Source organism: Sphaeramia orbicularis, chromosome 11 (genome assembly GCF_902148855.1).
Source record: "Sphaeramia orbicularis chromosome 11, fSphaOr1.1, whole genome shotgun sequence".
Lineage (NCBI taxonomy): Eukaryota > Metazoa > Chordata > Actinopteri > Kurtiformes > Apogonidae > Sphaeramia > Sphaeramia orbicularis.
Window position 1 is genome coordinate 17637620 of NC_043967.1, and position 71095 is coordinate 17708714.

General features: G+C 37.0%; 5 protein-coding genes across 10 annotated transcripts in view; 3 read left to right on the top strand and 2 right to left on the bottom strand.

Moving 5' to 3' along the window:
• Positions 1-766: 766 nt before the first annotated feature.
• On the top strand, positions 767-19438 carry abcf1 (ATP-binding cassette, sub-family F (GCN20), member 1). Of its 3 annotated transcripts, none has more exons than XM_030147843.1 (26): positions 767-967; positions 1905-1954; positions 3500-3577; positions 5467-5596; positions 5688-5722; positions 5811-5918; positions 6094-6144; positions 6405-6494; positions 7292-7363; positions 7449-7544; positions 7710-7832; positions 8307-8407; positions 9452-9537; positions 9640-9779; positions 10616-10764; positions 10852-10935; positions 12701-12825; positions 12961-13073; positions 13596-13770; positions 13896-13970; positions 15271-15341; positions 15586-15618; positions 17269-17437; positions 17519-17583; positions 17657-17729; positions 19061-19438. In XM_030147843.1, the coding sequence occupies exons 1-26, from the start codon at positions 907-909 to the stop codon at positions 19225-19227; spliced, it is 2520 nt and encodes an 839-aa protein (XP_030003703.1). In that variant the 5' UTR covers positions 767-906; the 3' UTR covers positions 19228-19438. The 3 variants fall into 3 exon arrangements, with proteins under 3 accessions (XP_030003703.1, XP_030003704.1, XP_030003705.1); XM_030147844.1 differs by having other exon boundaries at positions 1908-1954; XM_030147845.1 differs by lacking the exon at positions 6094-6144.
• Positions 19428-22629, bottom strand: mrps18b (mitochondrial ribosomal protein S18B). Its single transcript, XM_030147850.1, has 7 exons — positions 22475-22629; positions 21399-21567; positions 21216-21313; positions 21052-21120; positions 20783-20849; positions 20621-20680; positions 19428-19730 (listed from the first exon to the last, which is right to left on the bottom strand). The coding sequence occupies exons 1-7, from the start codon at positions 22577-22579 to the stop codon at positions 19534-19536; spliced, it is 765 nt and encodes a 254-aa protein (XP_030003710.1). The 5' UTR covers positions 22580-22629; the 3' UTR covers positions 19428-19533.
• Positions 22630-23253: 624 nt separating this feature from the next.
• Positions 23254-34002, top strand: ppp1r10 (protein phosphatase 1, regulatory subunit 10). Of its 3 annotated transcripts, none has more exons than XM_030147847.1 (18): positions 23254-23571; positions 26897-27005; positions 27099-27185; positions 27564-27699; positions 28053-28104; positions 28213-28302; positions 28397-28525; positions 28621-28726; positions 28853-28953; positions 29180-29307; positions 29498-29651; positions 29777-29920; positions 30045-30291; positions 30571-30646; positions 30752-30967; positions 31139-31262; positions 31730-32095; positions 32672-34002. In XM_030147847.1, exons 2-18 carry the CDS (start codon positions 26899-26901, stop codon positions 32809-32811), a joined length of 2403 nt encoding a protein of 800 aa, XP_030003707.1. In that variant the 5' UTR covers positions 23254-23571; positions 26897-26898; the 3' UTR covers positions 32812-34002. The 3 variants fall into 3 exon arrangements, with proteins under 3 accessions (XP_030003707.1, XP_030003708.1, XP_030003706.1); XM_030147848.1 differs by having other exon boundaries at positions 23255-23428; XM_030147846.1 differs by having other exon boundaries at positions 23268-23364.
• Positions 34003-41386: 7384 nt separating this feature from the next.
• agr2 (anterior gradient 2) lies at positions 41387-45274 on the top strand. The gene is made up of 8 exons (XM_030147537.1): positions 41387-41497; positions 42208-42324; positions 42420-42483; positions 43164-43216; positions 43439-43515; positions 43675-43738; positions 44844-44927; positions 45012-45274. The coding sequence occupies exons 2-8, from the start codon at positions 42216-42218 to the stop codon at positions 45059-45061; spliced, it is 501 nt and encodes a 166-aa protein (XP_030003397.1). The 5' UTR covers positions 41387-41497; positions 42208-42215; the 3' UTR covers positions 45062-45274.
• Positions 45275-49746: 4472 nt separating this feature from the next.
• The window catches only part of tspan13b (tetraspanin 13b), a 25695-nt gene continuing 4346 nt past the window's right edge, over positions 49747-71095 (bottom strand). Inside the window, exons 2-7 of one of the 2 annotated variants that reach the window (XM_030148001.1) lie at positions 65354-65521; positions 61376-61456; positions 58069-58182; positions 55798-55908; positions 50421-50537; positions 49747-49981 (exon numbers count right to left, since the gene is read on the bottom strand). In XM_030148001.1, coding sequence (XP_030003861.1) covers positions 50463-50537; positions 55798-55908; positions 58069-58182; positions 61376-61456; positions 65354-65521 — 549 coding nt within the window. In that variant the 3' untranslated portion in view covers positions 49747-49981; positions 50421-50462. Of the gene's footprint in view, positions 50538-55797; positions 55909-58068; positions 58183-61375; positions 61457-65353; positions 65522-71095 lie in introns of both variants that reach the window. The other variant, XM_030148000.1, reaches the window with a different exon arrangement.

The window sequence follows — 71095 nt, forward strand, 5'->3', positions numbered from 1 at the left end:
TTGCTTTCCTGATTACTCATATGGGCAAAAGTTTCTGAAAAGGTATGGATAATAGTGTTAGGTATGATTATGACATCAATATATGTTTGGTTTCAAAACAATTGACGTAGTGCCTGCTGAGAAAAAACAACTAAATGTTCATTGTAAATTTTGCTTCCCCACCCTGTATATCTAATCAGTAAATTAATATATAGGAAAATACCTGATGTTCAATGAGAAAACGCAAAATACAGAGGATTATGTCAAAAGAAATGGTGATAAATCACTTGCAAAAAGTTAAAAATAGAGGGAAAAATATACTAAAGTAACACTGGGTCTTTATGGGTTAAAGTTCATTTTCATGTTTAGGCTTGTATTGGCTGCCTGTGTATGTGTGTGTGTTTCCTGTTGGGACTGAAACTGTAAGTCTGATCTATTATTGGCCATCACTGACGTTCGGTCACAGCAGGACATGTCCTCAGCTCTTGGACCAACTTTCTTCATGACCTGTGTTTTGTGCCTGCCAAACTTTCTTTAACATTCTTACAATCTGTGCACTTTAGATTGACTGCAGATTTGTAGATCAATAATTGATTTAAAACACAGACTATTTTGTCAGTGGGTTAATTTTATTTCAGTGTTAGAGCCTGGCTGCACATGAGTCACATGAGGTCAGTAATGTAAAAGACGCCCTGGTCCAACTCCCTTACATGTTAGCACTTCCTCTTCCAGTCCAGAGGGGGCGATAATGCACCTGCTGTGTTGTTGTTCTGATCCAGTAGAAGAAGAGTGAAACTTTGTTGGCTAACCGGCATCTACATCCTACGGCTGGTCGGGCCGCATGACATGTGTGCGGCTAGAACACATCTGGACAGATAACAAGTTTTAGAAACGTTATTTTTAGACAGACAAAACTAAAGTATCACCATGCCGAAGAAAGCAAAAGAAGAACCTGAATGGTTGGATGACGAAGCCCCTCCGGCAGCAGGTGAGATAACGTTAGTGTTTAGTCATAAGCTAGCTAACACAGCTAGCATCTATCTAGCAGCACTGCGCATAAGGGATCCGTAATCCCAAACCGCACCGACAAATTCTATCATATACACATGCTACTGCGTTTTTAGTTATGGCTTATATCTTGTCATGACCAACTGTTGGTACTTTCTGAATAGTTACTGTTTTATGGCTAATTCGGGCTTAAAAATCGTAAACTTGAGTGCGTTAATTTCAGTTAACAAGCATTTATAAAGAATTAACGCGAAAGCAAATAATATCTTTGGGGCCTGCCACGTTTTATTCGTATTGTGAGGTTTAAAATAAACGAACAAACACCTGGTGACCATTTTACTGAAACAAACGATTTAAGATTTTTGACGTGCGATGCAGGTGGTGAAAAAAGTAATGCTAGCTAAAGCTCCGTCAGCAGTCTATTTTTTGGTTTGACGAAGTGTTTATGACTGACACATATCTTACATCACGGAGGATCTGGTATGTCAACAAAATCAACTTAATTTAAGATGAAAGCTAATAGTGGAGTGTGATAATGAATGGCGTCATGTCTCTCATCACCTAAGCGCATCTGAGTTAGCCTGAACTAGCTTACCTGCAGGCTGTTATGGAAGTGATGCAATGCTGCTGTAAGCGTTGACATATGTGACAAAGTGACAGATTGGCCTCTGTTAAACAGTTACGATAGATATAATGTGGATTCGGTCTGATATTTTAAAGATTTGACCACAATAATGCGACACAAATAGCCTTTTCAACTGTAAAGACAATACAATACTATGGGGTTCAATTGCTGACTCTCAGGTTTGAAGGTGTTTGAGTTCAGAACAATGTGGGGTCAGGAACTCTATTAAACATACAGATGGGTAACATCACTGATTTCCACTGAAATTAATTAATACATATTTTTATTACAGCAGAGAAAACTGTGAAGAAGGGGAAGAAAGATAAGAAGGGGAAAAAGAGTGTGAGTAGCCTGCTGGCATTGGCTTTTACTTCACCTAAACATTTTTTGCTGATGTTTCTTCTTTTGTCTCAATACTGTAATGTGTTTTATTGTTGTTTGTGAGTCTTATGCATCAGTATATTGTATGCCACATTCTTCTTAAAAGACAGGCCATGACTGTAGGTAACAATCTGACAAACCTTTAATCTTTTGTTGCTTTATAAAATGATAATTTATTCAATAATCTAAGTTTAACATGACAAATGGTACAAACGCCACACTCGTGCACATTTTTTCTTTAATTGGGCCATTCCTGATGTATGAAGCAGCTTTCACATGTCTAGTATTTTGGCTAAAATGAGACAGATTTAAAAATAAAATAAAATAAAAAATTAATGTGAATTATTAATTCTCAACACATTTTGTAGGAGTGGATCATTGGCCATTTTTTAACAGATATTTCACTCCATAGTTGCTGTATTTCTCCAATATTCCAGAAACTTTGTATGTAACATAAATGAACAATCCCGAATATAATCAATCCTTTGTAGTTTCACCTCTGGGATTTTTTTCTTGTTACTTTGCCAGAAACATTTCAGGCTTCGGCTAAATGCCTAATGTATCATGACTCTGCTATTTAATTATAACAAAAACCAGTTGACATGTGCACATAAAGGCTGAGAAATACATAAAATATGGGAATTTTATGGTGTTCCTCTACTAGGTGACACTGCTGCTAGGTCTGTTACAATTATTACATGATGGCAAGGTTGCAGTCATTTGAAATAATCCTGATTATTTCACCTAATCACAATAACTGTCTCTCTCTTTAATCATTATTTATACATCATGAACCAACTAATCATTTTAATCACGAGTGGTTATTTGTTATTTTTTAATTTTCTGTTTTTTGGTACCTTGGCTGAATAGTTTATGATGTGTTTTTTGTATATTTAATTCTTGTCTTATCTGCTATTTTTAACTAAATGATTTGTTGTACTGATGTGCTTGTTGGTCAGGTCTCCCGCAAAAAAGAAATTTTATCTCAAGGGACTTCCTGGTTAAATGAAGATTTTTAAAAAAGGCAAACAGAAATGTAATTCATTCTATATGTATACATTTTCTTTTGGTCAAACACTTCCTCGTCAAAAGTTGTACTTGCATAATTAAACCATTATTAGACTTATACTACAGTGGTGGCATAAAATGAACACAGATCTATAATCGCAGATAGTTCTATGACAGTTGCGCATCAACTCAAATGTCAATGTCCAGCAGTTGTAACAGAAAGCTGCCACATGCTCATGTCTCAGTAACTATACATAAACATGTTGGACTTAAGTCCATAGGATAAGACCTTTATTTCATAAAAAAATAAAATAAAATCACAGCATAGTTCCACTCACTGGCCATTTCAAATTATTATGTTGATTTGTAAATTTCACCCTTAGGTCAGCGGCCACTGTAAGAGTACAGTTTTACATCACATTACAGATGCACATGGTCAATGTTCAGAAAATTGTAACCTTTATATGTGATTTAACTATGGGACATTTTTTTCCCCAGTTCTTTGAGGGGCTTGCCACAGAAAGCAAAATTGAAAAGGAAGATGAGGTGGCTGTGAAAGATACACAAGGCAAACAGGTAAGACGCGTAACAGGTTACAGCTTCAGCTTTGTGGAATTCATCAGTTTTTTTAAACACATTTGGAGCATTGAGGTTTTTCATTCTGTACACCACATTACTTCCTTTAGGTGTGCACTTCATATAACCATGTAGCCTTATATAACATCAGATTCACAATAGGTTAGATGGAGTCTTTGACATTTCTGTCACTTGAAGCGAGGCTCAGGTCTGAACTGAAAACTACAGTACTAGAATATAAACAGACAAATAGTCAGCACCAACACTGTAGAGGATCACAGCTGCAGTGGTGTCGGTGTGAATGTGTTCTGACAACCTGATAGCTGATTACATACAAGGAACGAAATGTACTGCAATAGAGCTAAACTCAGAGCCTCATCATGACCTTTTCTGTTAATCAGATATATCCAGTGAACAGGTGTTTTTGTTTATATGCATTTAAATTTTCTACACCTTCTGCAGTGGTCAGTAGCAGAGAAATATCACCTACTCAGCAGTGTTTGGTTCACACTCAGAGGCAATAAGTGGTTAATTTGCTGTGGAAAAACTACCAAAATAGACACAAAAAACATCACAAAGATTTTTTTCATTTCTGGGATGTCATGTCGTCACATTTTGCTGAAGGATTTTTCCAGTGTTGGAGTCATACTGAGGACTGAGTGCTTCCTTCTCACAATTTGGATGATTCTTTAGATCTTCAGCACTTTTTAAACACCCAGAGTCCTATGCACAAGTCTCTGAAAAATACTGTAAGCAGGTTATCGTATCAGGCATGGCAACTTTATTTATGGTATATTGCACATTTCATATGCAAAGGGATTTGTGCCTGTGTACAAATATATAAATGAAACATCAAGAAGAAAATATAAAGCGCTTAAATAATGACCATATAAAATCTTGATAATAGTGAAATCTAAGGCACAAACCTCTACATTATGCATTTTAACTCATCTCAGTTAATGTAGGTAAATGTCATCAACAAATTAACATCATTGTCTTCACCAGTAACACATTTTCTCCTTTAAATTAATCAGTCACTGAGTTCTTTGGGTTGTGACTTTATAACACGAATGTAAAAAGCTACGGCTATAAAAATGTTCGGTAAGTGGATTATGTGAATCATTAATGTGAACCAATACTCAGTTATATCTGTTACTTCTGATAAGTTACTGCTGCCTAGTGTTTAGAGCAGTGCTTCTCAACCTTTTTTGGCTTGTGACCCCATTTTAACATCACAAATTTCTGGCGACATCAGACATTCAAAATGGAGAAATGTTTTTGCTAAAATTATTTTGTTTTTGATCATGTAATAGTCTGCTACACTATGTTGCAAATAAACATTAATTTTAGACGACATTTAGGCTATATAAGGCACATTATTATGGACGGGGGCAGAAAAGCCAGGTGTAGATTACTGCGCAAAGTGAGAATTTTATTTTCTTTGGTCAGGATATGTACAGTCAGTCAAGGCTACAAATTAATACTGAACAAACAATAACTCAAACTATGAATTATGAAAGAGCTGTAGCATCTTAAACTGGCCACAATGAACATTTGAAAGATAAACAGTACTACAATGCTTCAGTTTCAGCTTCAGAGTTTGTCATGTCTTTGATGTATTGTGATTGTTTCTCTTAACTCACCATATATTTTTTTTATTAGAAGTTATTATTATTTTTTTTTTATCAATTACTAGAAGTTTCAGGTGACTCCATTTGAACTCCAAGCGACCCCAGCGTTGAAAAACACTGGTTTAGAGCCAAATCATCACGTTGTAAATGTTTTAACTTCTCATATGTCAGTTTAAAAATCAGAATCCAGTGAGGAAAAATTCAGGTTGATCATTTGAGACAATGTCAATACAACTTGAATTTTTATTTTCTTTCCAGCCACAGAAAAAGAAGAAGGACCGGCGGAAAGGCAAAGGAGGAGATGTAGATGATGACGACGAGGACGAAGATGTGATGCTGAAGTTGAAAATGCTCTCGGTCCAAGCGAGTGATGAGGAAGATGAGCCAGGTAAGACTGCTCCCTCTGTTTTGCTGAAATAACAGATTTAATGTTAAGTGTGTACAGTACAACTCTAACCATGCTCATTTCTTCTCCACAGTCATTGCCCCCAAAAAAGGAAACAAGAAGAACAAGGTTTGTCATCAGTCACCATTGGTGGTTCGCCTCCACTCCTCTGATTAGTGACCTGTTGGAAGTGTAAAGTATCTCTGGTGTCTTTCAGGGTGGAAACATCTTTGCTGCACTCAGTCAGGGTCAGAGCGATGATGAGGAGGAGGAGGAGGAGGAAGAAGATGCTGACTCAGCTGAAGAAGAAAAGCCAGTAAAAAAGGTGCCATACTCCTTTACCGTGTTACTGCCTCATGTGTTAGTGGGTGCTTTTATGTATAGCATAAACTGCATAGTCTCCTTAATCTGAAGTGTTTTCTGTGGATGTGGTGCTTTGGGTAGCAACTCCTCTTAAAGTTCTGGCCCTATCTGTGCATGTGTGTGCGTCTTTGATACAGGAAATTGAAAAGGGCAAGAAAAAAGATCAGTCTAAATCTAAGAAGGTGAAGGTGGGTGCTGCATAAATCTCTTTCTTTCCTTTGCCATCTGTCTTTTTCCTGCATCTGAACTACTCCATATTCTTCCATGGATCAAATCTGAATCTGGCATGCAGCTTTGAGTCACACGCAGCGTTTTCTGATGTTCATCTCTCATGTCCCACTGTCCACCATGGTTCACGGGATGTTCTAAAGATGAATGCGTCCTCCGGTGGATACCAGAGGCAGTAAATGTTGCTAACTTTGGTGCTTTGTGTGGATGAAATTGTCAGGCTGCATCGGAGGAAGAGGAGCTGAATAAAGATGAGGGTGCAGAGAAAACATCAAAGAAGACCAAGAAAGCAGAAACCAAACAGGCCAAGGTAAGCACAGGAGGATATCTGACCACAAATACATGTCATACTGTTCAATAAAGTCACACTGCACAAGTGCATTTCACCACTGTGATGCTTTTGTCTGTTTTAATAATTCTGCTTTCAGAAGGATTAGACTGATGAGTCTGTTCAGGGTGTGTTAGCTGATGATCCAAAGCAACAAAAAATAACAAATCACTCATTCTTGTTTGTGTTTACATACATAAAAACTACATTTTTCAGTGTATTCTCCATAGCTTGTTTACATAACAAACCAAAACATCACTCTGGCTTTTTCGGAAATTTTGTCGCGAAATGCATTGTGGGAATGGCGACAAAGCGAAATGGGTTTCTCACAGATTCAGCAAGAAAACGAGCCAGATCACTACAACATAAAATTATACAGTCCACCTGGGTTGTTTTAAAGAATGAGTGTAGTCTGTGGGTGGAGATAAAAGTGACATTTTGGTTCATCACTCATTGCTGCATGGAATTCCATTCTCACAATGCACTTTGTGGCAAAATTTCCATTTCGGTTTGTTATGTAAACAAGCAGACTGTGTTTATAATGGAGTCATCTTTGAAGTTGTTCACCATGAGGGGAGTGATTCACATACGTAGGCATGGGAAGACTAATGGATTAGTGATAGTTAGGCTATCACTGGGGTTTTACAAATTTGAAAAAAAAAATTTGTGATGAAAGTCATACGCTGCTTTAAGGTTTTTACAGCTGGTAGTTGTTTGTTTGAAGTCTATTAGAGTTCATGTAGTGGCTTGGATATTTATTCTGACGTTTTTCATTACAGAAAAGCAAACCTGCTGAGCCCAGTGAGGAAGAGGAGGCAGAGGAGGAGAGTGATGGAGGTGACATGATGATGGTATGTTGGACCTTCCACAGCCCTTTTCTTGGTGTCTGTATTAAACCAAGTGTTAATGTTCTCCTGTTTGTGTCTGTATCATCAGAGTGCTGAGGACGTCATCGCAGAGCAGGCAAAGCAGGATGAGGATGACCCGTTTGCCAACATGAGCAAAAAGGAGAAGAAGAAAAAGAAGAAACAGGTAAATACTATAAAGGCTGTTTATAAACCATTCATGGGGTTTAAAATGTGTTGGATAAATTTTAGAAAATCCATGTTCTCATTGAAGGTGCACTGCAGTTTTCCATGTGAAACAGTTGTGTGTGTGTGTTTTGGATTCTCACTGGTGCATGTGTGTCTGTTACAGATGGAGTATGAGCGTCAGGTGGCCAGTGTTCGTGCTCAGAATGCCTTGGAGGGAGATTTTTCTGTCTCTCAGGCAGAGATGTCCTCCAGGCAGGCCATGTTGGAGAACGCCTCAGATATTAAGGTGACTTGGAGAACAGCACTGTCGCTGAACAGACCGCAGGTCAAATGAAATGAGGTTAAGTGATCCCCTATTGGAAATTGAAGTGGTCTGTAGCTCAAAACAAAATGAACACAAGTAATTAGTTCATTATTTATAGAAGAGTTATAGCAGTCAGTAGAAATATATGTGGTAAGTCAGTGTTATGTAAATGAAAACTGTTATGAAGATTTTATATGTTTGATATGTTCTACAAATACTAGGCACTGCAAGGCAGGTTTATTTATATAGCACATTTCATGTACAAGACAATTCAAAGTGCTTTACAAAAAACATTAAAAGCAGTACAGCAGGGAAGCAATAAAAAGTATAGGCATGACAAAAATAGAAGAAAAAAACCCCCCAAAACAGATAAAACAGATAAAAGGATAAAACGGATGAACAGAGATTCATATGTGTCATGGAAGTTTTCAAATGCCTCTTTTTTTTGTACTTTAGCTGGAGAGGTTCAGCATATCTGCTCATGGCAAGGAGCTTTTTGTCAATGCTGACCTTCTGATCGTGGCGGGAAGAAGATATGGTTTGGTTGGACCAAATGGGTGAGTAGCATTTTGCTTCTCGACTGACTACAGTTAAGTCACCTGATCACATGAGGGACATTATTAGTCTATCATGCACTAGCATGGTGCTTAATAACACAAGGGGTTGAATACTCATCCTGTGGTTGTTGGCGTTTCTCCTCCACTAAACCTGGGTCTGGGGGAGTTTAGGTAGAGTTCAGATCTAAAAATCAAGGTTCTGTCAATCTCAGTTCAGTTTCTTTATTAAACAGTGGAGTCTGATCCTTAACACAATGTCAGAACACAAAAGATCTTTTCAAAAAACGTCACACAAGGTTTTGGTCCAACTCAAATGACAGTAATTAAAACTGATGACATTTTGAGTATTGGGGATTCAGAATTCAGAGGGGAATGGCTCAATCAGTCACATATCACACTTTTGGACCAGAGAAACTTTTTCATTGTTCTACGTATTAGTTCTGACTAGGTAGAAAAAGTATAATTTTTGTCCATACTGCAGGATTTAAGGATGGTGGTAGTTCTTCTAATGTTGTTTTATGGGTCTTTATAACACCTTTCTTTAGGTAAATCAACACATTCATAACCTTGATTGATAAAAGTGCTCCATGATTGGTCCAGACATACAGAAGTGTGTGGTGATTGCAGCCAAAGTAACTGCCAGTCTCCTTTCTAACTGTTGTTATGAAACCTGGAATACATACAACAAACTGCCGTTCTCATCATGATGACATATCACTGATGTTGCCACACAAACAGCTGACTGAATATTAAGTCACTACTTCAAGTGTTCCTCTTGGTGTTGCAAATGTAAACATAAAATGCCCTGGAACATATATATTTTTCCTGATGGATAATTGCCTTCAGGGAGTCTGCAGAATTGTTTGGTCTGAAGGTGCCAGATCAGGTTGGGCTGTGGGATAGATAAGTGAGTGTCCTCCATCCACCTGAGATTCACATTCATGTATTTACAATATAACCTCAATGAGGTTACTGTAGGGTTGCTATGTTTTACTTTAAGTCCGCCTTAAAGAAACAATTCCTTTTATTCTCTTTATTTTTTAGTAAAGGAAAGACCACACTACTGAAACACATTGCCAACAGAGCCCTTAGTATTCCTCCCAACATTGATGTGCTGCTGTGTGAGCAAGGTAAGAGACGTGTCAGAATATGTTTACTGTCATTTCAGTGTCTCCTTCCCCCATGTCATTTTGTGGTGATCCCGTGGTGTTTTTTTTTTTTTTCTTCGTCAGAGGTGGTGGCTGACGACACACCAGCAGTTCAGGCAGTGCTGAAGGCAGATACCCGGCGTCTAAAGCTCCTGGAGGAAGAGAAGCAGCTGCAGGCTCGTCTGGAGAAGGGTGAAGATAATGTGGCTGAGAGACTGGACAAGGTGAACTCTAGAGCCTCTAATCTATCCAGTAGAAGACAACAGTAAATTATATATTATTTACCATAACAATTACCTTACAGTTACATTTTAATTAGTTTAGATGACCAAACTTTAAAAAAATCATAATGAAAAAAGTTTATTTTCCTGAAGCTGTAGAAGTTTGCTCTGGACCCCCTCCCCCCAAGTCCTAGATCAGTTGATATAGAAAGATAGTTTTCCAGTAAAGATGCCTAGCAAGTTCCCACAAAGCCTGAACCACTGTGCTTGGTCAAGACTAGTATTTTAATCAGGGTGCTTGCCCATGTCGTGAGTCTTAAAAAGTATGGAATTTTGAAGCACTGTTTTCCAGACCTTGAAAAGTTTGGAATTTTGTGTGAAAGTCTTAATAAACTATGGAAAAGTTTCTCTCATAGTTGAATTTTAAAGTATGCTCAAAGACGCATAATCTTGTACAATAAGAAATACATGAGGAAAACAAAAAAAAAAAAAAAAAACTTGATATGATTTCACTAACTGGTCGTCACTAGAATGATTCTCCATGCTTTTTTGTGATTTCCATATGTTTGGAAAATGTTTCTGTCAGTAAAAGATAATTTACTGCAAATTTTGCATTCATTCATTCATACATTTATTAAAATGAACTTTTCTACAACACACAACAGGTACAATCTCAACCAAAAATGTAGGCACACAAGTAAAAAAGTGCATAAACTCAAAAGTCTTGTGGAAAAAATAGCAGTTCTGAAAAGTCTGGAATTTTTATTTGGATAAAGAGCAAGCACCCTGTTTAATGCTGAGTGATTATTTGAGCACCACTGACAGCAGCCTTTATGCAGGTCTATGAGGAGCTGAGGGCAATTGGAGCTGCAGCAGCTGAGGCCAAGGCCCGCAGGATCTTGGCTGGTTTGTCTTTCACCCCTGAGATGCAGAACAGACCCACCAAGAAGTTCTCCGGAGGCTGGAGGATGAGAGTCTCTCTGGCCAGGTACACACCGCTCCGACGGACGCACTGCTCTGACACTGACCTGTTACAGTCAAATGTGTGATCTGCTGTTCTCATATGAACCCACAGAGCTTTGTTCATGGAACCCACTCTGCTGATGTTGGATGAACCCACCAACCACCTGGACCTGAACGCTGTCATCTGGCTCAACAAGTAAATAAAACACACCTGAATTAGAGCACTGGAAAAGAACAAAGCCTGTCAGTCCATCAGCAGGGAGGCCAATGTTTCCTACTGCATTCTAACTAAATATCCTGTGTTGTTATATTTCAGTTAAAGGTTTAATATGTACATTAACACTGACATGACCGCTGGCATTAAATCACTATTAATGTAGTTTGTATAAATAACGCTGATGTCTGAGAATAACTTGCAGAGTAGGGTTATGACAGTACGCATGAAATTTTATTTAATTATAATGAAGATTAAATAATCTTTTTCTTCTGATTTGTTGCCACTATTATAGTTTAATAATGCATATGTACCTTATGAAGAGGAGACAGTGAGTGGTTTAATATAAGAAGTGCCTATCCTTGAACAGTTGGAGGCACCAGTTCTCTTCTCCATTAAACAGTTACAGAAGGGCACACTATGAGGTGACACTATTGAAAGAGTGATGGAAGTACAACATTTTTTACATTTTATCACTTCTGATGATTCTTCTAAGCAAAATTATGGCATTCAACTTGAAAAATTACATCAGGCAAAATATGCAATGATTGCCACCGACCCTCTACAGAATCACAAGGTGATTATTGAAATGGATTTAGAAAACAGGCCATGAAATTAGTTATTGTTATTATTTTTTGGACTGTAGACTTTACACTAATTGGTCCAGAACAACATTGTGTATGGCTCATAAAACAATGACTTTAGGCCTTTTTTTCAAACCCTAAAATATACGTGAGAGGTAATAAAATATTAGAGTGATTATGTATGTATTAAAACCCACTCAATGCAAACATGGAAAGCATGAGATAATTGGTAAAACGATAACATACACCTTTACATACCCAGGGTTCCCACGAGTCCTGGAAAACCTGGAAAATGATGGACCAATTTTCCAGTCATAGAAACATATGGAAAATGACAAAAAAGGTCAAATGTCCTGGAAATGGTTAAATTATCCCAGAAAATTATTTATCGTTCCCCTGCCTTGTGACCTTGTGTGACTAAACTGAGATGAAACAAAGGAAATTGTTTTTCAGTGATTTATTGAAATTATACCAATATTTTTAGAGGAAGTGCAGGAGAGAAAGTAAGAGAGAAGAGAAAGTTGAGTAGGGAATTGCCCAATTGAACATTTTAATTCTAGTTTGTCATGCTAATGAAGTGTAATCTGTGAGTGTGTTTACATTATTCTATGATACATTTGACATAATTATTTTTCATAGATAAATTATAGCCATAGACTGCATATCAAATGTGTGAGTAATAACAATGGAAACAATCTGGGTAAAGGCAAGTTACAACTGTAGAAACGAACACTTCCAAAGAATGAGGGGGGCCGGGGAATGTATTAGTGTATGACGTGATAACTTGTCTCTGTAGCGGCTGAAAATGTCTTGGAAAAGTCCTGCAAAATAATTTCAGGGAAAGAGTGGGAACCCTGATACCTTTACATAATACTTGCTCTTCTCTGTAGTCCCTAGATGCATTTTCCTCCTTGTTCCAAGGAAAGATGAAAATCTAAAATGAGCAAAAATGCATCCCTAAAGCCATATGAGAATGAGGAATCACACTGACATTAATGTCATCATTCTAAAGATGTCAAGTTAGAGTTATTCATTCATCCACTTTCATTTTACAGCGATAAGATGGCAGTATGAACAGGGAAAATGCTCCGGTATATCCCGATAATAATACCTAGAAAACACTGCTGTACTGAGATGGCTCTTTTATTCTTCTTTTCCTTCAGCTACCTTCAAGGCTGGAAGAAGACTCTGCTTATAGTTTCCCACGACCAGAGTTTCCTTGACGACGTGTGTACAGACATTATGCACTTAGACAACCAGAAACTCTACTATTACAGAGGAAACTACTGTGAGTATTCACTCAGACTCTACTCTACTCCCTCCTACTTCAAGAAACTGTCAAGTGATACTTCTTTGGAAAAATCTGAATTACTGACACCGATGATACTGAATTACTCAGTCAATGTTGTTATTTTTCTTTAAGTGACGTTCAAGAAGATGTACGTTCAGAAGCAGAAAGAGTTACAGAAGCAGTACGACAAACAGGAGAAGAAACTCAAGGATCTGAAGGCTGGTGGCAAGTCGACCAAACAGGCTGTGAGTATGACCGTTAAACCACTGAAGTCTAGACCAGTGATTCTCAACTGGTGGGTCGCAAACCCATTTTCAGTGGGTCACAGACCTTTACCTGAGCAAAAAATGATGTTAAGAAAGACTAGTTGCACTTTATTAACTGAATTCATTTTGCATGAAAACATAGTGTGTTAAAAATGGCTGTTACTGAAATGTTCTGATTATTATGTCAGCTTTATGGTTAATGCTTGAATAAGTGACTGAGTGCACTTTAATTTTTCACACTTTTACACTTTTAACACAGTACACAAGTTTAACTTCTATCAATTTGGGTCACAGCTTGTCATGTAGGGGTGATAGTGGGTCCCAAAACCAGAAAAGTTGAGAACCGCTGGTAAAGACCCTCCAAAACAATAACAAAGGCAGATTCAGAGACAGAAACACAAAACTGTCCATATGAATATTTTGCTTCAGGTCTTTAGCAAAGGTACAATTATAATTTCTCATGTTAGTTTTGTGACGTGTAACTTTCTGTTCTCCCCTCAGGAGAAGCAGACGAAGGAGGCCCTGACCAGAAAGCAGCAGAAGGGCAAGAAGAAGGGAGCCCAGGAGGAGGAGAGCCAGGAGGCCACAGAGCTGCTGAAGAGGCCGAAGGAGTACACCGTCAAGTTCACCTTCCCCGACCCGCCTCCTCTGTCCCCACCCATTCTGGGGCTGCACAGTAAGACCACCTGCAGACCACAACACGAAAATAAACAGACACCAGTGGAAACATACTGTCCTCTTTTGTTTCCTGCAACTTTGCACAAAGACAATTTTAAGTGACTTGCTTTGTCCCTGATGCAGGTGTTGACTTTGGCTACGAGGGTCAAAAACCTCTGTTTAAGAACGTGGACTTTGGTATCGACATGGACTCTAGGAGTAAGTATGCACAGTTTTGATGAGTATATTTGTTCAGAAAAATCTTTTAATGTTTTTACAAGGAAAATAAGATTGCATCCTCAATTCTCTTTTTAGTGTTGTAGGTATGTTTATATTGTTTAAATGCAACAAATTTTAATAGCACAAGATGTATTTTAACCAAATATATAAATGTACAGATGTTTGTACAAAAAACCTAATTTTCGTTAAACTGCCACCTCAAGTAGGGCTGCACGATTACGTCCAAAATGATAATCATGATTATTTTGATCAATATTGTAATCAAGATTACTCATCATGTTAGAGAAAATATCTGTATTTTTATTGCACTACTTTTAAACAAACAATATGTGAACAGTTTTCAGTGGAAATAAAACTTTAAATAAGAATAAATGATAAAAAAAAAATTATTTACCAAGGGCTAACTGAATAAATATGCTGTTATTATGCTTGGAAATAATTTTGCGAGAGGATCAAATATTTCTTGTCCAGTGTTTTGACCATTTTTCTGAAGCCCTCGTTGCTCACTGTATTTATTGAACACGTCTTTGGCTAAATAAAATGATGTTGCATCTGTTATTTCAGTTGAGAAAGTGCTTGATTAGATATCCAGCAGAGCCGGCATTTTAAATGTAAATATCGCCGACGATCAGGTTAATTTAATCTTGGCAGCCAAATTCATGATCACGATTAAAATTCGATTAATTGCGCAGCCCTAACCTCAAGCAGTAGCAGTAGTTTTGGATAAATGCATGTAGCTATGTCCTGTTCCATAACAGGTTTAGTGAACATGTGAAGTCATTATATACATGCAGGTTAAACACCTTTTAGAAGTTTTTTGAGTGCACTGATGCGTGGAAAACAATTTGATGCTTTAATATTAATACAGGTCAGTATATACAACAGTTACTCATCTTATGTAGTATTTATTTCCAAAATGACTAGGTGCTTCTCAGCTAAGACTGCAGAGAGGAAAAAGGCGAATAAGCCTGAGTGCACTGATGATATAAATGCATTTTAATGGTGCAAACAGACAAAACCAAAACTCCTCTGAAAAATGTTACTCTGGTTGTCTTGAGAAATGAAGGCTTTTCTTTTTGAATAACCCCAAAATAAAATTAGATTTATAAATTTGATGCTTTCATTTCATATACACTGTCAAAGGCACTGAACAAACTGGAAATAACTTTAAATGCAGCCTCTCGGTCATTCTAGCAGAACTTGATGTCATTATATTCTGCTTTTTTTTTCTCATGTATTTGAGATGGTCATTTTTAACACGTTTCCTTTGTTCTGTCAGTTTGTATAGTCGGACCTAATGGTGTGGGGAAGAGTACCCTGCTGCTGCTCCTCACTGGGAAACTAAATCCAGTAAGTGTGTACAGATAAGAGTCGTGAAAGAGACGAGGTGAAATCTCACTTTGATACTAATTTAGAGCAAAAAAAATAACATTCAGTCAGTTGTATGTAACAACCCATGTCTTCACACTAACCATCTGTAGATAAAATGAACCTTTATAGCAGAATGTAATGGTCAGTAAACACAGCACTGGTCGATGCACATTTTAAAGCCATCTCCCAGGACTTGTTAAAATAGATCTTTATTTCTTTTTAGACTAAAGGAGAGATGAGGAAGAACCATCGTCTGGTGAGTAACATGTTTTGCAAGTGTAACACTCACACACATGGATACTAGGGATGCACATCACTAGGTTCCTGACCATGTGAATCCGATTCAGAGGGTTACGATCCGATTATAAACGATTATGGATGCACCCTACAATTAATATTTTTCTCACTGTATGACAAGTACTTAGTGTTTTTGAAACTAAGTGCATTCTAATGATCCATAATGAAAACAAGCTGATGAATTTGCTTATCTTTTATTGAGACAAAAATGTATCAACTGGAAGGTTATACATGGACCTAGCAACATATTGGATTGCAAAGAACCAACAGGGACATGAACATGCTTAATCATGTTCGTGATGTTCCCAAAATACTTCACTGGCGCTCGATACACCCTGCAAATACTGTGGCTTTTGTCCAGTTCCCCTTTGACCTTGACTTCATAGAAACCAAAATGTTTCCATATACTCGTTTCTGAGTTGTAGGCGCCCCATGGATTGGTTTTACTGCCATCTTTTTGTTTTGTGTGTACGTCACTGTAAACTGTTCAGTGCTACACGGCTGTCACGCTTTAGTTACACCTTTTTATCGTCTTTATCTTTTCATTGTCAGTATTGTTAACCCTTTCATGCACAGTGGTCACTACAGTGGACAGTTATTCTACATCTATTCTCTTGTATTTTCATGGGTTTTGTTGTTTTACTTCCATATCAGCCAACACAGTGGATGTTTATACACCATCCCATACACTGACATTCATACCATTACTTTAACTTTGCAGTTCTTGATAAACCTGATCTGCAGTGACATGTTTGAGTGTAAATCAACTGCTAATAAAAATTGGGAATATGATAAAATGTGAAAAAACATCAGATTAGCTGCATTAAAAATGTTTTGATTTTGTATATCACTTTCTGATATTCAAAAATTAAACACATGGTGTCCAGCGGAGTGGACATTTTTGGAACTCCACAAAAAATTATGAAGGTAAATTTGTTTCTTTATTGCTTTAACCAAAAAAAAAAATTTCATTAAAAAAAAAAAAAAAATTCACTTCGGTCAAGGAAAAAACTGTTCAAATGCAATTTTTTGGATCGTAATTTTTTTTTTTTTTTTATTGAAAATTATTTTTTTAATTAAAGCAATAAAGAAACAAATCTACCTTCATTTAAAAAAAACCAAAAAAAACCCAGGTTTATTAAAAAAAAATCAGTTGCATTGTTTTTGCATGCCTAAAGAGGAATAAAAACACTCAGGAAAAAAATCTCGACTAAGGTTCTCATAATTCATGCATGAAACGTTAAAATAACATTACTTTCAGAACATCGATTTTTGATATGTCTGCATCGCAAAGCATTGAAGAAACAATTTTTTTCTGCACCCCTAATGGAGACAGTGCAGAGAACAGAGTTTGCATCATTGTTTGTGGATGTGTGGAAGAAGATAATCAATGCTCTTATCAAACGCATCAAAATCAGCATCCTTATGCACTATTTTTATTTCCTATTGGGTTGATTCCATGACCACAGTTGTAAAAGGGCATACCATCAGTGTAGGAATGTGTGTTTGCCTTTTCTGTGTTAAATGGGATCAGTAGTTGTATTATGTTCTAATAAAACACTCGTGCGTTTACATAAAGTAGTGACCATGTGTTTTTTGTGGCCTGCAGAAAGTGGGTTTCTTCAACCAGCAGTATGCTGACCAGCTGAACATGGAGGAGACGGCCACAGAATACTTGATGAGGAATTTCAACTTACCTTATCAGGACGGCAGGAAGTGTCTCGGAAGATTCGGACTTGAAAGCCACGCTCACACCATTCAGATCTCCAAACTCTCTGGTATGATGCTGAACTATCAGTGACCCTCTGTAAACTCACAGGAAGGGTAGTGTAATAGTGTGTCCATTTGTCCTCCATCAGGCGGTCAGAAGGCCAGAGTGGTATTTGCAGAGCTCGCCTGTCGTCAGCCTGACGTACTAATCTTGGTAAGTAAACTATAAACAGAATCCATACAGAGTGGACTGGATCCATCCTAAATCGTTTTCACTTGTCTTTCAGGATGAACCCACCAACAATTTGGATATTGAGTCCATTGATGCATTGTCTGAGGCCATCAATGAATACAAAGGAGGTATGTGGAGACTATTTACATTTGGCAGAGTGGCAGGATCGCCTAATGTACAAAACAATTAGGACTTTTCATTTCAGAGTTAGAGTTGTTCAATTATTGCTATATATCATTTAGTAGTTAGAAAAAAAAAATGGTAGACCAGTTATGGGCTATCAGACTGAGCCACAGTTAAATCAGATTTTTCAAAGATTTTTTTTTGTGGGTATATCTTAAAAACTGACAGTCTTTTGAAGTTAAAAATATAAAGTTGCATGTTGGCATAGAGGCTGCTCTGCATAGGAGTGTGTGTTGAGTCACACACCATGACCTAGACCTTAGTCTGATCTGTGCTCTCCCTCTGATAACGATAACCATTTTGCTTGTCTATTCCAAATTACAAGAAAAAACAAAGTATGATCAGTTTAAGAAAGTTAAGAGTATGATAGGCAAACATTTAAACACTCCTGTTCCATATTCAAACCTGGAAATTCCTATTTTGGGAGCATCTGAATGACCTTCAGTGTATTTGCTGACATTCGCCATTACATAGCTGATTTATTATATCCGGCGCTATATAAATAAGATTTGATTGATTGAGTGATTTAATTGGTTTTCCCCTGTAAGTTGCTTTGGAAAAAAGCGTCTGCCAAATGCATAAACATAAACATATCCCCAAAATAGAGTTTCAGGGATTTAATGGTTTTCCCCTTAACATCGCCAGATATCTTTCGCTTAAACGTGATAACTAGGACAGATGTGGTTGGATTTCTTATCCCTTGATAACCAACATGAGGGACCCCTAGTGGAAGAACCCTATTGATTTCAGCTTCTGTATGCAAGTCATCCAAATGGGGGCGCTTTAGTTGAAAATCAGTTTTTTGGACATAAATCAAGCAATAATAGGCTGATTGAGATCAAATTTGGCTCATATTGATTGTCTTACAAATGTCCATTTTCTGGCTACCATCCAGAGTTCATATGGTGTCATTTTCATTCACTAGGTGGAGTTTTATGGGGAAAAATTGGTTCTCTGACCATTAGTCTGACACTATCAGGTCAATTTAGCTCAAATTGAGTGCATATGGACCTCATTCAATGGGAAGTTGTAAGAGCTGCAATAGTACTTTGATGTGTTAAATTGAGAAAGGTGACCTCCTTTGAATCCATTTCTTAATTCCTAGTGTTATGAGGCTTAAATATCATACACTGATCTTAATAAACATAGTGATATGTAATGTCGCATCAGTCCAGGTAGTGTTAAAAGCTGAGCAGTGACAGGCTGAGTAGCAGACTGGGTTTAAATGTCCTATTTTTGTCTTTATCACTGTATTGACACTGTCTTTCTTGTCCAGCGGTCATCATCGTGAGCCACGACGCTCGGCTCATCACAGAGACCCAGTGCCAGCTGTGGGTGGTGGAGGACTGCACAGTCAACCAGATCGACGGAGACTTCGACGAGTACAAGCGGGAGGTGTTGGAGGCCCTGGGAGAGACCGTGATTAACAAAACCAACGCATGATCAGGACTATCTGCTGTAGCACTCCATATGGACGGGTCTCAGTGAAATATCGAAAACCGGTGGTGGTGTTGGGATCATCTGTTCCCTTCCTTCTGGACAGTAACATGTAACGGGTTGGAGTTTGACTGGAGTGTTTATCCTACAATTAATTTCTATGAGCAGAGAAGGAAACTGATCCAGTGAAGCCAAACTAATAAAAATTCCTTTTTCATTGGGTCTTTTATTGTGCACTTTCACTAAGTGGTCCATACAACATTATCTCGTGTACAACAAATTAAAGAACAGTAACATGATCAGTTGTCCCTACTACTTTAAATAGTCCTTGTAGAGCTTCTTTGCTTTAGCCACTTCCTTCTCATCAGGCACTATTTGGCCGTACCATTTATACCAGGTTTCACCAGAAGTTAAGGATGGAGGAGGAGGTGTGGTCGTCACAGCACCATGGGAGTTGGAGTAGTCCTCTCCTGTAAATTCCACATATGGGATCTGGAAGGGGAGGAGCCCTGAAAGAAGATGAGGTGTTTAGAGTCATGATCTGCTGCTGTTGTCCTTGCACATCAAAGTTTGGACTACAGCCTGTTAACGGCTTTGAGATTTTCAACTCATCAGGATCACTATTCATCTCATCTTTCCTATGGTTCATCTAATTCTGTTCCATCATACATCCAGTGTGTAACATGAAAGAAGATTCAATGAAATCTGAAATACCAAGACAAACTACAAACAACTCACCTTATTCACAGGCTGATGGGGAAAATAAATCAATGCATAAACAAAAACTGCAAAAATTTTCCCTGGTGAAGGTCTAGCACCTAAACCTTGCAATAAATATATAGTTCAAATTTGGACAGTGTCTTCCTAAAACCTTTTGCTCCTGTTGTCTCTTTACTACACCCGTTTCATAAAATAGAAATGTGAAGTGTTAATGTGTTGGGGTTATACCTTCCAACTGTTACAACCTCAACACCTTATTTAATAGACACTACAGAGATGGTGGTAAATAATCTCTATTTCCAAAAATAGTCAAATTTTATTTCTGTAGCCAGAAGTCAAATTTACATTGTGAGACTTTACACTGCACTTCACACTTACCCTGTGTTCTGGAATATTTGCAGGAAATGGGATTTTTTTTAAGCCGTTTATGCCATCTAAGCATCTCTACCTTATCGCAGTCAGTTGAGATTCAACAGAGATTGTAGACAAAGATTCACTTTGTAAATATTAGTATTTCATTATCCTGTATGCTCTAAAGCCTGAACTCATACTGTCTCAGATCTAAAATCACAAGACTGTCATAAACTAGGAATAAAATGCTGAGGGGACACTTTACCACTGAAATAGATGACATTTAATCAAATTAGGCACCAGTTGTATGGTGTTTCCTGCAGCATACCGTGATCTCGTGCCACGTTGATGGCCTCATTCAGCTTCTTCTGCTGTTTCTGACACAAACCTGAAAAAAGCAGAACCATTACAGTACGAGCTGTTAGTGATGACATCTTTATGCTCACAAATTCAACAGATAAGTTTACAGAGTCCCACACTGTTAACTTACCAGTTCTGGTAGGATCATACACCATCCAAGTGTGGGGACTGACAAACTGCTCTAGCAACTTCACATTCTGGAAGACAGAATGAGTAGGGATCCAGATGTAAAAACAGGCTGCACTTTGTCTGAATAGTTAGCTCAGAGTGGCTTTAGGAAACAGCTTTAATTTTAAACAGTGTTTTCAGAATAATTATACTCCTCTCAGCCAGTGTGGGGCTACAGTGGATGTAGTTAAGGGAACTGTGTGAACAGAGGCTAAAGAGAAGTTAACCCACCTGATAATGGACAATAACATTTGGATCCCGACAAATGGGACAGGGGTTTCCACAGATCTTTCCTCCTCTCTTAAAAAAGGCACACATTGTTGGTGTTATTTTTATACAACAATGCAAATTATACAAGGATGTAATGTGAGGAATCTAATGACTTAAAATCTTACAATGCAGGTCTTGCGTGTCTTCTGAGGGGGAATGCCTCCTTTATGGTTCCTCCTGTAACCAAACCATACCGGATGACTTCCATACCGCTCTATGTACTCTGTTGAGGAAAAGGAAAAATCATGTGAATTAGAGTGTAAATGTTAGGAGGCAGCCTTGCTCTCTCCAATTTTCCCATTAAGTACCTTCACTCTCCAGATATTCCCATGGTCGGTCTTGGTAGCGGGAGAGTGCCTCCTCAGCCTGAGCAGCTTCTGCATCCTGGAGTGATACTGCCTTGCAGAATGAGTGACTTGGAGGAAGGAATGAAGAGACACCTGGATACACTCTCACAGGAAGTCTCTGCAGACATGACTGTTAAATAAAAGGTCAACACTATCAACATCACAGAATCCTATATTTGAGTACATAGCAAATCTCTAAATAACTAAGATGTAATTGCTAACATTTTAAGAGGTAAATCAGAGCTAAGACAGACTGTCACCTTTATATCTGTAGCAAAACCACTCAGTGTCTTCCAAGTGAATAATAAAAAGTGCAATGTAGACAACAATGAATGGATGTTTCCACAAGGTTTAAGTTTGATTGTTGAATTCGGTAAAATATTTACTAAATTACTGGAAAACCCAGACCCCAACCCCAACTTTAAACAAACAAACAAACAAAAAAAAGTCTAAAGAGGTATTTTTAAAAAGCCTCTGGAGATTATTTCTATCATCTAAATTGGAAGCGTCCATGTCCAGATTATTATAAATTTGACAGCCAGGTATCTGAACATGTAACTCAAATCTGATTTAAAAAAAAAAAAAAAAAAAACTTTCATAGTTTGACAGACGTGATACTTATTAACTGCGATCAGAGGATTTCTTAGAATTACGAAATGCTTGCAAGTCATCTCGAGTTTTCCCAAAATATCTAAGATTACATAAATTATTATCTTACTCAAACGTATGAATACATCAGAAGTACATAATCGAACCAGCTTTACTAAGCAGGGTATAACAACACGCGTAAGGCATGTTAAAATGCACAGTGTAGCCTGGTGATACTGTGCAGTATTCTACGAATAAAGAAACCATGATTGCTAATGTAGCATTTATGTGAATAACGCTACGAGATGACCCCACTCGTCAATTAGCATGGTAACATTAGCTACAATCCTGTTAAGACCGACGGTCTACTGTATTACGTTTAACAGGTACCACGTTCAGGTCAGAATACCAGTTAACTTTAGAAGACTCCTATCCTTTATTTGTTATACCTGGTACTGTCGCAGTGGCTGTAAAATTGAAGGCGATACACGGCACAAAATCGACGTGAACCGTTGCATGGGGGCAGCCATGTTTTCTGTTATAAGGGGGGTCATAGGTAAAAGGTGACAGTTCAAATAATGTAATCTATTCGGGTGTCAGTTTTACTCGTGAGTTATGTATTTCGTACAATATGTGTTACGATTTAAGCAATTTCATGTCTGTGAGATGCACATTTATCATTTATAAATTGTGCAGTGACGTTAATAGACGTTGCTGCCCCACGTGACTGTCACGGAGGCGACAAGGAGAGCAGTCGCCATTTTAAAGAGATATTATTAACTTAATTTTTAGATTGAAAAATACATGAAACCCAATTAAACTACCAGGATATGTTAGAATTAATTACTATCTAATTCATAGCATGAAAATATTGTACTTTGAATGTTAAGTTAGGGAATAGTTCTCATTCACCCGTTTCAAAATATGAGCTACGCCATTATGCCCTTGACAGAGCAAAGAAGGTCGTTCGTCCGCCATTTTGCTTAAGGGAAAAACGTGAAAAAACGTAACCACGGACGTAAAAAACGTCATGCACTATAAAAGCTAAGTCCCTCCTTTTCCAGTTCATTCCTGGATTTGGTGAAAGGTAAGTCAAGTCAGAAAGACTACGAGGTTTATTTTCGTCCTTATTGTCCTTTTTTAATGTGAAATTCCCATTGATTATATTAAAAAAATGAACAAAGGATATCATTGAAGAGGAATGACGACGAAAGTTGGAAATATTTGAGATTAAATATGTGTTTTCTTTGTGTGTTTTACAGGTATGAATTTGCTCTGCCGAAGACTCAACCATCGAGGACTTCGAACATCTCTGCTCAAATCATATTTTTTTCTTCAAGTAATGGACATTTGATTACTATTTTTGCCTCCAGTTTGTTCCTGAAGGAAAGACTAGCCTTTAGGTATCACAGCCCCACCCATAAGAAGTTTTCAATTTATATTAAAACCATGAAGGCTGACGATATAAAAATTGTTTAAATGAGCTCTATAAGTGCCTGAAAAGCACATAATATTCCTGAGACGCTGAGGATCTATAGTATCAGTAGTAAGTTGATTTTGAAGTTAAATTGAAAATTCATTAAACGGTAATAGTCGTAGATAATAGGCTAGCTAGCGGTAGCTGGCTAGCAGGAACCGCAGTTAGCATTGTTTCTTGGCAAATAATGTAAATATAGACTGTTAGTAGCATGAGCTCACACAGGAAAGTGGACGGAGGCACAAGGCTCCGTTTCTTTGTGTGTGAGACGGAATGGACTAATTGTGCAAATAAAAGTAAATGTAGCCAGGAAATTCGTAAAAAGACCATAAGCAATCTATTCATAAAGATTGCCGTAGGCGTAGAAAGCCAGTATCAACTCATGAAGTCGGATTTTTTTGCCTGCCAGATCTGTTTTGTAGGGGCTGCTCCACGGAACGAACACCCACAGCAATCTATACATAAAGATTGCGTTAGTTTTGAGGATTGTGGACATACTCTATGAAGCACTGTGTGTTGAAATACCGTTAATTATAGCACAGGGACTTCCCGACAGCCCGCATCATGTACTCGGCAATCTGTGGATAAAGATTGCAGGACGCAAGCAAAGTGGTCTTTCGAAGCACAAACAGTTGGGACTGACAAATATGGAGGACTAGTTGTGGTTTGCTTTTCGTCCCCGGACAGCTGACGGGGCTAGCGGCGCTCTCCTCTACGGAGTTTCTTTGTTTTTTGTTACGAGCCTGAAAATGCAGAACAAGTATAGACTGATACTCATCGCATTGTCTGACTGCCAGACTCGTATGCCTTGCTAGATATCCGGTGTTTCGTCGCCTTGTTTTGCTACCAACCAGCCCGGTCTTCGCTATGAGAGCCATTGTTGTTTGTGTAGCGACTGTTATGGCGTCGTCGAAGTGGTTAACGGAGGGAGGGCTCTGATAAGCAGTCAGCCTCCAGCGCCCTCCCCTTTGTCAGCAGCTTAGCCGCAGGAGCAGGCCTGTTCTCAGCTATGACAGATGTCAGCTTAAGCGCAAGCCTTTTATAGGCTCCCCGAGCTGCCCTTATATAACCGAGGGCGTTTTTACAATGTTACTTGATTCTGTTTTTTTTTTCTTTGATGACTATACCTCTTTGACTTTCTTCTAGTCAAGACCATAGTTACGCAACTACAATGCAATTATAGTAAATAAGATATTTTTTTATAATAGGTTTGGTCATTGAATACAGTGAGTTTGTTTTGCTATGATGAACCTGAATAACACCACAGTGTGACTGATTATAAATAATGTTCTTTCCCCCAGTGAACGTGAAACCAGGGTTATGTCTAACACGTATGTTGTGCACATGTATAATAACTGTGACATTTACAGGAATTGGGTTATTTGCAGTGTTGTGGAGGTCTGAGACTATATAAAACTTCTACTACAGTTACACGGGTAAGACCTAACTGATTCCTCACATCATGACATTTCCAATGAATTAATATTAAAGGATTACAGGATAATTTTAAGAGCATCCAGAAGAATTTGGTGTAAAAAAAAATTGCATTTTTCTGAACAAATAAATAAATGCATGCTATTAAGGCTCAACCAAAATGTTTTATATTACAAGTCATATGGGGCATATGTCCTAAATCCTTTGGACAAGATAAATGTAAACATCCTAGAAAAGTAAAGACATTCCTGAGGCCTCTGGATTTGTGTTGGATTTTGTACTTTTTGAAGTTTTATTGACATGATGCCAAACACCTTTCAATAATTAATTTGTCTTCCAACCAGTTTGACAGGTAATATTTTAGACCATTGTCATTAGATGGAGCACTAACAGTTGTGTAATTTTTTTTATTAAGTAATCCATGTGTTACACACTGTCTGTGTAAACACAAGTTAACCTGTAGGTGGCAGTGTTTGGTCTGATCTGTACCCTCTGCCTGGAGCACTTGACAGTGATGTCATTCACACAGATGAGCCAGCATAGAGACACCATAGGTCTTATAATCCTCCTTTCAAGAGCACTCTAGGATACAGTAGTTTGTTTTTTTTTTGACATTACATCCTACAGTTTTCAAGCATTTCATATATCATACAGTTTCTTTATGTCACATCCTCTTTGTTGTTACATATTATTAGTATTTTACCATTCATCTTTTGACCAGCAACCACAGACTGAGTATCAGATTGTTAACATAGTTTTTTTTTTTAAGATAACATTATTATTTCTGTTATTTTGTTTTTCTTGTTTGAACTGCATTTTTTGCAGATGTTTGAATGTGATAGATGCCATTAAAAAGTTGTTCAATCATAATAGCTTTTTTGTAACTATTCCTCTCTTTGGCTACTTTTTTGTCTAACAAAACTGTCTTTTCTTTCTGTACTTAATATAAATCTGTGATTCATACATGTACAAATAAATTAGTGGAAACATTATCAGTAAATCAGTATCAGTAAAGAGAGGGTTATTTTTCATAATTTTTCAATTTGATCATTTAAACAGTTCAAGTGATGTAGTCAATAAAGCACAAATGATATATTGTATTTCTGTCTTTTATAAGCAGCAATTTTATTTCTGTTGCTGCAACCTCATTAATTACAGCTGTACTGGAATAGAAAGTGTCCTCAAACACTGATGATCCTGGATGAATGCTATATCAGATTTTATGTCCTGCCTTGAAAGGCAGGCACTCCACTGAGGGGTATCTGTGTGTGTCCTGCCCATGTCCCTACTGCACTGCTGTCAAGATGACCCCATAAGACCATAAAGACATCTCAAGTATAAGGCCTGAAGATAACACACACTTTCTACGCTGGACTGGCAGAGTGACAAGAGTGCTGTGTGTTTGGCCTTAGACCATTTGTATTTCAACACGTATCTTCTAGAAGCAGATATCTTGTTTCCAGTGTAACGTGTAGGAGTGACCTGCTCCTGAGTCATCACTGTGTGTGTTGTTTTAGTAACTGGGTGAATATGCATCTGTACAAGCCTTCATCAGTTCTTCCTGTTTTGAGTCCTGTGTGCCTGTTGACTGGTTAGTGTGGGTGATTCCCTAGTGGGAGCCTGAAGATGATTCAAAGTAGAATTTTGGTGGTGTGGAGTTGTCCCCTGGTTTGATGCGACCCTGATGCTGTTAAGTTTGAGTTTAGTGTAAATATACTTTTTAATCGCGATAAGATTTAGGCTGAGCAGATAGGAGTTGTTGTGACCTGTTGCGAGTATATGAACGTTTGTCCCCATGGAGCTTCCCTTTTTCTGGCAAGCAAATAATCCCAATTAGTCACCATTATAAATTTATTACACCAGAGAGAACATAGTAGGAACACACAACAATAGAAATATGTGCGCTTCATTTCTTCTGTTTTGCAGCATGTGTATTTATTGCATGTGGTGTGTGTTTCAGATATGGCAGGGGGACCTGTGGACCCCAGAGAGATTTTGAAAGGAGTGGAGGCTCTGCTGGGGAAGGATGGAGAGCTCCGCAGCCTGGAGGGAGTCCCCAAAGTATTCAGGTGAGGAGCTGGAAGTGATTCATTGTCTGCTTTACTCTTTCTGTCATGTAATAGTGTATTAATAGTATTAATGCTGTGTTTGTGTAATTGCAGTTTGATGAAAGCTTCCACCAAGATGGTCAGTAGATGCATGTACTTGAACATCCTGCTGCAGACCAAATCCCACGATGTTCTCAACAGGTACACTCAACTTCTTTATATATGTCCTGATTATTTACACAAGGCTAGAGGATTTAGAAGTGTTCTGCTCATGTGGAAGAACTGAGAACATTTGGAGTGACTGTGTTAAAAATCCAAATAAGCATAATTTGTGGCAAATGACCGGATAGGACTACATTTTTTGAGTCTAGGACCACTCTACAGCTTTGTTCAGAGCTAACCAATAAAAGGGAAAAACAAATGTTTCTTTCATTTGTTTTTTGTTTTCATTTATTCTTCATATATGTGCGATTACTTGGTTATTTTGTCATTAAAAGATTCATCTTAAATGTCTCGGTAACCGTTTTAATCCTTTGCTACAGGCTTCATTACAAACCACTTTCTACATCCTTCATGCAGGTTTATCAGAGTTGGTGGCTACAGGTTACTCAACTCGTGGCTCACGTACTCCAAAACCACCAACAACACCCCTCTGCTGCAGCTCATCCTGCTGACGCTGCAAAAGCTGCCTCTTAAAGTTGACCACCTCAAACAGGTACTGTATATTATTTAAGTATGTGTTATGACATGTTTCCATAGGTGTTGTAGTCTAAAATGCTGCTCAGGCTTTAAGATCTCCTTCAATGTCTTTAATAGTTCCTAAATTTAATTTTACCTTTAGACCAATTAAAACTGTTCTTGGTGAAGTGTTTCTCATACTTTCATTTAATACAACTAAGTGCAAGGCTAGCATTCATTGTCTTTACTAGTATGGATGTCTTAAATGTCATTATAATGGCTTTTAAAAGGTCTTAAACTGTCTTAAATGTAACTTATTGAAACCTGCACAAACCTACACGCCTCTGCACAGTTAACAGTAGAATTTAACTCAGTGTTTTTCTTTTACAGAACAATACAGCCAAACTGGTGAAGCAGCTGAGCAAGAGCGCAGAGACAGAGGGTAAGTCTACACCAAATCATTAAACGGTTCATGTATGGTACCATGAAGCTGCAGATCAGAAGCAGTGTTTCTTTTAAGCTAAATGTCACTATTGTCTTGCATTTTCAGACCTGAGGAAACTGGCGGCTGTGCTTGTAGATGGATGGATGGCTACGATCCGCTCCCAGAGTGTCTCAAGCAGTGGGAACACTACTGCTGGTATGTAATTAAAAAAAAGTCTTTGAATGTCTTGTTTTTTTTTTAAGAAGCTCTGATTGATAATGGTCTGTAATCACCCCTGTTTATATTGTAGATAAGAAGAAGAAGAAAGAGGAGAGCAAGGTGCCAGTGAGGGATGTGAAGGAGAAGAGTGGTGATGAGGAGAAGAAGAAGGAAAAACCTAAAGCCCATGCACCAAGTCATGCCAAGATTCGCTCCATAGGTGAGTCCAGCCTAACCAGGCCTAAGGAGGTTGGCTCTCAAGGTATAAAATGATCTGTGATATATTGTCTTATTGATTTGCTTTGTGGTGTTTAGGATTGGAGATGGACACCCCTAACCCCGCCCCTGCAAAGAAGACACCCACCGCCCCTCAGCTGGGTGACAAGTACAATATCAAGCCCCCAGTCCTAAAGAGACCGAGGTACTACACCCTCCCACAGACTATGTCTCATTACTATTTTATGAACTCAGTGCATGCAGCTGACTCACTGCTGCCCTCAGGTGGTTGGTGGTTGTACTAACATGATCCCTCTTTATTTTCTGTCAGCGGGCCATTTGACACTCCACCTCTCGAGAAAAAGTACAAACCCCTCAACACCCCGTCCAACTCCACCAAAGAGATCAAAGTCAAGATCATTCCAGCACAGCGTAAGTTTAAACATACATACACATTCTTTGTCATGATCATAGATGTTCAAATTTTCCAATGATTTTCAAATCTAGAGAAATGCATAATTAAATTCAATGTAAGGTTTCTGTTGCTGAGCTGTAGTTTCATCAACAGAAAATTACAAAAATTTTTACACAACTTTTAACTGCATGTTAATGACGTAGTAGCCATGGTATTCACTGTTCTCATGTGACCTCCCTGCAGACATGGAAGGCACAGGTTTCCTGGATGCTCTGAACTCGGCCCCTGTACCTGGAATCAAGATCAAGAAGAAGAAGCCCAGTGCTAGCGCTGCCGCCAACACTAAAGCTGTGTCTCCCACGTCTAACAAGGTGCTTACCCTTCTTGGAGTTTTGATTCTCATGCTTTGGAAGTATGCCCTCTCTACAAGACTTTCTTAAAGCCAACATCTCAAAAAGCAACAACAGTCTGGTCCCTGAACACCTGTACTTTGCCACATGTTTGAGAGAATCAACTATTTGAAGTTGAGTCATGAGTTGAGTTTTTATTTTTTGTCCCCAGGCCAGTCCTTTCGACAACAAACCATCTGCTTACTCTTCATCTGCTAAACCGTCGTCTCCAGAAGCCGCTTCCACAACTCCTGCTGATGAAAACCATGAGCCTGAACAGCCTGGGACACCTGTTCCCTCTGAGGACCCTGAGGCTACTGACAATGGTAGTATCCCCACAAATTCATCTGCAGTGTTAGTGGTTGTAAACAGTTTAGAATAAAGCGTGATACTAGGTCTTTAGGTCCACCTGCTAATATGTTTATTCTCATTCTTATCCTGCTGTTTGTAGGAGAGAAGCCAAACGCTCTGGCAGAGCCACGTGGAGATGAAGAAACCCTGACCAAGAAGGGCAAGAAGAAGAAGACTGTTCACTGGGCTGAGGAGGAGCAGCTCAAACATTACTTTTACTTTGATCTGGATGAGACTGAGCGAGGTAACCAAATCTTAAAGTGTGTTAATTATTCCATTATTATTCCATGATGGACCCTGTCTGTGCTTGTATGTGGAGCTCTCACAAATTATTCTTTACTAATGAGTCTGTTTTTACTTCTTTACAGTTAATGTCAACAAGATCAAGGACTTTGGCGAAGCTGCCAAACGAGAGCTGATGATGGACAGGCAGACGTTCGAGATGGCCCGGCGGCTCTCACATGACACCATGGAGGAGAGGGTCCCCTGGACACCCCCGAGGCCCCTGACACTGGCAGGAAGCCTTGTCATCCCTGGAGCCAACAGCACAGAGAAACTGACCCAGAGGGACAGAGAGATGGGAATCCTACAAGAGATCTTCCTCAGCAAAGAGAGGTAAAGGAGTTACATCACAGAATAGCAGATATCTGAAGTTATGTTGTTACTGTTCCAGCACATGGTTTGAATTAGGGGCATTATGGATAGACTGGAATATAACAAGGTAATAGTGTACTATATTAATTCTCAAAAACACAGTATCGACGTAAGAGTTTGTTCGCAAAGTTTGGCACTAGACAAGTTCATGTGGATTTGTGGGGTCAAATGTTTTATGATATTCAGAGAGTTACAGAGCTGTAGTTATATCAACAGTTTAACATGCTTTCTTCCCTCTAGTGTACCTGACAGTCCTCATGAGCCAGACCCAGAGCCTTATGAACCCATGCCTCCTCGCCTTATCCCTCTAGACGAGGTTCGTACATCACCTAGTTCACACAGCCGTCATACATGTTTCTCTTGTGCTCATTCTGTACATGTGAGCGTAACTCTTCACTCAGCTGTCTGTTGTCCTGTGCAGGACTCCTCAATGCTGGATGACAGCTACGCTGAGCCAATGGACACCTCCCAACAGCAGGGGGCAGGAATAGCCTCCAATGAGAGCTCCAAGCTGCCGCCTGTTCTGGCCAACCTCATGGGGAACCTGAGCAACAGCTCCCGAAGCCCGCAAGCCACAAACACTGTCAACAACCCTGTGCCACCAGTCAACGTGCAGGAGCTGCTCTCATCGATCATGGTAAAAACATATTACCTCTTCATGCAGATCAGTAAGCTACAGAAACATGACCAGTATGTTTGAATTCTCAGAATGTCTATGACATCCTGGATCCCATGTCACGACTTCATCACAGATAAACAGAAAACATTTGATTATGCAGTGTATCTGATATCAGCTGTTTGTCCTCAGGGTGCACAGGGGAACCAGTCCACTGAAGACCTGATCAAACAGCCCGACTTCTCAGATAAGATCAAACAGCTGTTGGGCTCCCTGCAGCAGACCCAGAACCAGAACCAGGGTGGACCTCCACCAGGTAAATTGACTTCTTATCCCATTGTGTTGAGCTGTGTGGTTCAGGTGTTGTAAATCATGTTTCCACCCAAAGTAAATGGAATCTGGTTGTCAGAGTTTCTAGTTTAAAGACCATAACATTGTCTTTTTTTATTTATGTGTTATATGTTACTTAACTCCTTTATACTGTTAGTGAACAGTATATACTTAAAAGTGGTGACTGAAATAAAAGGCTGCAAGGCCTGATAAGTCACAAATGTTCAGTGTTGGAAGCCCCATCCCCAAATTTCCTGAATTGCTAGAAATGAAGGTCCACAGATCTAAATTTAGACGCTGTCCCTTATAGTGGAAACACAAAGATCCTCTAAAATCTGGAATTTCCCCTTGTGGGACTAATAAAGGAATATCTGATCTTAAAATTTCTATCCTGTAGAATGTTCCTGCAGTGACTCCAGTCTGTGGTGTTCACATGCTCTTCTCTCTTTACAGTCAACCAGGGTTTGCTGGGCCACGGGCCAGGGATGAACAATATGAACAACATGAACATGCACATGCAGATGCCAATGAACGGTGGATACCCCCCCAACAACCCCCCAGGAGGTCCCCGTTTCAACCACCCGCCACCACCCCACAACCACGGACCACCTTTCAACACAGGCGGAGGCCCACGCATGATGGGGCCGCCGCCGGGCCACGGACGAGGAGACAACGGCAACTACTGGGGAGACGAGTCCATGAGGGGAGGGCCCCATAGAGGAGGGCACTTCCACAGAGGAGGCCGGGGCCGAGGAGGAGAAGCAGGTTTCAGGGGCCGGGGACGAGGCGGACCCAGGGGAGGACACAATAACATGAACGGTAAGTTTGAAGGCAAATTTAAAAAAAAGATAACAATGACACATTATTAGTTTAACAGTGTCATCAGACTGATTTACATGAAATAAAGCTGTGGTACAGATGGTGGGTGAGGTTCACTGTTATTATTAAGATGAGATAAGGAATACTTTATTGATCCCCTAAGGGGGAAATTCAAATGTACATCAGCACAAGACAATAAGCATCAAATACAATAGAAATTCACTGCTGTGACCACATTCTCTGTTTAACACAGCTCCTATTGTTCGGATCACATGGTCTTCACTGGCAGATGGAGTTTGCATAGTTCCTAGGAATATGTAGACTGGCACACTACAGCCTGAATGTGACAGATAATGAGAACAGATCATCGAAAGCAGAATGCATATTTCAAAGTCATGCAGAGTGTATGAAAGCTTAATATATAGAATTTTATCATGAATTTTTCTGTCTTCTACTGTAAACTGAACACAGCGCATACATTTGAGAATTAAACTCACCAAAATGCTGCAGTGTTGAATGGAAAACTTCAGGTCATGACACACAGTGACTGATTCTAATGTTTGTTCTTCCTGTCAGACATGTCAAAGAGGCCTGTGTGTCGTCACTTCATGATGAAGGGAAGCTGCCGATACGAGAGCAACTGTGCTTTCTACCACCCCGGTGTTAACGGACCACCGCTGCCCCCCAACTACCAAGCTAACAACCAGCACCAATAACACGGACACTAGTTGACCGCCGCCAACTGGGTGAGTCCACCCTGTGGTCAGCGCGTCAGGACTGAGAACCACTACACAAACAGACTCGTTGGAAGTTCTGTCCTGCACTGTTACGTCTCAGCAGGTGACATAAGTGGAGGAGATGTCAGCTCGACCTCTACGGGGAGACACAGGAGAAGGAAAGAAAGACGGTCGCTAATGAGACTGTTTTTTTTATTGTGGTCCTTTTTAACAGTGAGACTGAAAGAAGCCACCACACATAACCACTATGTCTGCAGCTAGCTGCTTAACTGCTCCATTACTTTCAAGCATCGACCAAATAAGAGTCTCCTCTTTTGCAGAAAACATGATTCCCCTCTTCTCGTAGCTGTTGTACTGTGCGCGTACATTGTGGCATTGCTTTAACATTTTTTCAGTTCCTTAATCAGTCTCAAGAGTCAAGTGTTCGAGTATAATTTTGCCTTCTGACATAGTTCTTAACTGGCAGGCAAATTTCAGAAGCACTTTAAAATTATGAACAAAATTGAGCCTGAGCTATGATTTCTTAAGCCTGAAGGTTTTAGTATTTACACAGCGTTATTTTACCCAAACTCCTGGGTTGATCTGAGGAGGAAGGCTGTGCTCTTGTTCTTTTCTTTTTCTACAGCAGCTGGTATTGAATGTGAAGAAGCAAATGCAGTGTGTGTTGTACGTAAGCTTTCCCAGCAGCTCCCAGTCAGACCATCAGCCTCCAGAGTGTGTGTGGCGCGACAGTCATGAGCATCAGAATCAGACATACCGTCGTCCTGTTGTCAGAGCAGCCGCCGCTGCCTGTGTTTTCTGTCCTCCTGTCTGAACGCAGCAGGATGTCCTGTCAGTGTTAAAACGAGTCAGATGAATGATCAACCATCCTGTGGGTCAGCTACTGTATATTCAGTGTTTTCTGTGAAAACAACCACCTTTGCGTCTCTTGTGGGACTGTAAGAATGTAATGTTTTCTGTTGCTCCTTCCACCCTCCCATGTATTTTTTATTTTGATACAATCCTTGGGGCAATCCATTGGGCCTTTTTAAGATGGGTTCAGTTTTTTTGTCCGTATGAAATGTTTGTATTAATGTGTTGTAGGAATACATAATGCACATTCATACATTTATATTTTCAGTTGAGTTCTTTTGTACACAGTGTATTAAATAATAAATGTTGGAATCTAAATGAGGCTGTTTATTTTACAGTGGTGTGCACTACATAATATGAACACAACATAACTTCTGTATTATACATATACACAACAACACAATTACAGATTATATTTTATAGTAACGCAGTAGTGGGTAAAATATTTAGATTTATATTAAATGAAGCTCAGGTACAGGTGGAGGTTCACTGTTATTATTAAGATAAGATATACTTTATTGATCCCCTAAGGGGGAAATTCAAATATACAGCAGCACAACAAACATCAAATCTAGATCAAAAATATTTAAAAATTGTGAGCAAATTTTAATAGTCCACTATAACTCTCTTGTTTATTTTTATTTTTTTTACTTCATGCTTCTTACCTCCTCCATGTTCTATGCACCAGACCACTGAAGCTAATTCCCAGTAATGTGAACCCTGTTTACACACATGACAATAAACATGATTCTGAAAAAAGACAAAAATCCAGGCACTCACTTGGGTGGTAAAATTAGAAACTGTAAAAAGCCTTTATTTCATGAGAGCCTGTAGATTAATTCTTTGGGGCTGGAGTTAAAAACACACCAACATGTGTCGACATGAGTTTTCTTCAGGGTGTTACAAAGAAAAAGGAAGACACTAATTTAAACTCATGAACCAGTATTTTTCTTTCATTTTTATCCCTGTATTTATTTTTGCGTCGTTTTCTATTTACATTTTCTTTATCTCTTTTCTTATTTATCTTCATCTGACATCTTATTAATTTACTGGCATTTTTTTTAATTCATAGTCACTATTCCCCCCCTTGCCTTTTCTTCCTCTATTTATTTTTCCAAGCCTATTTATTCCCATGTCTCTATTGTACATTTCTGAGTTCTTCTCAGCTTTATCTGAGCTGAATACATGATGGATTCCATTACGTTTCAGTCCAAACTGTGCAGAGCATCAGCAGACCTATTGGAGCAGATGCAGCGTTAGGGTTGAGCGGCAGATCCGTGTTATCAGGGCAGGGCTGAATGCAGGTGGTGAATGTGAAGTGTTCCTAGGAGTGGCCTTTAACCCTTCCCTGAAGTTCAAATATTTACCAGGTCGCTGTAACAACACTTAGTGACGGAGAAGGTGAAGAGGAATGAAAACTGGTATGGAGAGCTCAGAGACTTAAGGACACCTCAGCACTGTTCACATCCTGGTTACAGACCAACATCTCACCACAGATACACAAAGATGACGCTCAGGAAATAAAACACTAGGCTAAAAATACTTGGAAAACTTGGTGCATTAAGTTTTTTAAAAAGGAACAAGTTAAAACACATGGTATTAAATTCACTAATAAAAAAGAACGTCATATAACAACATAAATATGAATAACACCGATAAAACAGTAAAATACACTGCAAAAATCAAAATCTTACCAAGTGTATTTTTCTCATTTCTAGTTAAAATATCTCATCACACTTAAAATAAAACATAATCACCTAAAGAGTAACTTTTCAGTGAAATGTAAGAACTTATTTTCAAACAATAGATCTTGAAAATCTTATTTGAAGAAATCTTACCAAGATAATTTTCACTTGTTCCATTGGCAGATTTTTTTTTTGCTAGAATTAAGCACAAAAAAAAAATAAAATAAAAAAATCTTGAATTAAACAAAAAAAATCTGCCAATGGAACAAGTGAAAATTATCTTGGTAAGATTTCTTCAAATAAGATTTTCAAGATCTATTGTCTAAAAATAAGTTCTTATATTTCACTGAAAAGTTACTCTTCAGGTGATTATGTCTTATTTTAAGTGATGAGATATTTTAACAAGAAATGATAAAAAATACATTTGGTAAGATTTAGTTTTTTTCCAGTGTAAAAAGCATTTCTCATGATCAGAGACCTGATTCTAGTGTAGCTGCGTAGCCTCGTTGTTATCTGTCAACAGACCCTTCTTTGTGGAAAATTCTTTGAACTTGCTTTGGAAATAGATCATATCAATTTCACAATTTTAGGAACAACAGAAAAGACAATGAATGATATAGGGCAGTGTTTTTCAACCTTGAAAATCTTATTTAAAGAAATCTTACCAAGATAATTATCACTTGTTTCATTGGCAGTTTTTTTTTGCTTAATTCAAGATTTTTTTTGCTTAATTCAAGCAAAAAAAAAAAATCTGGCTGAAGGGGTATTGTAATGGTTTTGTCATCTGTCTGTCTGTCCATTTTGTTTTGTTTTTTTATTTATTTATTTCAAATATTTGCAATAAAATCAACAACAAAAGAATTACACAAAAAAGAAAGTAAACCATTCGAAAAGGAGTGGGATGAAGTTTAATTTATAATCTCCCGCCCCCTTACCCCATCCGTCACCTACCCTAAATTCCTCTGTCAGATTCCATAAGTAACTCAAAAATCCTCACATCTCAGACTAAATTCTGACTATGCATAAAACACATAATTGCTGTCCATATCAAGAATAGACTGTCCATTTTGTAACAGCATTTCACATTAAAATAAACTCTGTCCTTTCTATAACAGTAATAGTGCACATTTCAAAACTAAAATAAACTTTGTCCATTTCAGAACAAAAATACACATTAAAAAAGAAAAATAAACTCTGTCCTTTTCATGACAATAACACTTATTAAAAAACAAAAATAAACTCTGTCCATTTCAGAACAAAAATAACACATGTTAAAAAACAAAAATAAACTCTGTCCTTTTCATGACAATAATACACATATTAAAAAACAAAAATAAACTCTGTCCATTTCAGGAAAAAAATACACACGTTAAAAAACAAAAATAAACTCTGTCCTTTTCATGACAATAATACACATATTAAAAAACAAAAATAAATTCTTTCCATTTCAGAACAAAAATACACATGTTAAAAAACAAAAATAAACTCTGTTCTTTTCATGACAATAATACACAAATTAAAAAACAAAAATAAACTCTGTCCATTTCAGAACAAAAATACACATATTAAAAAACAAAAATAAACTCTGTCCTTTTCATGACAATAATACACATATCAGAAACAAAAGTACACAAACCGTTTTATAACAATAATGCACAAAAATAAACTATCATTTCTTAGTAGTAATATACTTATTATTCAACGACATAATCGCATTATCTGCACCAAATGTATACTGTGGATGCATCTTGGCATGGAACAGAAGCTTACTGAAAATATGTGACTTTGACTTACTTTTTCAAGGTCATGTCCTTTCAACGACATGATCACATTATCTGAAGAATGCCTAGCCTTGTGCAGTCATAATATCTGAGCACTTCCTAATATAAATGTGTATGTAGTAAGTTTTACACAAAGACAATAAAATCTATATTATTGGGCAGTAACTTTCAACAGAATCTTACACTATATTTGGCTAAGGAGTTTTAAAAATGTGCAGCATGTTATGCTATCTATCTATCTATCTATCTATCTATCTATCTATCTATCTATCTATCTATCTATCTATCTATCTATCTATCTATCTATCTATCTATCTATCTATCTATCTATCTATCTATCTATCTATCTATCTATCTATCTATCTATCTATCTATCTATAACAAATTCATGTGAAAATTAGTGAACCACTTCTCCCACATTTCATAATTTCTTTACCATGTTTCTTTTGCTTTTAGTCTATGTTTTACCAGCTCTAACTTTTCAAGTTTTTGTACACTGATCTAGTAATAATAGTGGCTGATTGATGTGAAATTATACAATTTTATGGATCGATACACATCAATAGAGATGAATATACTCAGGGTTTTCCCTTCCATAATAAGGCTTTGGCACAGCACCCAAGCTTTCGCAGCATTGTGAAGTTTTAAGAGTCCAACATGTTTTTAGTACTTTTCAGTAATGTGTAATGTTCTCATGTGCGATATCTTTAAGTGCAATTTGTGGATAATGTTCATTTTTAGATATTTATTACAAGTCACTCTGCTTTATTGTACTTTTAATTGTTTTTACACTGCTTTTATATTTGTATACTTTTATACTGCGTATATCTTTTTTTATTTGATTGTATCTTTTATCTCCTATGTACCTGAATGTGTGCAAATGGCAAATAAATCTATCTATCTATCTATCTATCTATCTATCTATCTATCTATCTATCTATCTATCTATCTATCTATCTATCTATCTATCTATCTATCTATCTATCTATCTATCTATCTATCTATCTATCTATCTATCTATCTATCTATCTATCTATCTATCAGCATTAAGGTAAGAAATTAATTTGTCAAAAATTAAGAAATGGCTGGTGTGAAAATTTAGCGTTTTTACAGTGAACCTTGAAGAAGTTCATTTTTTCTTCTTCAGAAACATAAATGTAGATGTTTTAAGCTTCCAAATGAATTTTTTGTCTGCAATATTTCCAAAGTTAGCAATTTACAGCTGCTTATAGGCTCAAATATGATACTAATGGTTTTATAGGGTTTAAAGTGTGATAAAAAAGGAAAGGTGACGCAACACAGTTGTTAACATGAATGTGTTAAAACCTAAATGTGTTTATAGAAGGTGAAACAAATGAGAAAAGTGCAGATTTCAGCTTTTATTGTCTTTTAGATCATGTCCCATCTTTTGTTGAATAGTGGTCTGCTGCTGAAAGCTGCCAGACAGATCCTGATGAGCTGTCTATACTTGATCCACCCTTTAAGAGAGTGGGTGAGGATGAGGAGGGTTGAAAGAAGCCGCAGTTGAAGGATGACGGAGCGTTGCAGTGAAAGGACAGGGGGGAGGCCAGCTGGTTTATCCAGGCTCAGACTGAACAAAGCGGCCATTGATGTGAGCCAAGTCCCACCGAGCTCCCTCCTGTGACACAGAGAGGACTGAGGAGATGCATCCAGATAACAGCAGCCACCATTTATATGTTCAGAGGAAACCACAGATACTGTCACATCAACCTGCAGCTATAGGTTTATTCCTGCTTCACTACCTGGCGTACCACTGCTTAACCCATAAAGACCCAAACATCCACTGGACACCAGAATCATTTACTGATATAAAAAGTTAAATCATTGTTGATCCACTAATCCTATCAATACATGTAAATAATTGGTGGAAAATACAGTTTGTTGTCTTTTCATGGTCATCAGATATGACCCATTTGGACGTTCAGAGGCTCCGCAGTGAACGTGGAAACACCATCATCTTCTACAACATTGATTCACCTGTAAAACCCACGGAGTTGGATCAACGACAGTGGATGGAGACACTTATTTTATGTTCAGTTAATGACATATTTTACTGAAAAAGTCACTTTTTCTTCCGTTTTCTCAGTTTTTGAAATATAAACCCTCAACTTTAATTTTAGCTTTTATGAACATCTACATGATCAGTGAATTAAATGAATGAATGAATGAATTTATTTTGGTTTGTACATCAATCATTGCACTTAGTACAATAATTATAATAAACATAAAAATAGGACCAATGGCCCTGTAGCTTACCAGCCAAATTAAAAGCTTTGGGAAATGTATCCAGATGCCATTTATTATCACCCAGTTATGTGTGTTTATTATATTACAGAAATAGCCCATGTTTTGGTCATATTCCAATCAGATCTGTAAAAAATTCAAATTCCAACTTGATATCATTGATACTTACTGATTTATTGTACCAATCCACTTCCTATCTGTTATTATGGGACAATTTTTCAAAGTCGCACCAAATCCAGAATCACATCCGGATTGAAATAATTTCAATACCTTGTGTTGACATCATCATACAGAAGCTGTATACCAAGTTTGAAGTCAATCAGAACTGGAGTTTGGGAGAAAAAGACGATTGAAATTTTTTCCCCATAAGAGCCCATGTTAAATTTTCCGTAAGTTCCCGGCTTACGGCCTGTTGGCTGGTAAGCTAAAAACCAAAAAAGGAATAGGCTGGAAGCAAAAGCTTATTTTTTTTTGCATATCTTTTTCACCTGATACAAAGCTTACATTAATTTAAATGTGTACAGCATCAAGCTTTCACATCATAAAACAACCCCAAAACATATCTACCATCTCAGTTCAATATCCCAAACAATTTTAAACTTAAGGCATTTTATTTTACTTTGCCAAAAGAGTGAACTAAATGCATCATCAGGTCCATTCCATACTTTTCACACCCCAACCCCAGTCCATCTAGACTTCACATTTGTCCATTCACAAATATGAAGATCTCTGAAATTATAATTACTCTCCCTTAATTCTAAGAAATCACAAATGGTATTTGGGACAATACTATTTGTATCCCTCATCTTCCATACACTTATTTAGAAATATTTTTTTTTACACTTCCTTTAAAATATTTCTGTTTGTACTTTGTTTTATGTCTTGCTTCAGACTGTTCCACAAGGCCACTCCGCAGATTGTTATGCACATACTTTTCATTGTTGTTCTTACTTGATTTATTTTTTAATTTACAGGGAAATACCTGATTTTCACTGAAGAATACAAGATACAAAGGGTAATATTAGAATAAATCTTGATAAATCACTTAAAAATGGTTAAAAATAGAGGGGAAAATCCTTTGGGAACTGCCACTAAAGTAGGTCTGGGTCTTTATGGGTTAAACAAACTACAACCCCACTGGTGTGTCTATATCCGCCTTTAACTGTGCATGTCCGTGGTTGTGATAACTACATGTCAAACATTATTCATTGTTCTGCTCCTTCATTCGAATCAATGTTTGTAGAAAAGCAGCATCGTGGGTTCTGAGCCAATCACGTACAGACTAATCATCCCACGCGTGTAAGGCTGACTTGTCCTTGGATACAAGCCAGCATCTTTCAGACTGAACTCCCACAAATCACTCTGAATAAAAAAACAGAAATAGTAAAGAGGCGACACAGCTGAATGAATGAGTTTAACTAAGTATTAGAAATAGAAAATGGTTCCAGTTCTTTGCGCACCAGGAAATTATTTGATTTAAGAGAATACCTTTACTATGAAATAAACATGAGCAGCGGATTCATTTTATGTAATGAAGTTTATAGAGGATACTTTTCTGATAAATTCGGCATAAGTACACATATAAAGCATGAATTCTGCATAATAAGAATCGCATTCACATCTGACCCTTTGCTGTTTCTGTCCCACTCGCAGCTCCGACCTGTCACGTGCAGAAAGATGCGTAAAATGACAGACCTGACATGCGTAAACACTAAAAACAACCCCACCAGGGTCAGATATGTGACTCTAATGCATGCCGTTTATAAGACATTATTCTACTGTAACAGAACATGCTTAATGTTTCCAAACTGATTAAAGATGTTTTTGTTTATATGGACACAAACACAAAATTGCTGGGTTTTGTAATGGAGTCTGGTTATCAAACAATGGTAACCTTTAGGCAGGTGCATTAGCCGTGGCATTCCTGCAGAGACACGGAGGGAGGGAGGGAGGGGGGAGGGCGGGGAAGAGGGCGGGACTGCAAAGGAACAGGTGCTTAAATACCAGACAGGTGACCGGAGAGGTACACCAGATCCAGGAACTGCGGTCCACCTACATTTTCATCTGACCATTCGAGAACAGGTAAGACAAGGAAGGAAAGAAGGGAGGATGGAAGGGAGGTAGGAGGTCTGATCTGATGTGAGCAGGACATGTTATTGTCAATTTTCTGCAGGGAAAGAATTAGAAGTCTTTCCCTCTTACTTTGGTGACCTCCAATGCAGTGTGACTACAGTGATGAAAGACAAATAAGGGATGGAAATTTCCCCAAACTTTACAACTAATGTAGTAAAAGTTAATTCAGTACAAATTATAGAAGGAAAGGGAACATATTTACATGTATAATTTAAAGTTATTTGATAGTTAAAAAGAAGAGAGTGAGAAAAAAGTAAGTAATAACTGTCTTAATTGGTCTGTCCTTTGACTGTGCAGTGGGTTATGTTTGTATAGTCTACAATAGCACACCCACCCTTTAGATGAGGGTGCCAGCAGAGGGTGTTTTTTATTTTCTTTATTGAGACCTGGCCTTCTGAAGGCAACACTACCAAAACTATAACTTGTATTTGACCTAAGTCTGATTATTGGTTGATGCGCAGACAGAAATTATGTGATCATAATAACAAGGCAACTGACGAGTAAATGTAAACCTGACACTAATAGGGGTCAAAGGTCAACACTTTTTCTTGTCAAAAGGAGAGTAATGTTTGTGGTATTCTTAACAAATGTGATTGATTACATTGTTTGAACTCTTGAGAAAAAGCCACTTGAGTGATTTTCCTTTCTCCGCCCTCCAGTTGTAAAGATGACCCAAGTGGCGTTGTGGGTACTCATGGTCCTGGTGACCGTGTCCTCCACCTTTGGGAAATACTACCCCAAGACTGGCAAAAGGATTCCTCAGACTCTCTCCAGAGGTGTGTGATAAAGATGAACTTAAGTGGTGTTTTATTTGAATGCTGTTAATTATTAATCTGTAATTAAAACATATTTAATATCCATCCATGTGCAGGTTGGGGTGACCAGTTGATCTGGGCTCAGACCTATGAGGAGGGCTTGTACTGGTCCAGGTCAAGGTGAGAGAAAAAAAAAAAAACTAATATGGATGCTGGAAAAATACAGTGTTAGACTAGTCTCAGAATGTGCTGTGTGCTTGAAGGTTGTGTCATGGTGACATCTCTCCAGATGGTTAACCCACACAGTGTCTGGTCTTCTTGGGCTTATCTGTCCTTCCTTTTTGCTTGGAGGCGCTAATGTTTCCTCATGACCCTGAAGATATCCGTAAATGTTCCCTCAGTGTTTCAATATTTTGTCTTGCCATGGGGCCATGGTCTGGGACAACTAAACTGACTTGATAAAGCACTTTGTGACTCTGTCTGTGAAAAGTGCTCTATAAATAAAATTTACTTACTTACTTAAACAAAATGTAGAACAACAAGATGCCTCCATGCCACCTGGAGACTGCCTCTGCCAAAGGAGGAGGGCATGAACTTTGTTACCAGACACAAAACACTGTTTAGAAACATGAACCAATGAGTGTAACATTCTTTACTCTCTACAAGAATCTATACTTCCTTGTGTTGGTCAGTTAACTGCTGCTGCATCCTGCTTTATGTACTTAACTACTTGTTGCACACAAAATCTCTTAATTCCAGAATCCAGCAACTCTGTCTCATATCTCAGAATTTTTCTATTAATGGACAATGAGATGCATTGACATGGATTCAGTGGACTTCAACCTGATTTGTGTTTTCAGGAACAAGCCTCTGATGGTTCTTTTCCACCTAGAGGACTGCCCACACAGCAAAGGTAAATCGCACTATTGAAATGACAAATCTAACTGCTGTTATGTGAGTGATTAGGTTTACTCATGCCTGAAAAGATCTGTTGAATTAAGTTGAACCTGTTTGAAGAGCAATCAGTTTGTTTGCTCATGTTATGTGACGTCACCTCTTACATCCTGGTGGTGCATGAGGACGGAACATGAGCCACTGATTTCAGCGACAGATTAAAAACCTGTTTCTCTTTCAGCACTGAAGAAAGTCTTCTCTGAGAGCGACGAGCTCCAGAAGGTTCTGGATGAGGACTTCATCGTCCTCAATCTGGTGGTAAGTCACATTTCACACCTCAGATACATTTCTGCATTAATTGTGGCACATAGTAAAAACAAAAAAACCCTGGACTTAACATATTCATAGACATTAATGGATCAACTTTTATGTACATAACCTTCAAGACTAAGAACTTTTTGTGTTTTTCCTCAACAGTATGAAACCACAGACAAGCATCTTTCTCCTGATGGCCAGTATGTCCCGAGAATCATTTTTGTTGGTAAGAACTTCTTTCCTGTAGCCTTTTAATATATTCGTTACACATTTATAATGTTTTTCATTGTGCTATTGTGCTATTAATTTAACACTTTGTTTCCTAATAGACCTACATGCTTTTTTAGTATATACTGTCCATAAACACTTTTCACCTTAACTAGTGCATAACATACATAAATAGATCTGTCATCTGGTTTCTGTTGTACCAGTGTATTGGGTTTTATAGATATTATTATGCATAAGGTTTTATTTTCCTTCTGCAGAATAATAAAGAGTATTAGGTGCTATTGTCATGCATGTGTTTTAGAAATTAAATCAAATCAAATTGCACAGTGATGAATATAGCCATAAATTAACCTTTCCTTTAAAGTCATAAAGTCAACAGATAGTCATATATTAGTTATATAGTAATAAATATTGCAACACATAGCCCAAATTTGCTAACATTAGTTAAAATTGGCCAATACAAACTGCTGCTCATACCAGAACACATATCTTAGCTCCTAAAGCACTAAGTTTGGTAACATTTTTGCAGTTCAACTGTATCAGTTTGGCTTTTGAACATCATATTGTATCACTTTAAAATGTCTGAGGATTTTAAAAGTTCACAATGTAAGATTTGTATTTGTGTATGTGCTAACGTAAAGATTATGTCGGTGTGGTTCCATTAGACTATGACAGTATCTATGTCCTACACCCATACCAGCCACAATATATTGACTTCTACTTCGAGGTTCTGGGGTGAATTCTTAAATTCTTCATTCTCTCTCCTTCACCACAGCTGCAATATTGTGCAACATTAAATAGTATGAGCGTAGAAATGCAGTTAAATTCAACAGATGTTCAGCCCCCACACAAAACAGACTCCACATCTAACACAGAGAACCTTTATGTTCTTAGTTCACCAACAGAGTACAGCTTTAAAACTCACAGGAACAAGCTCCAGGTGGTTAGAAGGTAGCAGATACCGAACATTTATTTGCTTAGGAACACACCATGTGGGCCTATTGTGCACGATAACATGCAAAATATTTAGCCATGTAGCAACAGTAGCTGCACTATGTCTGAACTATATTTGCCAGTTTCCTGAATGAGTCCTCTCTCCGCAGACCCCTCAATGACTGTGAGAGCCGACATCACAGGTCGCTACTCCAACCGGATGTATGCCTACGAACCCAATGACCTCAAACTCTGTAAGCTCTGCAGCTGACATTCGCAGATTTCTGTACATTGTCATGAGATAGAAGTGAGTTACATGTAAGTGTTTTCTCCCTCAGTGATGACCAACATCGAGAAGGCCAAGAAGTTCCTCAAGTCTGAGCTGTGAACACGAGGGCGAGACATGCGTTCTCTGTCACACCCCGGTCCTGGTTCCAGTAGAGCGCTGTCACTACAGTTTACACACAGAAAACTAAGCACTGGAAAGTTTCCACTGTTCACCTTCGCTTGAACTCTTTCCTCTTTGTATTCTCCTACTGTTTCTCAGTTTTGTTTTTATTACTGTATTCCTGAATGACTTTTGAATAAATATTAAACTGTATATAAAAAAATGGTTGCTCTTTAATGTGTCTGAGGGTTACAAAACTGGCTTAGAGTCTGGTTTCGACCAATTTGATATGTAAAGTGTCATGAGATAACTTGTTATGATTGGCACTATAAAAATAAAATTTGATTGATTGATTGAAAACAGACATTCATACCAAGAACTTCAAGAAAATGTTACTGAAAGAGTTAAACTTTTGAGACTTCCTGGAATGACTACTGAGCAGTCAGCCTGCATTCTGCAACTGGTTTGTCAAGATTAATGAAAGCAGTTAGCTATCATCGATTCCATCACACGAGCAATTCACATTCAGATCAGGTGTTTATTTAGGAGAAGAGGTGTGTTTTTCTGAAACCTGTTATTTATGTAAATGACTGCAAACAACACAAACATAAATGACATGAAAACACTGCTTTTATAGAACAGAACACAATGCAATAAGTTGTTGTGGATTATCTCGTAATGTTTTTTTCAGTATATATATATATATAATTTAAGATTGTCTAAAAATATTGAATGTTCATACATGAGCTTTTCAGAAATATCAGCTGCATTTCATTGTCTAGATCAAAATATGGAACTACAGCAAAATTATAACAGCTGTGTCTTCATCGATCTTAATGTGGTCCATGGAATTGTTTTTATAATTAGCTGAGAAAAACACATAACAATGCTGTGATAAATGTTTTTTGCGTATCATTAGCCTCTTAGTGTAATGGCCTAAGTCATAGTTTTGGCCAAATTGTAATATCTGAGTAACTTTACACTCCTAACACTGCTGCTTCATTTGGCATCATTGGCTACATCCTGAAAAAAAATTTAGGCTATGAGGCTAACAGTATGTTAGCTTTGGTCAGTGTGTTGCTAGCCAATATTATCAGTCAGTGTTTGTATCAATTACTAAACAAAGGTCAAAGGTTAACTCTATAATAACTTAAGGTTAACTTTATTGTCCCTGAAGGGAAATTGGGTTTCTTATTCCTATTTCTAATACACACATTACTGGCCATTAGCATTAGCACATAGCACACATTAGGAGCAGAGGGACCACCTCCAGATCATCAGCACCAACAGGACATTCCGTAATCCCTGGAAGTTTGAATAGACAGTAAAGTGGATTTATTCAACATTCTTTTGATGGTAGAAATGTCAGTAAAAAGTGCATAGGCTACTTTGATCATTCATGATACACTTCTGCACATTAATGTCCTGGAAAAATATTAACATTTCTCTTTTGAGCAGGAAAAACTCAGGAACTCCTGCTCCAGAAAATACAATATGTAAGTTCTTTTTAGTGCCACACAACTCCTGGTTAATGACCTTTGACCCCTTCCTAAAGGAAGTTTTGGATAGTTTTTTTACGTTGATTTCCTGTTAAGAGTCATTATTTCCTAAAGTTTCTAACGGCTCACAGATTCTGTCTTTGATCTTCAAATTGCCACAATATACCATAGTTTGACGCTAATGTACAGAAAGTTAACTAATCTGTTTAAAAGTAGAACTGCTGCCTTATGACAGACATGTATTATTAGAAAATGAAATGAAAAATATAAGTATGAGCTAATTAATACCAAAAAATTCCTGGAGGAGGGAAACAAGGAAGCAAGTGATGTTTTGTTCTACATGACACAACGTCTGGTGATCCATTTCTATATTAAACTATGATTATTTCAGCTTTAAGAGCAAAATGCCATGGATGTTAACAATGTCCACATTCTTAAACATTACAATAGACGTATTTATTCATTGGATTAGCAGTGCAGTGTGCTCCATTCACTCTGGAATAAAAGTGTGAAAATGAGAAGCAGGCGGCAGTAACCTGACAGACGTTACTGAGGGCAGAGCAGTTCCTGAGCCCCATTTGCTTAACTGCTCTCCACTCTGGGAAGTATGCCAGAGGCCTAAACAATACGTTTCTTGTCCATCTGTTATATGATCACTGTGGTCGATGCAAGGCAGGAATTGCGTTCTATCAACCCCTGATAACACACAGAGCATGAATATCATTTCAAGTGAATAATTATTTGGTTTGAATGTACCAGCCTATCTTTGGTGGCAGAGTGAAGTGCTGAGAACGAGTTGGTGAGGAGTCTATTCACAAGGAAAGTTCTGTGATCAGCACTGTGTGTGTGTTTGACATCCTGGATGGGCGGCTCCACACTGCCCGTGCTGAAAGCTTTTTCCTGTTGCCGGGTTACTGAGGCTCAGCTGAATCTGTTGTCCTTTGTCACAAACTTTCCAACGCAGAGCACGGCAGACTGGGCCGGTTAGAGTTTTAACCAACTTTACTTCCTTGTGGTGATTGAATGAGTTTACAGAGAGCACTGATACACAAGAACTATTTTAATGTGACCTGATTTGGTTATAATGAGACAGAAAATGAAGCCCAGTCTGTGAGAAAGAAACCTCAGGGCAGACACTCCTCTCTAGTTAAACAATTATTAACAAATAAAGGAAAAATGTTGTTTGCCTCAAGCATTAATACTTGAAAAGATGTTCAGTCACATAATCCACACATGATAGAAAAGTTTGTCTCACTACTTTGTGCCCTATCTTAAGTTCAACACTTGCCCATATTGTGTTTTTATCTTAATATTTTATCTTCTTATTATGTTTTTTTTGTGTGTTTATTTTATTGTACAGCACTTCGGAAACCTTTGTGTTTATTTAAATTTGTGCTTCATGAATAAAAATGGATTGGATTGGATATGTACTGCTAAAAGAGTTCCCACATGGATTTAACTAAGTACATAATAATAGCCTTCCACTGGATAAGTTCTTTAACTCTAACTGATGAAGTGAGTATTTTCTCATTTCTTAAAACAACCATCAGTTTGATAGAGAGGACAAAGATCGGTTTGTGTCTCAAAGGAAACAGGTCATGTGATCCTGATTGTCCCCGTTCCAGAGTGATGAGTGCATCAGGGTGAGAAATGAGGTGGATGAAGTGATTACCCATCATGCCAAGTGTCTACAAGTCTGTGGGGGTAGTGTTACAATCTGGGGTATTTCAAGAAATCTTTCTTGTAAGATTTCTTGAAATAAGATTTTCAAGATCTACTGTCTAAAAGTAAGTTCTTATATCTCACTGAAAAGTTACTCTTCCGGTGATTATGTCTTATTTTAAGTGTGATGATATATTTTAACGAGAAATGAGAAAAATATACTTGGTAAGATTTAGATTTTTTCCAGTGTAAAAAGCATTTCTCATCATCAGAGACCTGATTCTAGTGTGATTCTAGTGTCGCTGTTATCTGTCAACAAACCCCTCTTTCTGGAAAAATCTTTGAACTTGCTTTGGAAATAGATCATATCAATTTCACAATTTTAGGGACAACAGAAAAGACAGTGAAAGATAGAGGGCAGTGTTTTTCAACCTTGGGGTCGGGACCCCACATAGGGTCGCCTGAAATTGAAATTGGGTCGCCTGAAATTTCTAGTGACTAGCGGCATTGTACCTGTGGTGCCATTGTGTGTGAAAAGTGCCTATACAATTTTGTAAAAAATTGTCGTGATGTTATTTGTTCACATTATTTGGGAGTGGATATTTAAGGAATATTTTCAAGACACAATTATTCATTTAGGCAGTTTGCTTATTTCAGTACCATCAATTTATAGTATTTCATGAACGGCAGCATAACCACTTCCGAAAATGGAGTATGGTGGCAGGGATGAAGAATTCAAAGTAGAGAGAGGCTAAAATCGCCCAGCATACCTCACAACGTTTGAATATGGACATAAAATTGTGCCTAGTAGATAGTCAAGTAATGTTTCTATTCATTTGGTGAGTTTGGCGGCTATCGGGTCTGTGAAGGGTGAGGAAAATCTGTACACCTGTGCTGCAACATTGATCAATCAGACACAGAACATGCATTATATATATATATATATATATATATATATATATATATATATATATATATATATATATATATATATATATATATATAAAACTTACTAAAAAAATATATGGTGAGTTGACTGAGACAATCCCAATCCATAAAATACATGACAAACTGTGAAGCTGAAACTGAAGCACTGTGGTACTGTTTATCTTTCAAATGTTCATTGTGGTCAGTTTCAGATGCTGCAGCTCTTTCATAATTCATAGTTTGAGTTATTGTTTGTTCAGTATTAATTGTCAGCCTTGTAAATCCAAGCTGGACTGACTGTACATATCCTGACCAAAGAAAATCAAATTCTCACTTTGTGCAGTAATCTACACCTGGCTTTTCTGCCTCCGTCCATAATAATATACATTATACAGACTAAATGTCATCTAAAATTAACATTTATTTGCAACATAGTATAGCAAACTATTACATGATCAAAAACAAAGTAAATTTAGCAAAAAAATGTCTCTGTTTTGAATGTCTGGGGTCGCCAGAAATGTGTGATGTTAAAATGGGGTCACGAGCCAAAAAAGGTTGGGAACTATTGATATAGGGGAAAAAAGCATCCAGACAGAGTGAGTTTTCTTCCTCTTTAGTGTTTTATTGTGGTTTACAGTACAAAGGCTCAGACGTTGAACAAAACCAGTGTTGCAGTTCTCATACAGTGTGTTATATTAGCAGATGAGTCATGCAAAAAGCCAAATACACAGCACACAATCTAGAGCAAGACACACCATTACACACACACACACACACACACACACACACACACACACACACACACACACACACACACACACACACACACACATTTACAAAGGCAGGTAACAAACTTTCAGACAAGATCCAAATAATTTAATGAGTCACATTAGCAGACAGAGGAGTGGGTGATGTTATTGCATTCAGTGGGACGGACTGAAGAACAAAGAAAAAAAAATAAAAATAAACAGGGTTGAAGGTCAACATCAGGCAGGCTGCATTAATACTTCAGGATACAGCAGATTACTGTCCAAAATACAGTGTTTCCCTTAAGTGCACAGGACATGGACTGTTTCATCCTAAACAGGAGAGGTGATGCAGTAAAAGAGGGTAAAATGCACCCTGTTCCTTCATGTACAACAACATGTTTTCAGGACAAAGTTCACTCTTAAAAAAACCAAACACATCATATTATTACAGCAAGGCTGCAGCAATCAATGAACACACACACAAATCACTCTTGTATTTACAGTTAAAGCCCAGAGGAGGTCCACACACACAGAGGTGCTGAGGTGACGGAGGCTGGTGGTGTCTCACAGGAAAGCGCTGGGGTTTGCCCGGGGGTCCTTCTGGTTCCTATAGCGATATGTGAGCCATACGCCCAGAATCTGAAACACACAGATTTAACAGTCACCTACTAAGACAAGGCAAGGAAAGGCAGATGTCTTTCTATAGCACATTTCATGTACAAGACAATTCAAAGTGCTTTACATAAAACATTAAAAGCAGTACAGCAGAAGGTATGAGAAAAACAAACAAACAAACCAACAAACCAACAAAAAATCTGATAAATAGATAAAACAGACAAGCAGATAAAACAGATAAAACTTTTAGCTTAAAAGGAACAGTGCAGATCTGAACTGATGAATATAAACTCTATTCATATGCAGCTGAGAACAGGTGGGTCTGTAACCTGGATTTAAATAAACTGAGTGTTTCAGCTGATCTGAGGTTTTCTGGGAGTTTGTTCCTGACATGTGGAGCATAGAAGCTGAACCAGCTTCTCCGTGTCTGGTTCTGACTCTGGGAACTGACAGCAGACCAGATCCAGATGACCTGAGGGGTCTGGTGGGTTCTTACTGGGTCAGGAGCTCACTGATGTATTTTGGTCCTAAACCATCAGAGCTTTATAGACCAGCAACAGAACTGTAAAGTCTATCCTCTGACGGACAGGCAGCCAGTGGAAGGACCTCAGAGTTGGACTAATGTGGTCCACTTTTCTGGTCTTAGTGAGGACTCTAACAGCAGAGTTCTGGATGAGCTGCAGTTGTCTAATGGATTTTTTCGGTAGACCTGTAAAGACACTGTTACAATAATCGAGCCGACTGAAGATGAATACATGGACTAGTTTTTCCAGGTCCTGCTGAGACATCAGATCTTTTATCCTTGAGATGTTCTTAAGGTGATAGTAGGCTGATTTTGTGACTGCCTTGATGTGTTTTTCAAAATTTAGGTCTGAGTCCATCAGTACACCCAGATTTCAGGCCTGGTTGGTGGTTTTTAGGTCTATAGACTGAAGCTCTGTGGTGACAAGATCTGTGCTTTTCTTTAAATGACAAAAAAGGAATCTGTTTTAATACCACATGTGTAAATACAGTTTATTACAGTATGTCTTCCTTCAAACCTAGTCATTTTTTAAACTTTGATTCATTTTAACCTGTTCTTCTTTTATTGGTCTTCTTGGAATAGTTTAAATTATTGTTTTTTCATTATACTTTAATTAGTTTTAACTCATGTCTTAGCTTTTATCAGCCTACTGTTTGGGTTAATAATTTGATTCTCCTTGTTATTACACTGCAAAAATCAAAATCTTACCAAGTGTATTTTTCTCATTTCTAGTCAAAATATCTCATCACACTTAAAATAAGACATAATCACCTAAAGAGTAACTTGTAAGTGAGATATAAGAACTTATTTTTAGACAACAGATCTTGTAAACCTTGGTTCAAGAAATCTTACCAAGATCATTTTCACTTGTTCCATTGGCATTTTTTTTTGCTTAATTCAAGATTTTTTTTTTTTTTTTTTTTTGCTTAATTCTAGCAAAAAAAAAATCTGCCAATGGAACAAGTGAAAATTATGTTGGTAAGATTTCATGAAATAAGATTTTCAAGATCTACTGTCTAAAAATAAGTTCTTATATCTCACTGAAAAGTTACTCTTCAGGTGATTATGTCTTATTTTAAGTGTGATGAGATATTTTGACTAGAAATGAGAAAAATACACTTGGTAAGATTTTGATTTTTGCAGTGTGTTGATATTGCACTTTTTTCTCACTGCTTTAATAGTTTGATTATAATTTCCTGCTAATGGTTTTTGCTGGTCATGCTTTTCTTTATTTTTGTCTTTTTTGTTGCAATCTAAAAATCATTAATCTAAATTAAAATCTTGAAGCACTTGTAGAGCGCAGACCTCTGCCAAGGCATATCAGTGGTCCCCCCCACCATCACCACCAAAATTTAATCATTTGTTCCTTGTGCCAGTATCAACATTTCCTGAAAATTTCATCCAAATCCGTCCATAACTTTTTGAGTTATCTTGTACACAGACAGACAGACAGACAGACAGACAAACCAACGCCAACAAAAACATGACCTCCTTGGCGGAGGTAAAAAAGAAAATAAAACACTATTTGCAGTGTTTGTGGGTGGAGTTTCGCGCAGCACATAGTGCATCCACCTGTAATGAAAAATGGTTCTGTATCACCCACCAATGAGATACACTGGATGACATGTTCCTTTATTACTGTGAACACACACACACACACACACACACACACACACACACACACACACACGCACACACACACACACACACACTGTTGTTTGTTCTGACTGTGTTCCACATACACTACCACGCTGCCAAAAACACTCATTAATCTGCTGAAGAAAATAGTCCATCACAACATTACCCCCTCCTGTGTGACTAAGACTTGTTAAAATATACAGCTAAAAATTGTTTTAGGGAATGACTGCTTTATTCATCCTAATCAAGGTTTACATCAGTAGGTACCAGTAAGGTTGGTGCTACTTGATGGTTTGAGTCAACTGATGTGATTAAAAATTTAAAAAAAATCATGTAATATGATGATCACTATTGCTATTAATCCCCCTTTTCACACCTGATATTGTGTATTGTTACAACAGGAAAAGTACAAAAAATTCAGGTGTTACTTATCTTTAAAGTCATCATGGGTGGATTCCACTTAAGTGTCTCAAAAACCTATGAATGCCATTGTTAACAGTATCAATTAAACGCATATGTTTTATGCCTTAACAAATTAAAGTATCTGCAGTGGAAAACGTCTCTAAATGCTACTATTGCTGCTTCTGTACTTCTTACAGTACTTACACTGCTGCTACTGATGCTGCTGCTGTTCAAAGGGCTGCAGCGTATAAAAAACATCTATTTCAGGCTTCTATAGTTTCATTCATTTTTCTCTGTGACTCACAGCTGCAACTACATGAAACTCCTTTGACTGAATCAAATCTGTGGACCGAAAACTTCAGAGGCATTAGTCAAGTATGTCTCCATTTCCGACTTTGCAACTCTGTGCAACAACCGCAGCTGCTATTTCTACTACTGGTTTTGTTTCCAGACATGGGATATGTCACACAGTTGCAACATCAAGCTGTTAAAATGACAGACCTCTGCCACTAGACAGAAGATAAGAGTTACCTAAGAACTGCTTCTGACACCTGGAGGCTAATAAGGACATTTGTCTGCCAGATGGGACACTTATCCTGCTGAACCCATGGACACATTTTGTAACACTGGATTATTGAATTGTATGGTATGATTGTTTTAAATGATGAATATTTTATATTGTACTGCAATGTTGTGGAAGAGCTCAATCAGGGACTGGAGTTGAGAAATAGCACTAGCTATAAACTCTATATATAAACTCTTGCCAAAAGTCATAGTTATATTTAAAAAATAAAAAATGCATCCATAGTTTATCAAAATAGACACCTTAAAGAACATCTGAGCAAATTTTCATAGTTAGGAGACACTTGCAACTGCACTTTTAAAACGTTTAGAAAAAAAGGAAAATTTAGATGTTAATTTTTGTTCCCTACATAACCATGCAGTTTTTCAAATTTTTATGGCAAAAGATGGCACTATAGCTTTTGTTTCTTTTTATGAGCTTCAAATACTAGTTAATACCTTTAAAATGATGTATTATTCATGTCTCTATCTTAAATACATTTTGAACTAGAAGCACTCAGAGAGCGCAGACCTCCGCCAAGGCTGATCAGTGGCCCCCCCGTGGGCCCTCCCACGCCAAGGAGGTTATGTTTTTGCCAGGGTTTGTTTGTTTGTTTGTCTGTCTGTCTGTCCGTTAGTGTGCAACATAACTCAAAAAGTTATGGACAGATTTTGATGAAATTTTCAGGGTTTGTTGGAAATGGGCCCCCCTGTGGGCCCCCCCACCCCCGATCACCACCAAAATTTAATCATTTCTTCCTTATCCCATTTCCAACAAACCCTGAAAATTTCATCAAAATCTGTCCATAACTTTTTGAGTTATGTTGCACACTAACGGACAGACAAACAGACAGACAGACAGACAAACAAACAAACACACAAACCCTGACAAAAACATAACCTCCTTGGCGGAGGTAATTAGAGTATAAAATGTAGTCGGGCACTCCCTACATAACCGCGTGACTTGACCCATATGTATCACATCAACTGTAACTATGTTTAACTGCATTGTCCCTGTCAAATGAATGAATAAAACACTTTCATAATTTAGCGAGAGAAACAAACTTCAATTTGTTATTTCCCACACTGAAGGATGGATGGTAATTATGATTACTGAAATTGTGTTTATTTAACAGGTCTATTGACTGGTAAGGAGAAGATTTAGTTCAGACCTTCTATAGCTAAATGTAATAAAGTACAAATCTTAAAGCAGTGATACAGCATTATTCTGTATTTGACCATGAGTTATGTTATATTAGTGCAGTGGTTCTCAGTCTTTTACAGTCAGGCCCCCCTTTGGAGGACGAAAAATCTCCAGGCCCCCCTCAACCCCAACAACATAGTAACAGTAGTGTAATTATAACTTTGATTGAAAGAAACATCAATATCGTAACAAAACTTTTTGCTTTTCCTTGAATAATGTGTTGTGCAAATGAAAAATAACTTGAATTTTTCCTTGAACAATACAAAGAAACTCAACAAGACTGCTGGATGAGACAATATTTTTCCAAATAAAAATAGGAAATGCTCAATTATCTTACAACTATGACAAAAAAGTTCCCTTTTTTTAGAACAAAAAACACATTTTGGTAACAAAGATGAACATTTGAACAGTATCAGTGGCTGCAGTGAGCCTGTTTCCACTGCACATCTCAGAACATTAAAGTTCAAATTGTGCAAAAACAGAAACATTGCACATTTTTCTTTCCCAGTCCAATCCTTGTCCATTCTCCAAAGCTAAACTCTTTGTTTAGTCTACTGACAGATCACCATGGCAGTAGACTTGTTTGTTGTACGTCCCTAAAATGAGTCCAGGGTGCTCCAACACTAAAACATTAGTTCCACTTGCTACATGTTCTAACCTGAAGGAAAAAAAAAAAAAACAGGAATGATCCAATGCCTCCCCTGGCAAGCCTTCGCACCTCCCCTAGGTGGGCTGCCCCACAGTTTGACAAACACTGTATTAGAGATACAGAAATGTAACGATGGTCGACCTGGGAAGACTGCTGTTGAGGCTTTTACTGAAAAGTCAACAGGGAGCTTTTTCAACCACTAAGCTGTAAGAAATCAGATATTCATAAAAAGTATATTCATCTCAGCTGCATTTATTCCACCTACCACCAACCCCCGCTGTTCGTCAGTGCTGCATCTGTGACTGACCTCAGTGAAGCTGAAAAAGAGTCCAATCCCTCCCACGAAGCGGAGAACGTCTCCTGCATGTTGTTGAATCTTATCTGCACAGGGTTCACAGGAGTGGTTGGGGAAACAGGCCTGCAGAAAAAAAACACTATATTAAACATAAAGCCAGACATAAGCTGCTAAGAGAAAAAAATACAATAGTGACTTCATTTTATTTTTTACTGATCATTGATCTAAACCACACCTGGGCATTGTACGGCCCGTGGGCCCCATGTGCCCCTATAGCTGACCCTGACTGGCCTGCATGAGGTCATTGGCCAATTAAAAGTCAATGCAAGTATATATCATTGTAGATGCAACCAATTCAACGGTGCTGCTTTTATTTTGAAGGATCTGCTAAATTAATGTTTTTTCGCACGTACTTTCCATACTTAGCATAAGGCTTATGCACTAACTGGTATGTTGTTCAGTTTCTGCTTACGTAGACGTCAGCTAATGCCAAAAAAAGAAAGACTGATTCAGAATGCAGAGTTTTTAACAAGGTATGGGCTTCTATGGAACAGAGACAGAACTGAGATATGCAAACAAACAAAGCTGAATGCATTTAGTTTTTCATCTAGAGTTAATGTGGAGCTGGTTTTGCACATTTGGTTGCACATCATGTTTTTGTGAATATTCATTAAATAGTTGTATTCTGTGCACCTCATTTCCATTGTGTCATTGTATTGTTTCATTTATTTTCATTTTATTTATTCATTCCAATCTAAATGATTGGAAAGGAGCAGGATGATAAAAACTTTTCCTGAAACATCTGCTTACATCAGATACGTTGACATTACAGCCATTACAGTAAACAGTTTACATAATAGTCAATGAAAATAAAATGCATCCAAAATCCCTAAGTAGAATTATTTCATTTCATGCTGTTATAAAGGTTCTCTATTCTCTCCTTATACAACCTCTTAAACTGAAAAATGTGTCTAGCTCTTCTCTTCCATTGCCAAAGAATTCCACATTCTGACACCCACAACAGAAATACACATTTGCTTTACATTAGTCTGAACCCTTATTAAACTGCATTCTATGTTTTTTAACCTGTTGATACTAAAACAAATAATCTCTGCAAATTTTCAGGCAAAAGTCCGTTTCTCGCTCTAAACACAATCAAGTATGTCCTTAATTCAGATAACTCTTTAAACTTAAACAATCCTGATTTAATAAACAACTCATTTGTATGTTCCCTGAAATTAACATTGTACATAGGGATGTAACGATATGAAAATTTCATATCACAGTTATTGTGACCAAAATTATCACGATTATCATTATTATTGCGGTATTATTGAAATTGTGCTCAAAATGTTTAAAAAAGTACTAATACACACACTGAAATATTTTAACCAAGTTGTATTTTGGAAAAACAACAACAACAACAACAACAACAACAACAACAACAAAAAAAACCCAAATAAAGTAATTGGCACAATGTACCTACTGTTGCAGAAACATTCAAATATTAACCCTTAGTGGTCTGAGTCTATTTTGTCTGGTTTTCAGTCCTTTTGATTTTGCCTTTATATACTATATAAACAAATGTTTTCTATACCCATGTTTGGGATCTTTTTTTTTTTTAGCACAACTTCATCTATATCATCTGTCTATTATTTTTTTCACTTTAACTTACTGTAAAAACATAAAAGGCCAGAAAACACAAACAAATATATAAAATCTGATTTGAAAAATGCATATAATTTATTGCATAAATAACACAAAGATGCTTAACGAACCTTTTCAAAGACTTTAAAAGTGAATATTGGTTCCAAATTTTACATATATAAAATTAAAATTGTAATAAATTTAAACTACACTCAAATATTTGACATAAAAGCAGATCTTTACATAGGCGTTTTTCCCCCTAAAAGTGCGGTAATCAAACACAGTTATCATGATAATTAGAATTTAAACGGTAATACTAACCATCTGCAATTTTACCGCGGTTTATCGTTATACCGGTAATCGTTACATCCCTAATAGTACATAATTCTTATTTCTCTTTTTTGTAATAAAAACAATGGCTTTGTGTTACTCATATATGTGTTACCCCAAACTTCAATACAATAACTCAAATATGACAGAATAAGTGAACAACATCAAATTCTCATTGATTTACTGTTTTTATAGAGATACATATTGAGCAGAGTTGCAGGTGTATTGTTCCGGCCATTAACCAGTGTCAAAGTTTCACATGTGGCCCCATAAGAAAATGAACGGCCCACCCCGATCTAAACTCACAGCATCACAGGTGCCGTTCCGGTCCACCTGCTTGAAGCCACAGCAGTTCAGACTCTTCTCCACATCCCTCTGGGTACTCTTAGAGTTATTCCAACCCACCTCCAGCAGCTGATCCTGCAGCACAAACACAGCATTAACACACTAAGAACATGAATGCAACACACAATAAGATGCTCTGATATATGGATATATCTTTAACACCACTCATTTCCAAGTGTCTCCCTGTAACTTTGGTGCAAAAGGAGGGAACTTTCATTTCACTTACATTAATGGAAGTCTGTCTATTAAGTTCTATATCTGTAAGTGAAACTAGATGTCATATTTTTGGAACTAGGTCGCAAAAGCTGACTAATCATCAGATATGAGGCTGTAAAGTCAGCTCTGAAGTTTTATTCCCTTATTTTCAGGTTTAGAACTTGACTTTATGATGTTGTGGAATGTCTCTGTCATCCTACACATCTGGTAAAATGGATCATTTCTGAATAAATGCTGTTTGGGCGGTTACTTTTAGTAACATTTTCAGATTAGAAAACATCAATAATCAATAATTAAATGTGAAATTATTAATTGAATTAAGTTAAAAACAAAAAAACAACAGTACAAGACAAAGGAAAATGTATTTTGCAGGCATCACAGACAGACTATATGTCCATATGAGGTGCATCATCTCTCAATAAATCCTATTTTCTATGTTCTAAATGTCAAGTGTCAAAATATTTCAAGTATAAATTGTGCTTGAAAATGTATCCTCTGGATTTATGAACATATTCTTCAGCGATGTTGAATGCAATGTTTTTTCAAGGTCTAATAAAAGTGCTTAACTTTCTTTCATCAAACAGCTCAAATAATGTACAAAGCTAAAAATAATCTGTTACCAACAAATAGACAGAAATTATCCAGTATTCATGAGGGGGGTTACAATTTAAGAGGGAAAATTAACTTTAAAATTCAGTTAATATGCACGACTAGGAAGGGTTTTTGTGTTTCAGTCAGCGGGGTGGGACTGTGGAACAGATTTAATATAGAGTTAAAGCAATGTCCAAGCATGAAAGAATTTAAAAGGAGGCACAAAGACACAATTTTTCAGAGGTACGGGGATGAGGGAGGTGTTGGGTATCACTGGGGGTTATAAGGATGTACAAGTATGTGTGTGTGTATGTACAGGTGTGTATGTGTGTATATATATATATGTATGTTTGTATATGTGTATGTATGTGTATATGTGTGTACGTATGTATATGTATATATCTGTGTATGAATATGCATTTACATACTGCATTATGTGTTTATGTAAATCATATTATATTTGTTCATAATAATATAAAGCCACAAACCAAAGTATTTAATAATTAGTATCAGTCATATTATAGTATATAGTATAGATATGCTTAAACAAGGAAGATTATTACTGTTATTAATTATATAAGGAGAAGGGGTGGGAGTTCATAAGTTATACTTCTTCTCACTCCTTTTCAAATATGTATTATATGTCTTATGTTTAAGTGTTTTGTTTATTTATTTTCTTCTGTTTTGACATTCATATTTGAAATAAATACATTAATCAATCAATCAATCAATCAATCAAATCTTTGAGGTCATGTTATTGGCATTATAGTTTTGTCTCATTTAAATTAATTTGAAGTGTGCAACTCGCCAATGCTTCAAACCACAACTTTCAGAAAAACTATAATAAATTATCTGATCCCCAGTAGCTGGATGTGCAGGATCATAATCTGAAATGTAAGAAGCTTCAAAGGAATTTTAAGAACGACAGAAGAAGACTTTCAGTGCTGGTTGCCTAACAATACAGAGCTTGACCTATAATAGTGTTAAGAAAAACTCTATCAGTGGTATTAGACGTTCTTGTCTTATTTCTGAAGATATGTGCTAAGTGCTCTGAAGCTCTCAGCACCGACCACAAAACACTTTATTACTTTCACCGCAAAGTCATTTCCTCAAGAGGAATGATATTTATCACTGTGGGATCTATCCTCTGAGCGGTTTGTCTGTTTAACCAGTCTTGCAGTTTCTTTATGAAGTGAAAAAAATACCAACATCAAACTGCCCAGAATAAGCCATTTTTACCTCTGCCAGGAGGTATTGTAATCACTTTGCTTTGTGTGTTTGCATGTGTGTGTGTTTGCATGTTTGTTTGTTTGTTTGTTTGTTTGTTAGCAAGATAACTCAAGGAGGTTATGGTTTTGCTGGCGTTGGTTTGTCTGTTTGTCTGCCTGTGTGCAAGATAAGTCAAAAAGTTATGGATGGATTTTCATGAAATTTTCAGGAAATGTTGATACTGGCACAAGGAAGAAATTATTAAATTTTGGTGGTGATTGTGTGTGTGTGTTGGGGGGGGGGGGGGGGGGGGGGGGGCAGATCTGTCTTGGCGGAGGTCTGCGCTCTCCGAGTGCTTTCCTTGTTGTACCTGCAACTCCCTCTTTCCTAAATGATTTCATACACACTACAAAAATCAAAATCTTACCAAATGTATTTTTCTCATTTCTAGTCAAAATATCTCATCACACTTAAAATAAGACACAATCACCTAAAGAGTAACTTTTCAGTGAGATATAAGAACTTATTTTTAGACAATAGATTATAGATAGACAATAGATTTTTTTTTTGCTTAATTCAAGATTTTGTTGCTTAATTCAAGCAAAAAAGATCTGCCAATGGAACAAGTGAAAATTATCTTGGTAAGATTTCTTCAAATAAGATTTTCAAGATCTATTGTCTAAAAATAAGTTCTTACATCTCACTAAAAAGTTACTCTTTAGGTTATTATGTCTTATTTTAAGTGTGAGATATTTTGACTAGAAATGAGTAAAATACACTTGACAAGATTTTGATTTTTGCAGTGTAAGTCCAAGAATGTTTTTCAACTTCTGCAAAAGGTTTAAAAATACGTACTTTATGCCTGTAAGATGTCCAGTGATGGTTGATAGATGAGTCATGGGAAAGACACAGAAGTAATAATCGTTGGATATTTATGGAATTCTCAAGGAATTTTACTTTTAAAATACTATTTTTCCCCATTTCGATCCCTTCCCCTTCCATCTATAATTGTTGCAGTTGGTTTACTAGAATGTGACCTTCCTCTGCAGGTGATTGGATCATTGAAAATGAAATGAGGCAAACATCCACTAAAAAAGTCTTTGGGAGTGAAGGGCAGAAGATGATAACAGGAATGCTCATCAAACCAGGGACACTGCAGCTCAAAGACAGAACCCTTGGACTCTCCATCACTGTCTCTGAGGATGTGTTTTTGCAGTATGAGCTATTGGAGAAATAAAATATTTCACCCTACCTGTTGTTCTCTGTTGATAGCCAAACAGGCGCTGGAAACAGAGAACTGCACAATAAACACCATGAAGAGGATGATCATGTACTGAGCGTCACTGTCAAGGATAAAAACAAACATGAAACACAGTACAAATAATCCTGCTGACAGCCAGTGTTACCAAACACTGTGGATGTACACGGAGTAAAACCTACATTTCAGAGTGTTGAAAAGGCAGTAGGGACTATGAGTGCACTGCTGACTACAGTGTGAAATACGATGCGGCTTTGGATCTTCTTGCACATGAATACATGAATGGAAAATGGATTTTCCAAAACACACAGAAGAGAAAGGAGCACAATGTGGATAATCAGCACCGGCTCTGGGACCTTCAAAAACGAAGTCCAGAGTCAGTTCTGATCCAACCATTTATAATAAAAGGCTGAGAGACACACAGTAATCATTAATACTCCTACTCTTATTTAAATTATTGTAAATGTTAGTGTCTCTAAGTCCAAATATGTCTGCAGAGTACCCCTTATGAAACACATTTAATATATGTTGAGTCACGATGGTTAAAGATAGGGAAAATATTAAAAAGGAAAAAGATAAAGAAACCAGTCATATCTGATACAGTGAGTAGAATTACTATCCAAAACTGTCATCACATCCATTTCTGCTAATATATCGTGGAAGTTGTTTAGCTAAACATGCTAACCTGTTAGCATGTTTACATCCTATGTGACGGCCTGTACTTTTACCCATTTTGAGCTATTTTACAATAATATTACTTTCATAAGTTACTGTATTTGGAAACACTATATAATAACTATATAAGACATGAAGACAGATATAAAACATATAAATAAAGTTATTTTAAAGGTGAACTGCTCATCAACTGTGGGCTAACAGAACCAGGCTAACATACAGGAGAACTCTGTTGTATGTCCGTCTTTGAACCAGTAAATAAATTAACGTACTGGATATTTAGTGTAGAAAGAAAAGCTCTTAAAGTTTTTTTGACTTTCTTTTGCAGTTTGAATCACACTGTGTTAAGTACACAGCTGGTTTACAATGCTGTTAGCCTAATTTAGCATACAGGCTTCAAAATACCTCTATGGTTCAAAACACAGTAATGTCCCGTCAGAGTGTGAAATTTAATTGATTGCCATTCCAACATTTATTTCAGTTTAAAGTAGCTCCTTGTTTTGGATAATCCCTTACGGTCCAACTAAAGCAAAAATGATTTGAAAGGTAAAAATGTGGGTCATTTAGCAACACTAATCTGTCAAACTGTCTCTGTAATGTCCTGCCAGAGAGATTTCAAATAGCGTGTTTTGACCTCTACCTAAAATACTTGTTTTCTGCTACCAATCTGAACGTACAGCCTACAGAATCTGTAAAACATGTCTGTGTTTGTTTTTCAGTGCTTTATGTGTCAGTAGTGTACTGTTGCTGTATGCAGTTTCTAGTCTTGGCTGCTGGTTTGGTCCAACTGTGAACCAATGCATTATGTAGAGCACCTCACTGTAGACTTTATGATCTAGTTTCGGGTCCTTTACCAGCGTATTAACATCACCAGGTCACACCTGACCCATTTTAGGTCGAGGGTTAAGGTTGCATTTGAGACATGCCTCCACAGATTTAGTTTGGGTTGTGTGTCAGCCACACATTAGAAACCAGTATTAGTGTCAAATGAAGTCAAATAAATGCATTTTACTTTATATTTCTTTTGGTACCATCAGAAATAAAATCCATCTCAGAGTTTAAGATGTTCACCACCAGAACCAAAACCTGGTTAAAGACGAAACATAACTGTTCTCTTCTGTAAATATTGTGTATATTGTGTGGAAGAGTGAGTGAGTGAATGAATGTCTAATATCATATAAATGCAACACTGGATTACTGAATTGTATGGTAGAATTGTTTTAAATGATGTATATTTTATATATTACTGCAATGTTGTGGAAGAGCCCAACCAGGGACTGCAGTTGAGAATTAACACTAATTACGAACTCTATATGCATCACATCAGCTGCAACTATGTTTGACTGCATTGTCCTGTCAACTCAATAAATAAATAGATAGATAGACAGACAGACAGACAGACAGACAGACAGACAGACAGACAGACAGACAGATAGATAGATAGATAGATAGATAGATAGATAGATAGATAGATAGATAGATAGATAGATAGATAGATAGATAGATAGATAGATAGATAGATAGATAGATAGATAGATAGATAGTACAGTATAGACCCAAACCCTAAATATTCAGTGAAATAAGTGGTTAAACATGGGTATATCTTTCTTTACAAACCAATACTGGGCAAATTCAATTATAATATTTGCACATTTGTGTAATCTATGACTCTTGTTTGGACGGCTGCACAACAGGGTTCACAGGATTTTAAATTTGGCAGAACAGGTTTCTTTATTTTTCTTCAAAACTGTTTTATCTTCAAAACACACTACACTGACTGATTTTATTTGCCTGTGATAAAAAGTCATGTAACTGCCATGCTATCTGCCCTTGTCTGCCTTATATTATATTATTAATCAGTTTTCTTACCTTTGATTTCATGTTTTTTGCATGTAATACTGTGCCTTCTTGGTCAGATCTCCCTCAAAAAGGATATTTTAATCTTAAGGGACTTCCTGGTTAAATGTAACTGAAATAAATAAATAAAATCTACAGTGACCAAAAGCCAAATCTGCACTTACAGACAAAATGTGTGACATGACCTGGGTGGGTGGATCCACTCTTCAGATATTTGTTCAAGGATATGTTGCTTTGACGACAATTCTGCATAAACCTAGAGCCGGTTTTAACCCATAAAGACCCAGTGGTACTTTTGTGGCAGTTCCCAAATGAAATTTTCTCTATATTTCACTTTTCTTAAGTGATTTACCCTCATTTATTGTAATATCATCCTCTTTATTTTGAGTTTTTTTCAGTTTACATTGTGAATTTTTCTAATTTTAATTCACTTATCATGTAGATGTTCATTAAAGTTACAGACTACCATGATTAGGAGATATTATCACATGTATTAATCATTTTATTTGTAGTAAATATTTACAGTGCATATAAATATCATAGTTTATATCAAAAACGGTTGATTATGCAAATCTGATTGTTTGTGAGGTGACCAAAAAAAAAGTGAATGTGAATGATTTGTACAGAGGTTTTGTGTTATTGGAAAAATATACAGAAAAAAAAAAGTGTTAACAAAGCAAAGGAAGCGGAATTGATTTAATTATTAGTTTGTAAAAAGGGGGATGGAGTCTAAGTTATACTTCTTCCCACTCCTTTTCGAGTGCCGAAAAATTTTGTTTGACCAAGTATGATTCTCTGTTATCTGATGATTCTGTGTGCTCAAAATAAAACTAAACTAAACTAAACTAAACTAAACTAAACTAAACTAAAGCTCAAAGTAAATTAAAAGGTTATTATATCAAAAACAGAGAGAACTGAAGAAAAAAATGACTTTTTCAGTAAAATATATCATGAACTGAACATAAAACACGCATCTCCATCCACTGTCATTGATCCAACTCCATGGGTTTTACTATTGAATGAATGTTTTAGAAGATGACCGTGTTTCCATGGTAACTACGGAGCCTCTGAACGTCCAAATGGATCATATGTGATGACCATGAAAAGATGACAAACTGCATTTTACACCAATTATTTACATGTACTGATCGGATTAGAGGATCAACAGGTATTAAACAGTTTAGATCAGTAGAAGGTTTTGGTCAGTATTGGGTGTTTGGGTCTTTATGCGTTAAAAACGATATCTAGACTTTTAACAAATCATTAACAGGCAGTTTAGGCTGAGTTATTTATGGAGTTCAGGTTTAACCCACAGAGAGACGAGCTTGTCCTCAAAATAGTGACCCACTTGTATCACCTGAATTTTTCATGTGTCCAAAAACCCATGAATCTTTGCGGCTCAGTGGGAAAAACCAGTGATAACAGTCATGTGAAGGATACGAAGAACAGCAGGACCTGGTGGTGCTTCATGGCCCCGATGAGTCCGGCAAGAGCCACGAAGAAGAGGAAGACCCCCACGCCGATGACGCCCCCGACCACCTGGAAACTGGAGACCAGACCGAACCACTTCCCCCACGCCGCGATACCGATCATCAGCAAACTCACCATCTGCAGACACAGTTTGAGATGAGTCGGGTTCTGCAGCGAGGAGGAGGTTTTGAGGATCAAATGTGAGACATGAGGGACAAACAGCAAAAGCCTGGTTCTGTCCAAAAGTGACAAGAATTTAAAAATACGTTATTAACATACTGGAACTTTTGTGGTATTTTTTTATTCGGCTAAAATTTGCTTAGAGGTCTTATTTATGTCTTTGTGCATAATAAATCAGTATAAGTGAATCCCCAAAGGAACTTTGTGTTGGTAAATGCAAGTTCTGCAAATTTACAGGATTTCAGTTCATTGCAACATGTTGATGGTCATATGAACTATATTTTCAGGTCAAAAATGTCCAATTTCATCACAATTAATTCTATTTTTTCATGTCACAAATGGCCAAGTTATATTTTAACTGAATTTACCTGGAAAACAAATATTCTATTCTTTTAGATTCCCCAGTTTTTCTTACAAGATTATATACTACATATCACATGTTTTATTTTTACAGGTTCAATATGGAGTATGGTGCTGATCCATCCTGCTTATGTTACGCCATTACATACATTAAGAATGTCACACGTCACTTTTTAAATCAACAGTTTTCTAACAATAAGCATTTTTATAAAGAAATAACAATTCTATATTGTTATTTACTCTTTAGTCTGATGATAAACTATACAATAAATAATTCTGATCCTAGTTTTTGCACAGGCATCATTTGTGGAAACGGTGACATGGCTGCCGGGCATCAGTATGATAGGATCCCTAACAACCATGTCACATCCGTCCACTGCCACATTTTGTGTTTTTGTGTCAGCTGTTATTGTTTTAGATCCACAGTACTAACATTTATGAATAAGAGGAGAATTAGCAATAGTAAGTCTGTAAGTTTATTCCTAGTAAAGTACTGGTACTGACCAGAGCATCATGGGTAATATCATGTCCGTCCACCAGCAAAAGTTTTCACATACACGTGCTATTCAAAATCCAATATTTCTGAAAATATAGCTTCCACTGTCAAATAATATCAGTAGTCTGTGCACAAATGTATTAGCATATTTCAACACAGTTCTATGCATTTCTTACAACTTTTTTTTTTTTTTTGACAAAAATGGCCACTCATTTGATCCCCTAAGTAAATTTTAGCCATATTACATTGCAATATGTGTTAGTAAGTGTTGTTAAACTGTATGTGGGCTGAAGAGGTGGTAAAAGTCACCACTTATATTTGTGTAAAAAGTACAAGCACTGATTCTACATCTATACCAGGGGTCTCAAACATGTGGCCCAGGGGCCAAATACGGCTCGCAAAAGGTTCCAATCCAGCCTGTATGATGAATTAGCAAAGTGCAAAAATTCCACAGTCAAGGCTGTATAATCTATGCTAGTTCAGGTTCCACATACAGACCAATATGATCTCAAGTGAAATAATAGCATAATAACCTACAGAATATGACTCGATATTTTCTTCTCGGTTTGATGTGAAAAATAATGTTACATTATGCCTATAAATAATGACAACTTCAAATTTTTGTCTTTGTTTTAGTGCAAAAAATAACATTAACTTAGGAAAATATTTACATTTACAAACTATCCTGTAACAATAAAACATGAATAACCTGAACAAATATGAACAACCTGAAATGTCTAAAGAAAATTAAGCATAATTTTAACAATTTTCTGCCTGTTACTAAGTGTTTAGGGTCTTTGTAGATCTGATCCATAATGCACATGTATAAATGATAAGTTGAGGCATATTATTGTTAAAATTGCACTTATTTATCTGAGGAAATTTCAGTTTTTTCAGGTTATTCACATCTTCTATGTTTGGATAATTTATAAAAGTATTTTCATAATTTAATGGTGTTTTTTTGCACTAAAACAAAGACAACACTTTGGAGTTGTTTTATTTATAGGTTATTATGCTATTATTTTACAGGTTTACTGGTTTTATTTTACACTTGAGATCAAATCGGGCTGAATGTGGTCCCTGAAATAAAATGAGTTTGAGACCCCTGATTTATACAGTAAAAGTAAAAAAAAAAAAGCACAGGTTCTGCAATGTCCTCAAAATATAAGAGTATTTGAAATATAAGAGTATTTGTCTTTTTATATTTCTCACACTGTTGTGTCTTCTATCTTGGTTTTATTTTGTTGAATAAACACAACACACACTGCATAAAATAAACAAAATAATCAGTAAATATAAAATCAGATACAACAGGTGTGTTTTTGTTTTGTGGGTTTTTTTTATTTTTTTTTATTTTGTCTTTTATGTTGTTTCGTCTGCTACATTGTGTCAACTTTGCTTTTTGTTTTGTCTTTCATCTTTTATTATGTCTTCTGTATTGTTTTTCTTTTTGTTTGATCTTTTGTGTTGTATACAAACAAAATATGGACTAAATACACAATCAGAGACTACAGGTGTGCTTTGTTGTATCTATTTTTTTCATTAAGCGTAGACTTCTTTAGTTTATAATATCATTTTTTCATCTTGTTACATTGGTGTCATGTTATTATGCGTTTGAATCTTGTTTTGTCTTTTATATTGTACACCTGAGCCCAAAGTTTAAGGAATAACACAAGTTTTTTTTACTGCAAAATTTTGCTACACAGGCCTTTTTTTAAAAATGTTTTTATTTCCATGTGCTTCTGTATATAAAAGAATTAGAAGCATTACATAGGTTTCAAAGAAATGTTATGACAAATAAATCTAATTTAAGCAAAGAATCTATTTGTGAACTTTTAGTCAGGAGTGTGTATGTTGTGATGAATGCACTCAACACGATGAAGATGAAAATACAAAATCTGAGACACTTTTATTAAGTTATTTTTAGTCTTCTTCATGTGAAGACTTGTTTGGCCTTTTGTGTCATTTTTGCTGTTTCTTACATGTTGCTTTTGTTTAAGTGATTCTTGTCATGTTTTCTTTTTCTTATGTCACTTTAGTCCTATTTTGTAAGTTTTGCTGTATGTGTCCCTAGTAGTCCTGTTGCTGCTGTCTTGTTACTCCATACGTGTTGTTGCTCCATATGTCTTTCATTTAGCCGTTCATGTCATGTTGCTATTACCTTTTTATGTTGTTATATTTGTCATACATGATGGGCAGTTATGGATACACTAACGCAAGTGTGTCAAACTCATTTTAATTCAGGGGCCACATTCAGCCCAAATTGATCTCCAGTTGGCTGGCCCAGTAAAATAATAGCATTATAAATTCTAAATAATGACAACTCCAAGTTTTTCTCTTTGTTTTATTGCAAAAAACCCCATTAAATTATGAAAATATTTACATTTACAATCTATCCAAACAAAAAAGATGTGAATAACCTGAAAAAGCTAAAATCTCTAAAGAAAAATAAGTGTAATTTTAAGAATGTTATGCCTCAATTTATCATTTATACATGTACACACATTACACACAATGTTTGTTTGTGTTTGTGTTTGTGTTTGGAATTTGGAACTAAACTATGAACAATTTCTACAATATTATGTATCAGCTTATTATTAAAAACTTACAGATCGGAATGGATCTGCAAATGCAGAAAACATTTAGTAACAGGAAGAATATTGTTAATATTACACTTAATTTTCATTTTGTTCATATTTTATTGTTAAAGGGTTATTATACTATCATTTTACTTTCAATCATATTGTCTGTATGTCCAGACGATAGGGGTGGGACCTTTCTGTGTGGAGTTTGTTTGTTTATCTATCTATTTATTTTGAATATTGCATTAAAATCAAACAACAAAAGAATTATATAAAAAGAAAGTTAAACATAAGAAAACGGTTCTCTCTGGGTACTCCGTCTTCCTCCCACCATCCAAACACATGCACTGATAGGTTAATCAGTTAATATAAATTGCCCATAGGTGTGAATGTGAGAGTGATTGTTTGTCTCTATATGTTCAGCCCTGTGATGAACTGGTGACATGTCCAGTGTGTACCCTGCCTTCACCCATAAGTACCTGGGATAGGCTCCAGAGACCCCCATGACCCTAGTGAGGATAAAGTGGGTTCAGATGAATGAATGAATGAATGAATGAATGAATGAATGGATGGTCTGTATGTGGCCCCTAAACAAAAATGAGTTCAACATCCTTGATTGTTAATATCAGTGTAATTGTTGCACTTTGCAAATTCATTCCACTGGCTGGATTAGAACCTTCGGAGGGCTGGTTTTGGCCCATGGGCCACCTGTTTGACACCTGTGCATAATTCATTGTCTTTTCTATGTGTTATTGTTCCATGTATTTAAGTTTTTTACATCATTTCCCTTCAATTCATTAAAGTAGTGAGCCTGTTTTGATAAAGTTGTTGAAAGCAAAACAAAAAGTACAGATAGATAGATAGATAGATAGATAGATAGATAGATAGATAGATAGATAGATAGATAGATAGATAGATAGATAGATAGATAGACAGATAGATAGATAGATAGACAGACAGATAGATAGATAGATAGATAGAGTTACTTTATTAATCCACAAGGCAAAATTCAAAATACAAAATGCGGTCACCGCTCCACAAAAACAGTCATCCATATTGACTATCAATAAATAAATACATGCAGAGTATAAGTAGCTACGAATAAATTAGATTAAAAAGAAAATAGAATTAAAAGACAAAGTGTGTTTTCTACATATCACATAAAAACATAAAAGCATAAAAACATTTTAAAAAAAACCCATAAAACCCCCCCAAGGACAGAAGTGTTCCTGAGCTTCTACCTCCTATACCCCCCCATACCTAAAAACTGTTCTTAGGTAGAGTAATAAAGTATTTGTACTTAGTGCTGATAAGGTTTAAAGAGGTAGATGGTGTGTGTCAGTGGTCCACATAAAAGTTGTTTGGCTGTGACACACAGACACTTGGTGGTCAATGTCCACACACTAAGTATTATGTCATTATATGACATAAGAATCATGCTCCACAGATCAGGGGATGACGTTTACTCAGTCTGCAGTTTGATCATGTGTTCAAGTAAACCTGCAGCTTCTTAATTGCAATATTTTAATATTATTGCAACATCTCCACCTAGAGGCCCCGTTCTAAGGCTCTACAGCAGGGGTGTTAAACCTGTGGCACGCGGGCCACACCCCACCTGCCAAAAGTTCTAGTGAAAGTGCAAAAATTACACTGACGATATAAACAGTTAAAGTTGTCAAAAATCCTTTTAGTTCAGGTTCCACATACAGACCAATGTGATCTGAAGTAAAATAATAACATAATAACCCATAAATAATGACAACTACAAATTTTCTTCTTGAAAAATTATGTGAAAAAAAAGTAAATGAAAAAATAATATTACACTATTGTTAAGGGTTAGTATTTTTTTGTTGATTCTGTAATGGGCTGTGCCATTTGTGATTGTTGTATTTTTGTAGTTTTTTCTGTTCTCTTCCTTGTGTGTGGGTGTGTTCTGTGTTTTTTTCCTCCAGCAGATAGCAGTTGATTAAGGATGAGCTGCAGGTGTGCTGTTACTCTGTTGGCTGCAGCTGATTGGTGCTTCAGGAGATGAGCCGGGAAATTTAAAGGACAGAGCTTCATTCCTCCAGAGACTCCTCTCATTCCATCCTCCCC

What these genes read in the sequence shown, in the direction of transcription:
- mrps18b (XM_030147850.1), bottom strand. Translation starts at nt 22,579, where the DNA reads ATGACCCCCCTTATAACAGAAAACATGGCTGCCCCCATGCAACGGTTC. An exon ending in GGAATATCTGGAGAGTGAAG is followed by an intron (nt 21,314 to 21,398) that starts GTACTTAATGGG and finishes TTTCCTCAACAG; the next exon opens with AGTACATAGAGCGGTATGGA. An exon ending in AGACACGCAAGACCTGCATT is followed by an intron (nt 21,121 to 21,215) that starts GTAAGATTTTAA and finishes GCCTTTTTTAAG; the next exon opens with AGAGGAGGAAAGATCTGTGG.
- ppp1r10 (XM_030147847.1), top strand. Translation starts at nt 26,899, where the DNA reads ATGGCAGGGGGACCTGTGGACCCCAGAGAGATTTTGAAAGGAGTGGAG. An exon ending in TGCCAAGATTCGCTCCATAG is followed by an intron (nt 28,526 to 28,620) that starts GTGAGTCCAGCC and finishes TGTGGTGTTTAG; the next exon opens with GATTGGAGATGGACACCCCT. An exon ending in CCCTGAGGCTACTGACAATG is followed by an intron (nt 29,652 to 29,776) that starts GTAGTATCCCCA and finishes TGCTGTTTGTAG; the next exon opens with GAGAGAAGCCAAACGCTCTG.
- abcf1 (XM_030147843.1), top strand. Translation starts at nt 907, where the DNA reads ATGCCGAAGAAAGCAAAAGAAGAACCTGAATGGTTGGATGACGAAGCC. An exon ending in TGTGCTGCTGTGTGAGCAAG is followed by an intron (nt 9,538 to 9,639) that starts GTAAGAGACGTG and finishes TTTCTTCGTCAG; the next exon opens with AGGTGGTGGCTGACGACACA. An exon ending in ACCCATTCTGGGGCTGCACA is followed by an intron (nt 13,771 to 13,895) that starts GTAAGACCACCT and finishes TCCCTGATGCAG; the next exon opens with GTGTTGACTTTGGCTACGAG.
- agr2 (XM_030147537.1), top strand. Translation starts at nt 42,216, where the DNA reads ATGACCCAAGTGGCGTTGTGGGTACTCATGGTCCTGGTGACCGTGTCC. An exon ending in TCCTCAGACTCTCTCCAGAG is followed by an intron (nt 42,325 to 42,419) that starts GTGTGTGATAAA and finishes ATCCATGTGCAG; the next exon opens with GTTGGGGTGACCAGTTGATC. An exon ending in TCATCGTCCTCAATCTGGTG is followed by an intron (nt 43,516 to 43,674) that starts GTAAGTCACATT and finishes TTTCCTCAACAG; the next exon opens with TATGAAACCACAGACAAGCA.